At 50.4% G+C, this 70,491-nt stretch overlaps 3 protein-coding genes across 5 annotated transcripts in view; 1 reads left to right on the top strand and 2 right to left on the bottom strand.

Moving 5' to 3' along the window:
- Window positions 1-16,412: 16,412 nt before the first annotated feature.
- On the top strand, window positions 16,413-30,903 carry RTN4RL2 (reticulon 4 receptor like 2; the record flags this gene model as incomplete). The annotated part of the gene is made up of 3 exons (XM_080928031.1): window positions 16,413-16,510; window positions 22,124-22,605; window positions 30,154-30,903. The coding sequence occupies exons 1-3, from the start codon at window positions 16,480-16,482 to the stop codon at window positions 30,901-30,903; spliced, it is 1,263 nt and encodes a 420-aa protein (XP_080784157.1). The 5' UTR covers window positions 16,413-16,479.
- Window positions 30,904-39,125: 8,222 nt separating this feature from the next.
- Window positions 39,126-62,323, bottom strand: SLC43A1 (solute carrier family 43 member 1). 3 transcript variants are annotated; one of them, XM_080927046.1, is made up of 15 exons: window positions 61,851-62,323; window positions 60,525-60,691; window positions 52,431-52,608; window positions 52,278-52,333; window positions 52,075-52,151; window positions 49,474-49,566; window positions 47,421-47,554; window positions 46,205-46,383; window positions 45,069-45,215; window positions 44,932-44,967; window positions 44,646-44,772; window positions 42,561-42,702; window positions 42,242-42,315; window positions 40,772-40,895; window positions 39,126-39,773 (listed from the first exon to the last, which is right to left on the bottom strand). In XM_080927046.1, the coding sequence occupies exons 1-15, from the start codon at window positions 61,964-61,966 to the stop codon at window positions 39,627-39,629; spliced, it is 1,797 nt and encodes a 598-aa protein (XP_080783172.1). In that variant the 5' UTR covers window positions 61,967-62,323; the 3' UTR covers window positions 39,126-39,626. The 3 variants fall into 3 exon arrangements, with proteins under 3 accessions (XP_080783172.1, XP_080783171.1, XP_080783173.1); XM_080927045.1 differs by having other exon boundaries at window positions 44,646-44,799; window positions 61,851-62,320; XM_080927047.1 differs by lacking the exon at window positions 61,851-62,323 and adding an exon at window positions 61,041-61,129 and having other exon boundaries at window positions 44,646-44,799.
- Window positions 62,324-69,873: 7,550 nt separating this feature from the next.
- Window positions 69,874-70,491, bottom strand: part of TIMM10 (translocase of inner mitochondrial membrane 10) — a 2,958-nt gene continuing 2,340 nt past the window's right edge. Inside the window, exon 3 of the mRNA XM_080927238.1 lies at window positions 69,874-70,294. Within this exon, the coding sequence (XP_080783364.1) occupies window positions 70,093-70,294 (202 nt within the window). The 3' untranslated portion in view covers window positions 69,874-70,092. The remainder of the gene's footprint in view (window positions 70,295-70,491) is intronic.

Below are 70,491 nucleotides of genomic sequence, written 5' to 3'. Positions count from 1 at the left end.
CCTGGCCCTTTGGCCAAGTAATTCCACTTAAAACTCACCTGAAAGAAATGAGTGTGTGTGTGTGTGTGTCCACACATGAGAGCAGAAGGGTGAGGCCCAGGCCTGTAGTCCACCAATAAGAATGTAGGTAAGAAAACTGTCTTTATTCACACAATGGATATGACTCCACAAATAGGAAGCCCTTCGGAAGTTCAAGGTCATCCTTGGCTACATAATGCATAGGAGACCAGTCTGAGATACAGACTCTGAAGAAAGATAAGGGGGAGGGGAGAGAGGGAGCAAGAAGAGAGACAATGTTTGTACCATTCCATTTGTTCAAAGGTCAAGATAGGCAAAGCTAATGGAGAGGGACAGCGGGACCATTAGTTACCCCTGAGGGGAAGGTGGGTCTGTCGTTAATCAGAAAGCCTTCTGTAATTGTTTACTTTCTCACCGACGTAGCTATAAATACCTGACAGAAATAACTCGGGGAAACAGCAATTTATTTTGGCTCACAGTTCAAGAATACCATCCTCCATCCTGGTGGCCAGAGCTTACACGGTGGCTTTTCCCTTGGGTTTTGGAGGAACCAGGAGCAGAATAGACCAGAACCAGGCTTCGGTTACAACTTCAAAGATCCAACTCCGTTCGTTTTCGGTTTCCTCCAGCCAGCCAGAACTGGCCATTGCAGCTTCTACAGCCACCTCCCAAGACACCCTGACAGCTGGTGAGTACCAGCCCTTGAGCTGCAGGTAACATACCTACTGTTTTATTTAACACCATGACCAAAGCACCTTGGTGAGGAAAGGGTTATCTGCTTGCACTTCCATTGTTCATTGAAGGAAGTCAGGATCTCAAACAGGGCAGGATCCTGGAGGCAGGAGCTGATGGAGAAGCCATGGAAAGTTGCTGCTTACTAGCTTGCTCCTCATGTTTTGCTCAATCTGTTTTCTTAAAGAACCCAAAACCACCAACACAGGGATGGCACCACCACCTCCCATAGCTAATTAAGAAAATGCCCCCAAATCTTGCCCACAGGCTAATCTTATAGAGGCATTTTTCTCAGCTGAGGCTCCTTCCTCACTGATGATGTTAGAAACCAAACCAGAACACCTGCACATGTGTAAAAGTTAAACGGTTTGTGAATAAGAAAATCGTTGCAGCCATAGTCCACGTATCTCTCCTGCAGTCTCTCCTTCATGAAATGGTTTGTCCAAGGATGTCCTGATAGATATTCTTTTCTAGGATAACCCAGGAAGTTCATCTACAGTCTTGTAGGAATCCTGTTTATGTCCAAGGCATTTTATCAGACTGCGTCTTAGTGTTTAGTACTCTGAACTGTATACATGACCTAGGAGCTGAAGAGATGGTTCAGCTGTTCTCGCAGAGGACCTGAGTTCAGAACCCTCTGCCCCTCCACTCACTCTCACACACCCACACACATAATCAAAAAAGAAAACATTCTCAGTTTTTGAGATTTATCTTTATTTTATGTATATGGGTGTCTTTCCAGTCTCTCTCTCTCTCTCTCTCTCTCTCTCTCTCTCTCTCTCTGTGTGTGTGTGTGTGTGTGTGTGTGTGTGTGTGTTTAGATATGTGCCACAATGATGTATACATAAAAGTCAGAGGCCTGGTGGCTAGGGCTCTCACCAGCTGAGCCATCTCTCCAACCTGCTACTCACCTTCTTTTGAGAGCGTGTCTCTCCAATTAGGCCAGACTGACTGCTCAGTTAATTCCAGGGATCCACTGTCTCCACTTCCCCTCTGCTGGGATTACAAACACAAACCACCATGCCTAGCTTTCTCTGCTTCGCTTTCTTTTTCTTCTTTCTCCCTCTCTTTTTCTCTCATGCGGTCTCTGGGTATGGATCTTGGGTCCTTGTGCTTCCAAGGACATCACTTGACCAACGAATCCCTTGAAGACAAAATTCTTGTACAAGCAAGCTACTCATCACATAGAACTTCGTCAAGCAAGATGTTCCTTCTGAGTAACGCATAGGACGTATTAATCTCTGAAACAGCTTTGGGTTATAACATGCCAAGCAGATTAATGGCTTCCTGCTCTTGTGGACCATCCCCCTGGGAGCTGCCAGGAACTGAAGCTTCTTTGTTCTCCCCACACCTTCCCCCACCCCTCAGCCCCCCTCTCCTGCTACAGAAGACTGAACTCAGCTGGTACCCAGAACCACTGCTCTGTCTCAGTGGCTGGAGAGTCTCCCTCTGTAGGAAGGAGGTTCTCTAGAAAGACCTCACAATGATCAGGCAAGACCTGGGCTCAGATGGCCCAGTGTTTCAAAATATGTAACCTTCCTTCCTGTTGGGATTCTGTAAACCCCACCCCTCAATTACCTGGCAGTAGCCAGGTATGCTCCGCCCCCAGAGACCTGACACTATAAAAGGGGTTGCTTGTCCCCCTCCTCTCTCTCTTGCCTCTTGGCCTCTCTTGCCTCTCTAGGCCTCTTGGCCTCTTGCAGCCCTGCTCTCCCACCCCCACCCCTCCTCCTCCCCTTCCCTTCCCCTCTCTCCCTCCATGTGCTCATGGCCGGCCTCTACTCCTCTCTCTCTCTCTCTCTCTCTCTCTCTCTCTCTCTCTCTCACACACACACACACACACACACTCACTCTCTCTCTCTCTCTCTCCCCCCCCCATACGTCTACTACCCTCTTAACTCTCCCATGACCTGAATAAACACTATTCTATACTATACCGATGTGTGGCTGCTCCCTCAGGGGAAAGGGATTCCCAACATGGGCCCCCCAGAGGCATCTCCCTTGCCCCCAGGCCTCGCCGCACCTCCATGGGCCATATGCCCCCCACTCTCTTCATCCTTCCCCTAATACTTCCTTCCTTCCTTCTTTCCTTTCCTTTTTTGGTCTCCTATAGGTCAGTCTGAACTCACTGTGTGGCTGAGGCTGACCTTAACTCGATCCTCCTTTCTTTGCTACCTAACTGTTGGGCTTGCTGACATCTGAGGATTGAACCTAGGACTTCTGTGTATGCTAGATAAAAACACCGCCAACTGAGCCACATCCCCAGACCCACTTCCATTCTTTTGTCAGTGTAAATGGTGACAGTAGGGCAGCTAATTGGTTAAAAGTGCATGCTCTGCAGGCCTGGTGGCCTGAGTGATCTCTGTAACACACGCACGTGCACGTGCTCACACACAGTAATGCTAAATATTTTTTATAAGTTTCATTACATGTATTTGTGTGTGTGTGCATGTGTGTGTGTGTTGTATTTAAGAAGAAACACAATCATAAATGTTTCTGTGCAAGGTCAAGGTCACTCTCTTCCTTGCTCTATCTCTCGCTGAGCCTCAGTCTCTACTCTTCAGAGCTGCTATGGCTGTTCCCTCTCTGGAAGGTGGTTCTCTGTCTCTCTGTCTTTCTGTCTCTATCCCCTCCCTTCTTCCCTCCCTCCCCTCTCGAATTTACAAATCTCTGCAATTTGCAAAGCAAAGCTTGTCCATATTCCCACTTGTCTGAAGAACTGATGCGGAGTCTGCCCTGGCCTGGCTTTCAGCTGAGCCTTGAAGTGCTCCCTGCATGTGCAGACACTTCCCTGGGACTCGAGAAACATCATTTGCCCACAGCTGAAAGGTATTCACCCCAGAAGAAGTGATGTTTAAGAGGTACCTATGATTAGTTACATGATAAGGAGACTCAGGGCAGGGTCAAAGTCTGCTGCTTACACTCCATGGTCCAGTCAAGCCAGTTAAGGCCCAGTATGCTAAATCTCACTGGGCTCACAGTGACACCTAGCAGCAACCTCTCATCTCCCAAAGACAGACAGCAGCTCAATCAGAGGACCTGTTCTGAGGAAGAAGGCTTCCTGTAGACTCCACCCTGTTCACTGGGCTTCCTCCTGCTTGGACAGCCAGAGCTCCTCACGATGTGGCTTATGCAGGCCTGATTTCTCATCCTCTAACTTTAGAACCTGGCCTTACTCTAATGTCTTCCCTTCCCACATGGGGTCAGGCTTTAAGAGGAAAAGGATCTTGAACCAAAGCTAGAAGTTTAGATGAAGCTGACTACCAACAAAGAAGTCCAAAGAAAAGGAGTCTACGAGAATGTGGACAAATAGTTCCAAGATGGCTGTCACACTGACCCACACAGAGTAGCAGGCATTCTCATGACCCCTAGTAGTTCACCAGAGGCCTTCCTGAGCTTTAGCTATCTATCTTTGTTTGGAGTGGCCTGATTCCTCAATCCTCTCTTTATGTCACATTCCTGCAAACAAACCTGGTAAGGGCAGGGTCTGTTAATCATTTGCTAAAAGGACTGTTGAATGATCGATATATGCCAAGGACCTCTTCAAATGCTGTAGGTTCAATGGCAGCACCAGACAGGCACAGTGCGGCACACTTTTAATTCCAGCACTTGGCGGACTGAGGCACACAGATTTATGTGAGTGCAAGACCAGCCAGATTCCTTTAAAGACCCTATCTTTTTATTTTTCCTTCTTTTTAAAAATTATTTGGATATTTTCTTGAAGCAGCATTTTTCTGTATAATAGCCCTGGCTGTCCTGGAACTTTCTCTGTAAACCAGGCTGACCTTGAACTCAGAGTTAGGCCTACCTCTGCTTCATGAGCACTGGAACTAAAAGCATGTGCCACCACCACCCAGCTATTAAAAGATTATATTTTAAAGCCCCAAATTCCTGTTTATATTTAATTATAATAAGCCATATAATAAATGATAAACCTAAATAATAAATAACTTAAAAAGCATATCAGGAGGTTAGGGGTGTCGTGTAGTTATTTTTTTATCACTGTGACAAAGCCCCTGACAGAAGCAACTTAAGGAAGGATTTATATTCAGGTCTCAAAAGAAAGAAACAAAGAAAGAAAATAATTAAACAAGTCAATATTTTAAATGTATAAATACTGTTTCTCTTTGTTTCATATCCAAGCAAGATGCTGGGACCTAACATAGGGGAGTGGGGTAAACATTGTATCTGACCTTCATCTTCACACAAACTCTTCTCCCTCTCCACTGTAGCAGCGGTGTCCTTTGTGGTTCAATCCCATTGGAAAGGTGGTCTTGATGAATCCAACACAATCATGCTAATAACATAGTCCTTTCCAAGAAACAGTTTCAAAAGCCCCAACAAAAGCAATCGCCCTATCCATTTTCCAATGGCCAGCTCTGATGGGTTTTGATTCAAGTTATCCCAGACAGAAGGGGGAGATGCCTTCATTCTATGGCTGGGTCATGTTATGTTTGGAATATTAAATGTCCTCTAGGATCATGTGTTAAAGGGCTGATGTGCAGCTGGTGGTGCTGTTTTTCTAAGCGGATAAAAACTTTAAGAGGTGGGACTGTACCAGAGGAAGGAAGTCCCAGGAAGTCCTTGGGAGCCACATCTTGCCCATTCCTATCTGTTTCTTTTCAGCTCCCTGGCTATTTCAAGATGAACACCTCTGCTCTACCATACTCTATCAAATGCTCTCTCCTACCAAGACCCTGAAAACAGAAGAGCTAGCCATTGGACTGTAACATCTGGAAAACATAAGCCAAAATAAACTCGTCCTCATTTGTTTTCTCTGGTATTTTTGTCATGGTTACAAAAAGCCTGAAAAACTCAAGTCACTTGTCAATGTGAAAGTAAGTAATGTAGTCCTGGCTGTCCTAAAAGTCAACTTCTAATCAAGACAGAACCAGCCTGGTTTAGGATGGAGCTACACTTTAGACAGAGCCTGCATCTTGACAGTATCGTTAAGCCATAGAACTGACCGGTGCTCGTGTATCTGCCTCTGGAACCATAGCCGGCTTATCAAGAAAGGAAAAGAGCACGGCAGAGATGACTCTAGGTCCTAACGTGCTACAGAAGTGTTGTTTAGGTCCCAACACCCCAACAGTTCACATGTACTAAGGCCCCCTGTGGTTTGGAAAGTCCCCATTCTTACGTGGATGACTCAAGCAAGAATTTCTTCTGTTTTTAATTTTAAATGTTAAATTATTAAAGAGATAATGCATGCACCAGAGCCTTTTTCTTTTAAGTGCAGAAGGTTATACAGTAAAACATAAGTCAGGGCAGGGGTCATAGCTTGGGGATAGAACACACATGGACGATATTTGTGAGGCCCTAGGTTTGGTCTCCCACATCCCTCAGAGAGGGGGGAGGGAGGGAGGGAGGGAGGGAGGGAGAGAGGGAGAGAGAAAAACTAAGCTATTAGGACAAAATCGAGAGCATCCAATGTCGGTGCAAGCTGATGTTGAAGGATTAGATTCTCCATGATTAGTGTTGCCCATATCATATCCCCAAACCCACGCAATGAGAGATTCCAAGAGTCAGTTGTACAAACCTAGTGTGAGGACCAGTCCCTGCCCTCTGGGCCCAACCTTCCAGCCCAATTAATAATGCTGGTCATCTTTTGTTACTGTTTCCTCAAAGACTTTCAGAGACAGTCTCTGCATATAATGATACAATGTGTGCATAAATTGGTATGCATACTGTTAAATTGTCATTTCTTCTTTTCTTTTTTTTTAAGATTTATTTGTTTATTTAATATATGTGAGTACACTGTAGCTATCTTCAGACACACCAGAACAGGGCATCAGATCCCATTACAGATGGTTGTGAGCCACCATGTGGTTGCTGGGATTTGAACTCAGGACCTCTGGAAGAGCAGTCAGTGCTCTAACCACTGAGCAATCTCTCCAGTCCCGTTTCTTATTTTCTTAACAGTATCTTTAACTTTTTATTAGTGTGTCTGTGTCTCTGTGTGTCAGTACACATGGGGAATACCTTTGCACATGTGTGTGTATATATACAGAGGCCAGAGGACATTAGATGTTGTTTCTCAGAAAGTATCCACCTTGTTTTTTGATACAAAGTCTCCCATCGGCCCAGAGCTCACCAAGTAGGCTAGGCTGGCCTGCCAGAGAATTCCGGATATCCACCCAGCTCTGAGATCACAACTGTTACCACCCTGCTAGCCTTTTCTCTGTTTTCTGGGGTTGAAACTCAGGTCTTTGTGCTCACAGAGCAGGCACTTTACCAACTCAGCCATCTCTCTAACACTTAACTTGATTTTAAAAAAAATGTTTTTAATTGTGTGTGTGCACATGCATGAACACACACACACACACACACACACTCAAAAACCTTGTGGAAGTTAGAAGAGGACGTTGGACCCCCTGGGATTGGAGTTGTATGCAGTTGCAGGCCACCCAGTGTGGGTGGAGACTGAAGATCAATTCCCTGGAAGAACAACACACTTTGTAAACCGGTGAGCCTATTCTCCAGCCACAAATTATTATATTCAATTCTGCTCCATAAAAGAACATATAGACCCTCATTCCTCTTTTTATTGTATTAAATTCAGTGACAGTTTTGAACTACGTATATATAGAACTATGTATATATAGAGTAGACTTTGAGTCCCTAATGGTGGTGATACTGGGTTCTTTAATAAGCAACTACAAACAAGGCTGCATTGCTCTTAGCCTACAGATTTCCACTTGCACACTTCAAGAATGATTTCAGGATCACTTTCTAAAATGTGAATTTCTAGATCAAAGAGTATGTGCATCTTAAAGTTAATAGCCACTTATCAAACTGACCTTCAAAGCAGCCATACCAATTAACACCCACACCCATGATAGATGCGTGAGCCTCTTTTCTCCACATTCGGGGAGGCAAGCAGCTCACAGGTCAACTTTTAAGGGCACACAGAAAGGAGCTGCAGGCCCGTTAGATGATCCTTATCATGAGTAAGACTCAAGTGCAGAGGAGTGGGCTGAAGGCTCATGGGAACCAAGTCTCACCAGACTTGAATCTTGGCGTTTTGTTTTTTGTTTTGTTATGTTTGTTTGGTTTGTTTTCAAGCTTCCCTGGAATGCACTGTGCGGTCAAGGAGACCCTTGAGCTTCTGTTCCTTTTGCTTCTACCTCTCCAGTCTGGGGTCACTGGCAAGGGCCAAATGCCTGGGTTTGAATTCCAAATCCTTAACTCATGGTGGACCTCATATTCCTAAGGTGTAAAGCATAAATCTCTTTAAAACCATGTCTGAGCTGGTTCATGTCTTTAATCTCAGCTCTGGGAAGGCAAAAGTAGACGGATCTGTGAATTAATGGCCAGCCTGGTCTACAGAGCTAGTTCCAGGACAGCCAAGGGTACACTAAGAAACTCTCTCTTAAAAAACAAACAAACAAAAATGTATCTGGTCATTATAAAAAGCCAGCAGACAAAAGCTGCACTAAGTCCTGGGTAGGGCAGGACATCAGGCACGTGTCGGAAGCCATGTGTCCTCTATGAATGACTTTGATCTAGATTTGACCCAGGCAAGGCCTGGATAAGTGTTGTCCCTCAGGTGAGGGTGCGGTTCTGAACACATCTTGTGAGGGAGGTCAGGAAAGCTGAGGCTGAGGAGAAAACAGGGGCTGGTTCAGGCCCCAGAAGTGGAAGAGAGAAGGGAGTGTAGAAGACATGATGCTGGAATGAGAGACTGAGACTCGCTGTGTGGCAAAGTCAGATTCTTCCCAGAAGATGCACAAGATTATAGATTCTCAAACACTGTAAATGTTGACATTCTACTGAAGAGTCAAAACTACAACCAACCCACTTAAGAAATGATTCCAGGGTCCCTCAAAGAAAACCAGGTGGGGTTGGAGAGAATCAGGTGGAGGGGTTGGAGAGAACCAGGTGGAGGGGTTGGAGAGAACCAGGTGGAGGGGTTGGAGAGAACCAGGTGGAGGGGTTGGAGAGAACCAGGTGGAGGGGTTGGAGAGAACCAGGTGGAGGGGTTGGAGAGAACCAGGTGGAGGGGTTGGAGAGAATCAGGTGGAGGGGTTGGAGAGAACCAGGTGGAGGGGTTGGAGAGAACCAGGTGGAGGGGTTGGAGAGAACCAGGTGGAGGGGTTGGAGAGAATCAGGTGGAGGGGTTGGAGGGAACCAGGTGGAGGGGTTGGAAAGAACCAGGTGGAGGGGTTGGAGAGATGGCTCAGCCCCCTCACTGCTCTCTCAAAGGAGCCAAGTTCGGTTCCCAGGACCCACATCAGGCAGCTCAGTACTGCCCACAACTCCAGTTCCTGAGTATCTGAGGGTGTCATAGATAACGCCCTTTTCTGACTCCTGTGGGCACCCACACATCTGTGCTCAGACACACATGCAGGCAGACACACACATATAAATAACTTTTTAAGATGAAGAGTAATGAGGAAGATGCCAAACATTGATCTGTGGCTTCTACGTGCATGTCCCAACACATGAACATGTACACATATATCACACTCAACAAAAATAAATATGTAGACAGGTAGATAGATAGATACATAGATATATAAATATGTAGGTAGATATACAGAAAGGTAAATAGATACATAGATGTGTAGACAAATACATAGATACATAGATACAGACAGACAATGGCAAGGCTAGAAAGGTGGTAGTTAAGAGCATGTGTTGCACTTTCAGAGGACCCACCCACATGGCCACTCACAGCCATCTATAACTTCAGTTCCAAGTTATCTAACACCCAGGCTCAAAGGCAAAACACTCATAAACATAAAATAACAATAAATAAATAAGCAAGTAAGTGAATAATGAATAGTTTTATAAATAAAATGCTGATAGGAGAATTCAAATGTTTTGAAAATGATTTGATTGAAACTTTAAAACTAAGTGATTCACGTTACACGCTATGTGAACCACAGCTGTCCTCAAAATCATGGTGTCAACACATTAGTGGCTGGAGTTCTGCAAACAGCAATATCCATGCCGATTTTAGAATTCAGTGAGTTCTGTGAAGCAAACAGACTAGACGTAGAGCCCCCACTCTTTGGCCGTACGAGTGGTCTAGCCACACCACAACAGATTCCTAATATGAACTGGGAGTGATACTTTTGTCTCGGGATGCCTACAAGGATGATGTCACAGCACAAGGCACTCACTTCTTGGAGTGTATGACGTTCCCAGTAAGTGTGACAATTGTAATTACGATGAGCGTAAGCTGACGAGTTTTATTTTATTGACCATATAAGATTTTGTTGTTATAGAACCTAGTCCATTATGGAAATAAGTTTCAGCATTATTAACAAAGAAGACCGTTAAGCGAAAAAGAAAAAATCACCCATCACTCTCCCAAGCACCGCCAATTTCCGTTTTTGCACATTCTCCTCTTGACTTTGGACACGAGTACTTATTTTGCATGCCTGCAATCAGTATTCATGCAAATTTTGTGTCCTGCCCTTTATCAACAAATGCGCTATAAACAGTTTCCATGTTTCTGCATATCCTTGATTATTATCCTTTGCGGCTACATAGTCTTGCCTTGACTAGAGCAGCCATGGTTTTCTTAACCTTCTCACTGCTGAGAAATGAAAAAGGGATCCCAGTGGCGTGCCTGGGGGCTTTTTTCACCTACTGAATTATGTTCTTTAGACCAATTCCCAGAAGCAGGATTAGTGGGTCGAAAGATAACATTGCTCCTCAAGGCTCCTGCTGCACATTTCCCTGGGTTGTTCTGCAGACTTGCACACTGCTTCCAAAGCCTCGCCAGCAGATTTTATCCAGCCTTGCCAGAGCAGGATGATGATGTCTGTTAAAGTCTGCTAATTTAATCAGTCTGAAATGCTACCCTGATTCCGCTTTCATTTCCATCTCTTTGATCACAAACAGTTTGAACTATTTTCCAAGTATCTGTTTGCTCTCTTCCTATCCAAATGGGTGAAGCAGCCCGCCACATCCCTCACCTCTTTGTCTATTGAAGTCTTTCGATTCATGCGCTAGACTCTGAGTGAGTGCCTCACAAAAGAATGCTTTGCTAACCAGATTTAGCCATTGAGGCTTTTGAGCAGAATGATGTGTGAGCAAGACAACACCTTAGGAAGAGTAATTCTCAAACTGATTGAGGAAAATGAACAGAGGCAGAGACGTCTGTCAGCAGAATATTGTAATGGGGTCTGGACGGGGCAGTGACTGCAGACCCCAGTCAGTATGTGTCTTACGTCCCTCCTTCTAAGGCTTGCGGCTCTTCTCTTCACCCCTATCCTACGATATCCCCTCTCCCATGAACTTGCCCTCCCTTGAAAACCTAGTGGAACCCAGGGGGGAATGAATCATTCTGCTCTATTTGCTTACTACATAGCTAAAGAAAGTCTGTCCCAAAGAGGATCCCAGAGATGCCAAAATGCCTTATGTGATGTCTTCATGGCAGTGGGAAAATGTGTGGTTATAGGAATATGGATGCTGGGCTCATTGGGGTTTGTCTGTTTATTTTATTTATTTATTTTTCTCTAACGCGGTCTCCAGAATAAAAATCTCCAAGGCAACCCATCTAATAAACACCACAATCAGGACTTCTAAGCACACTTTCAATCTCCACCCTCCGACAGACATCAGAATGGCCTGGGACAGAGCAGAAGGCGTGTGTGATGTGGATGTGTCAGGGGCACTAGCAGGGCTTACTTCTGTGCGCATGAACCAAGGAGCGTCAGAGAAAATGTGAACTCTGAACTGGGCAAGTCAACAAGCTCACGGTCTAAGGAGGCAAGAGAGCTTCTTCACCCAAGAAGAAATGCCAGTCAATGCAATGGGACCCAACTTTTAAATTAATACACCTCCGGAAAGCCAGATCTTCACCGAGGCTCAGCACTGCATGGGGCTTCGGAGAGAGAGAGGTTAGCATGTACTGCAGTTGTGCAGTCATGTTCTTATGTTTCTTCTCCCTGAAGTCATGTGACTTCTTGGCATAGCCAGCCCTAAAATGGACAGAGCCAGGGTGCAAGTGCAAATAGAAATACTATTAACATAGGTTGGGAGTTCTCTCCCCACACAGCAAAGCAGGCAAGACTCGCCCCTCAAATTAACCCTTTGCTTCCTGAGCCACGGGCACCATTCCTGCATTCTACAAAGAAACCTGATACTAGGAATCTGGGTTTGAATTAAAAATGGTTGGATTCCACAAGGTTCTATACAGAAATAGACCATGTCTAGTCTCTTCCCAGCTATAGTTTTACCCCTGACAAGAGTCCTCCACGACACGCACATAAGCACCCATATCTGCAGATCTATGGTCCATGAGCGTTCCACAGAACCCTGCATACAAATCCTGATCATCTAATCTACTGAGCCCACACTCCACCCGCCGCACAGAGCCGGGAAGGTGAGAGCAATGTGGACCCTGGCTGACGGACTCCACTTTCAGTAGCTTCCAACGCAGAAGTCCCAGAGAACCCAGAGGGATGCCAGGAAGTCCGGCTCCCAGGAAGTCCGGCTCCCAGGAACTCCAACTCCACAACATCCATATCAACAGGGGGAAAACTGAAGCCCTGAGAGGAGAGGTCATCCCAGGTTACACTTCCAGGCAGGATCCAGGCTGAACTTCCGGTTCAGGTTGGGAATCCTGCCGTCACGATGAGGCAACCTTGGTATGTGCTAAGAAACTGTCGCAATGTCAAGTTCAGCTCCGTGGAGAGGCCATCATGACTAAGGACTAAGGACCTAGCACTACCCCTTGCTCCTGATGAACTTAGGTTCTAACTCTGCTCTTCACCCATGAACTGCAGAATCTAGTCTCTGAGTCACACACTCTGGACACAAGTGATGACATTCTCCAGCATCATTGAGCACAGGGTCAGAGACCCTGTTAGATTTTTCTCATGATTTGTCTCATTTAATCCTCAAACAACTCTATGATCTGGAAACCAAAACTTTTCCTCCCCCACTTTCTACGTGAGAAGCCTGGAGTGGAGGCTGGGAAAGCTCGGCTAACTGGTGAAGGACATGTGTTTTAACTAGTGAGTTGTGGAGAGACGTATGTACTAGACAGAGCCTCCGCGTTTGTGAACAGTCTCAAAATATATTTACTGAGCACTGTTCTGATGCTGAAGGTGCCAAACAGGAGGCGTTTGGGGGCGGGGGCTCTGTCAACTCACGAAATGGGGCCACCGAGAGAGATTAAGGGCCCCAGTGGCACCGTGAACATACTGGTGCTCATGGAGGACATGTCTATGCTGATAGGCTACCTCTTTCTGCGAGTCCTTCTAGAAGCTTGCTCTTCTCCAGACACTGGCCTGCTGGGCGGGGGAGGGGGAGATGGTCTATATTCATCAACCCCTTTCTAGACATCTTTGGCTTCCACTGTGACTGCAGCTCCGTATGTAGCCACAAGAGGGCGGGCCAGCTCTGTGTCCAAGAAGTACCCAGAGCCCGGCCAACTCTCTAGGCAGAGATGGGCCTACATGACCAGGCGGCAGTCCCCCATTACACTAAGCCATCAATCTACTCCTTGGGACCTCCAAACATTTCGCTGGGAAAAAAAAATCCCGGGGTCTGCTTCTAGTGTGTCAGCCCGTATCAGAAAACGATGACCTCGAAACAGCAATGGGGCCAGCTCGCCTTGGGAGCTGGAGGCTTTATGTGCCCTGACATACAGTGCCACATTCTCTACAAACAAACGAGTAAAGGGGGCATACGGAAGAGAGTGAATGGACCGAGTTCTTAGAGAAAGCTGGTGCTCGGATCTAGAGAGAGTTGTCAGAGAGTGGAAGGAGAGGGGACCCAAAATGTAAATATCTGGAGAAACAAGGGGTGGGAATAGCCCACAGGGAAATCCAAATGCACAGTAGGACTCTGGGAAACCGCTACTAGCCACCGGCCCACACACCAGCGAGCGGACCAACAGCCTTGCTCAGCACCTGTTGGACACTGTATGAGAAGCGTTTCCTGCCCTCAGAACACCGGCAGTCTAGAGAGAGTGGTGAGTCCACAGATAACCACGGGAAACCCGAACACCTGTACACGGCGGTGGCTTCGAGAGCGCGTGGCTGTCTAGGGAATCCCAGCCTGGGCCGATGCAGATGCCTGGAGTGAAGGGCCCTCTTCCCCCGGCTCATCCCAGGTTGGGGCTCCCCTCCAAGCTTTGGTTATCTGCCTATGGTGGGGGGCCGATGTCCCCCCACCCCTCTCAGAAGAGCCGGGGCCCAGGGAGTCGATGAAGCACACCTGAGTCAGCTCGCCGCCCACCCGCCCCTCAGCGTCTGTCTCCGCATCTTGTGATATTTCGCTCCCCGGGAGCCAGCCCCATTGCGCTCCGGAGGCAGCTCGGCAAACAAACCCAGCGACAGATTGTGCCGCGGCTCATTCCGGGGAAGGACGCCAAATCCCACCCTGCTACCCCCAACACTCCCTCCCTACCGCCCCCTCCAGCACTAATCTCCCTCCCCTTCGCGCGCTTCGCGCGCGCTCCAGGCGCGGGCACTGCAGAGGGTAGGACCCAGGGAAAAGCAGGGCTCTATTCCGCCTTATAAAACAGAGACAGGAGACCCAAATATACCCCTGTCTGTTTCTATCTGACCTGGAAAAGAGAAAAGCAGGAGAGAAAACGCAGGGGGTGCCAAGCTGCGAGCCCCGGAAGCAACGAAAGATAGAACCAGCAGGGGGCACTCCAGCGTGAGGTGCAAGAGGCTGGGAGCTGCTACCACCACCATCACCACCACCACCCCGCCAAGAAACAAGATGAAAGGGGGGAGGGGTGGAGACTAAAAAGAGGCGAAGAAACACATGCAGACGTGGAGAGGCCAAGAGGCTGATAGACACACACACACACACACTCACACACATATACCATACACACACACACACACACACACACACACACAAAGACAGTCAAGGAAGACAGAAGGCACACTCATCTTTGGGGAGGAAAGGACAGTAAGGGGGAGCGGCTTTATTCTTTAAGAGAATAAAGATGGAGATCATGAAATATGAATAAGAGTTGGGGAGAAAATGAGCGAAATCGAATGAGTACGAGAGAAGAATAACAGATATAAAAGGAGCATGGAGTGAATGGGAAGAATGAGGCTAACATTTATAAGCGCCGACTGTATGCGGTGCACAGCGTTGGACCCAGGCACGGGTCTGAAGAGGAGTCAGGTGTCTGGACTAAGGGTTCCTCCGCGCCACTCGCAGGAGTGGCCACCTAATGCCTCCGCGCTGTCGCCGGCAGGGTCCGACTGCATCCAGATGGCCCTGGCACCCGCCGCCACACGCACCACTGCAGCAGTCCCAACCCCGCCCGCGCCGTTTGGCGACGGTCCCCAAAGCGGCTCCCCCAAGTATCCTTCACACAGTGGTTACCAAAAACCGAGTACTAGAACCTTGGACTGACCAAGACTGGGGCAGAAAGGCGTTGGATCTTTTAAAATAAGGCGCTGAGGTCAGTGATTGGCTGATACCGCCAGGATAGAGGCGTCTGGGGCTCCTTTGGGGCCCCTATCCGCCCCCTGTAAGAGGGTTAGAAGTTTCTGTGAACCAGCAGTCGGCTACCACTTTTGGGTCCTCTCCTGCCCTCTGGCGAGGGATAAGATATCATACCCTTTGGGACATAGCTCGTAAATACACGCACGCGCGAGCGTGCACACACACACACACACACACACACACACACACTCCCCAAGCACGCCCAAACTTACACCCATTTGTAAAAGGTTTGTAAGGTACATACAACACACCCGAACATTTATTCTCTTCGCCTCCCATCCCGAACTCGCGCGCGCAGAACTTCACGCAGCCCTCGTGTTGCCCACCAGCGCAGAAACCAGCGAGCACACACTCGTATCCCCGCCCTGTTCCCGGACAGGAATAAAAGGCCAGCACTCAACCACACCAGCCCAAGCGTCAGCGCGCGCGGGCACGCGCCTATACACTGCTCACACAAACTCCTATACACACTGGTCCTATAACTAAACTATACGAGCCGCCCTGAGAGTCTGGGAACCAGACAACCTGAAATCTTGGAGTCTTTAAGGGACCCAACGATCGCGAAGGACAGGGAGGGAGGAGGGGCGCTGAGTGGGAAACTACTCAAAAACTGCGTATCTTCTGGGAAAGTTGGGAGAAGAAACCCCCACCCTGTACAAATGGGGGAGGGGGACTTAACACTACTGCGTGCGCGCGACACACACACACACACACACACACACACACACACACACCAAGAAGGGATTTCCCTAACGGTATGGCGCCGCGGAGGCTACGGGAACACAGCCTTCCCGGTCTCCCAAGGTTGGGAGAGGGCCCGAGACTGAGTGGGCTAGACGGAGAACTATTCCCGCCTCCTAGTAGCCAGCAAAGGGTTAAACCGGCAGGCCGGGAAGCGAGGGAGGAGCCAGCGAGTGCGGGAATGGGGGGGGGAGCGCTTCTTCGCTGTCCCCACTATCCCTCGGCGAGCAGCCGGGGCGCACGGACCGACCGACTAACCGACTCCCTGCGGGGCCGCGCTGCCTAGGGGGCGCGGACACCCGGTGTCCAGGGTCAACCCAGCCCTTTCCATCCCGTCGTGCCCCGCCCCGTCCCGTCGGGGCCGATGGCTCCTTCAGAGGCACGGAGTCCGGGGGGCGCTGGGTAGAGCTCAGCAGCCCCGCTACGTAGCCCGGAACTCCCCGAGTCCTCAGGGAGCCCCGCGGAGTCCCCGCCGTCTGTCCGGCGGGATAAGGGAGCGAGTGGGAGCGCCCTCCCCCCGCCGCCCCCTCCCCCGATCGTCGAGACAAGATGCTGCCCGGGCTCCGGCGCCTGCTGCAAGGTAGGGACGCGGGCCGGCGGGAAGACACTAGAGAGAGGGGCACGAGGGTGGGGCAGTGAAGGGGGTGGGGTGGGCAGGGAGCAAAAAACCGCTTAGCGCGGGAGCCGCGCCTCCGCCCCCAGAGCTGCCAGCCGCAGGAGGGCACTGGGCTTGGAGCCTGCGGGAATGTGCGGGGAGCTCGTGACCAAGGGGGGACGCGGAGGGCAGACCGAGCTGGCTGGGAGGAGGAGAAAGAGGCTCAGGTTCTGTTGTCCGGGCTCCACCTGCTCCGGGGGACACTGAGGACTCGGGCCGGCTGGGGAAGCGCCGACTCAGCAACTCCTCGTGCCCCGTGTCTCAGCACTTTCCAGTCACCTGGGAAGACAAGCCTTGTGGGTAGGGGGCTGTCTGGGAATGTAGGGGGCAGAGAGCGATTCCCCAGTGGCCCTGCCTAGTCGCACAGATGGAGGGGCTAGAAGGAGGCTAGTTCCGAGCACGGAGTGACAGCCAAGGGTGTGGGCTGGAGACTGGGGGCGGGGAGGGTAGGGGTCGGAGGGAGGAGGGGAGTCAGGATGAGAAAAGTGTCTTGGGAGGTGGGGGTGAGAAAGAGGAGGTGGGGGCGGGAGAAAGGAGGGGTAGGAGGAGGAATAAAGGTTAGACGACCGGAAACGGGGGTCCAGGGGAAGACCAAGGAAGAGGGAGGAGAGGGCGACCAGTTCAGGAGAGAGACGTAGATGGGGATAGAAAACTAGAACGGGCGGGGTGGGGGTGGGGGCGATAACCGGAAGGGTGAGGACTGGGGCTCTGGGAGATTGGAAGGGAAAGGGGATGGGAGGACTAGAAGCCAGCGGAAGCTGGTAAGGGAGGATAGATGTAAGGAGTCAGACACAGGGAAAATGGTTACCAGGGTTGGGGGCCGGGATCCCCATGTGGTAGAGTGATTGAGACGGATTAGTATGTCAACAGTAGCCAGAGAGGGAGACGGAAGAGAAGCGATGGTGCCCAGGGAGTAGACAAAGAGGCTTCTGGTAACCACCTCCACGTGGGAAGCCCTTCATTCTAAAGCGCCTGCCTGGTATATCCCTTCTCTCAGGGAGTAACTGGTGGGCTACTCCAGAGGACCCTGAGCTCGGTGTCTGGGTCAGATATGAGGGAAGGAACGCGAGCACTTTGTGTGTGGGGGGGGGTGGTATCCTCCTTGGGGTGGGTACCTGGGCTGGCTCAGTGCTACCATTTATATCTCTAAGCCCCGACGTCGGATCCTGCCGCCCCACAGTAGCTGCTTATTTTGGGGTGTTACATTCTGGCAGAGTGAGAAGCTGTTTGCAGCAGCTTTAAAGCCTCCAGTCACCTGCATTGGTGCCTCCTCAGGCCCCTGCGTCACTGGCATGCCACCGCCCCCATGCCAGCCCCAAGGCCCCCACCTCCTCACCCTCTGCCCCCTCAGCATCTGCCTGGCGGGGCCTCTGGCTCTTCCCTGAGGCAGCGTTTGAGGTGTGCAGATGGCATTTGTATTTAGGACCCAGTACCTTCTTTCTACAACTAGAGGCCTGTCTACTTTTCCTGGGACATTTCTGCCCTGTTAGGTTGCACCCTGGTTCCTGCCTTGGACCCTGCCCCCAACCCTTCCTCCTCGGGTTTCTTACTCCCAAGGGCCTTTGGTCTAACGGTTGGCACAAGCTGAGAACTTCATATCAGATCCTGGGTACTCCAAGGTCTGGCAGCCCTTGGGCTTTGACCATGATCCCTTGGTGAATGGATCCTTTTGGCTCTGGGTACCTTAGCCTTCCGGGGATCAATAGCCTGTTGTATCCTCTCTCCCCTCCCTCCTGTGGCCAGATCTGGCTATGCCTTTGGTCACTAGTCACCTCTTCTTGACTCTCAATTGTGCTGTGCTCTAGAGGCCAGGAGTGGAAATCTATGAAGAGAACCTATCTCCATCCTTTCACGTCCCCACCCCCACCCCCTGACCCTGACCAGTCAAACAGCTAGCATTGTGACTGTCCCAAGACTGAAACATCTGGGCACAGTACCTATATTCTCCTTACCTCGAGGCCAGCATCTATAGCCAAAGGGTGTGATGGGGGAAGGGGTTCTGAAAGAAAGGTCAGAGTGGGTCCTTGGATCACAGTCCAGTACATGTTCTTCCTGCTCTGGATCACACATTACACTTGGACTTCATAGTGAAGTCCTCCTTCCTAGAAAGGTTGGGCCTTTGTGCTACTGATCTCCCTAGGGGCCTTGGCAGGTTGGGTTCTGTGGATAGAGGGCAGCATGAATGGAGTGCTGGCACGCAGTAGATGTTCCATAGCAGACTGAGTCCTTCTCTGGTCCCACACACCATGCATGTTGGGGGGATTACCTGCTGACTTTAGTGAGGAGATGAACAGAGGGGGAGACTTGCAGAAAAGCCTTCCCTGTGTCTTATTGCAAGAGAGGGAAGAAGCCAAGGGTCCTGAGGAGGACAGAAAAGGGTTCTGCCAATCAGAAGCCCACTAGCCCTCACCGATTTCCTGCCTCACCAAGATGTGTTCGGGATGATGGCTGAGGATCCCCAGTTCACCTCTGACACACTGTGCCTGCCCAGAACCTAGAGTATAGCTGTGGTCCTCAGGGGAGGGCCTGAAGTGGCAGAGGTGTGAGAAACGGGGTGGGGGGGGGGCTTAGGGAGGAGGATGTGGGAGAAGGGGAATAGTGCTAGGGTCTGGAGAGAGGAGGGGGAGGAGCAGATGCTCCCCCTACCTTGCCTCTGCCTGGAGTGCCCACTCTAATCCCGCCTGGGGGCAGAGAAGCCCAGAGCCCCCACCTCCCCCTCCCCGTTGCCTCCAGTGAGAGCCGCAACCTGAATTATGGATGAAGCTCCTTGGGTTACAGCTGCTTTGCACGGCAGCGAGGGCCAGAAATGGCATCAGAGTCACTGTTACGCAGCAGCTGCTGCCGTGGAGCCCCCCCACCAGGGTCCCTCCTCAAAGGGCCAGCGGGGAATGCCACTGAGACCGAGGGAAGTGAATCCCGCTGAGAGAAAGGCGCGGACGGACCAGACAGCAGGAAGGCAGTGAGGGCAAAGAGAAGGGCGCGGGATGAGTGAGGAGCCAAGGGGGGAGTGAGGGGACTTGCCAGCCCCTGACGACCTCGACCTAAGCTTGGGACTTGGGGCCAAGGGTTTGTAGCGCTTCCTGCTTTCTGTCCTCGGACAGCAGTCAGGCAGGCAGCCCGGGAGGCTGGAGGAAGACACTCATAATCCCGGGGGATGGGGAGGTTGACCGCCATGCTGATGAGCTGTGGACTGGGGTGGGAGTAAGGGGTCAGAGAAGGATGTGGCTTCCTGCGGTGTAAAGTCCTCAGTGAGGTGCAGCTCAGAGGGCGACTCAGACAGGAAGAGGAGTGCCCTACTGGACACCAGGCCAGTCTTTTCCTGGCCCTTGTCTTGTTCCACTTTGTATGTAGTGTGTGACCTTGGGTAAGTTGTTTGCCTTCTCTGAAACCCAATGGTCATTCCCATAAGCTTTGACACAGCTCTGAAATTTCCAATTCTAAAACCCAGCCGTCAGTGCCGGGAAAGCCCACCCAAGGTCCCACACTGGACTTCCACACCCCGCTTCTTCCTCGTTAAGACCAAGGGTGAGAGACGTGCTCCTCCACCCCACGTGGCTCTGAAAAACTCAGGAGAGAAGTAATCGTGAACCGCCGCACGGGGGAGGGGTGAGAAGGACCGAGAAACGCGGAGGTGGTGTGAACGAATGGAACAGCCGCGCTGTGTCACTGAATATTACATCACACCCAGCCTACACACGCACGGGGCCCGGCACTCACACACGCAGAGGGCCGCCAGCACATGCTCGCTCACTCAATCACGGGGGGGGGGGGGGCCGGGGGGGGCTTCGACACACACAGTCTCAGAGTTGGGTTAGCCCTGAGAAGTGCCCGGAAGCACAGAACTGGAGAGCAGCCTGCCCAGAGGGACAGAAGACAGTGGAGCTCCCCTTGGAGACACGTGGATGCCTGCCAGGTGCCTTCAGTAGTGAGCACCTATCTTACACTGCCCCCACCCCACCCCCAGATCACAGGCACCCCTTCGTACACACAAACATCTCATAGCACCCGGAGACATCACACTCGAACCTCTGTTTGCAGCCTTAAAGGTCTGGCACTCAAAGTTACTCACCTCTCAGCGACACACACCCTGAGCCATGGAACACCCACCCTGCCAAACCAGGCCTCCCTACCTCTGATTTCTGAGCTCAAAGGAATGGCTTTCTGGCCTCATGGGTGCAGGCTCACCCATCCTCAGAGGAAGCTTCCCAGGAAAATCTCAAAGGCTTTTTGGAAATTCCGGTAGGACTAAGGCCAGGGGCAGTCCAGCTGGAGCCTCTATCTGCAGTATTGAGGGCTCTGCGCCCCTTGGTGGGGCAGAGAAGGACAGGCACCCCGTCTGGACACTGCGATCCTGCTTTCCTGTCTGGATTGTTAGAATAGCCCGAGCACAAACTCCAAAAGTTACTTTGGGGTAACAAAGAACAAGTAAGAAAACTTTTAAAGGGGACTTTGAATGAGTAGACCCTGAGTTGATTTCTGCAGCCGCGCTCTCTAATCACTTCCTAGGTGGAAATGGCTAAGATTCTTCCAAGGCCTGCAGGAGAGGGAGGAGGGTGTGGGTCACCCCGCCACCTACGGGCCTTCTAGCCACAGCGGGTCTCAGTTAGTGTCTAGCTTTCTCATGTGGGCTGGTGTTGCTCCCAGAGGACATTTGGCAATGCCTGGAGACATTTTGATTGTCATAACTGGGGGCAGGGTGCTGCTGGCATCTGGTGGGGAGAAGGCAGTGCTGTCGTATAAACACCCTAAAAGGGCTGTCCCTATCCCAAAGAATCTCCAACCCTGCTTCAGTACTAAGGGAAGGAAACCCTGACCCTAGTCCTAGACTTTTGACCCTAACTCCAAACAAGGTCAAACATGAAACAGTGAAAACAGTCAGGAATAAAGACAAACAACGTTAGACACTTCCCAGGGCTGTCTACAAAGCCCACTAAGTGTTTGGGCGTGCAGGCCTGCCTCTTCCCAGGCAAAGGTCCCCCTTCAAACCTCAGAGGCTTTCTGGGGATCCTGACAGGGAAGGTGTCAAGGTGGTTCCATCTTTACCTGCTCCACTGGGGGTTAGAGGACAAAGGACAGGGGTGGATGAAAGAGGAGGCCTCCCTCTTCCTTACTGTAACATAAGCATCCATCCTCCACAAACTCTAGCTCTCAAAAAGAGGTTTGAAACCTCTGTACATTTCTGTAACCCGCCCCCCACCTTTTGCCCCTGTCTGTCTGTCCTCCTCTGACTTGCCAACCCCCCTTTACGTCTCTCTCTGCGTTGCAGTCTCAGTCCTCAGTCTTGTAGCTGAGTTGGTGGGGTGCCTGCCTCACATGCTCAAGGTTTGGTCTCTAGCGCTGCATAAACTAGGCATGAAGCATACCCCTATAATCTCTGCACTGGGAAAGTAGAGGCAGGGGGACCAGAAGGTCAGGGTCATCCTCGGCTAAATATTAAACTTGAGGGCAACCCGGGCTTCATAAGAGCCTGTCTCATAAGGAACACACACACACACACACACACACACAGCAGTAAGCCTCTCTCTGTTCTCCCCACAGTTCCTGCCTCGGCCTGCCTCCTGCTGACACTCCTGGCCCTCCCTCCGGTGACCCCCAGCTGCCCTATGTTGTGCACCTGCTACTCCTCTCCACCCACCGTGAGCTGCCAGGCCAACAACTTCTCCTCCGTGCCACTGTCCTTGCCACCCAGCACCCAGCGACTCTTCCTGCAGAACAACCTCATCCGCTCGCTGCGGCCAGGCACCTTTGGGCCCAACCTGCTCACCCTGTGGCTCTTCTCCAACAACCTCTCCACCATCTACCCTGGCACCTTCCGCCACCTGCAGGCCCTAGAGGAACTGGACCTCGGTGACAATCGGCACCTGCGCTCCCTGGAGCCTGACACCTTCCAGGGCCTGGAGAGGCTGCAGTCACTACACCTGTACCGCTGCCAGCTCAGCAGCCTGCCTGGTAACATCTTCCGAGGCCTGGTCAGCCTACAGTACCTCTACCTCCAGGAGAACAGCCTGCTCCACCTACAGGTGAGCCAGCTCTCTCTCCTCATCCTCTTCCATCTCGTTCTCTCTGGACCTAAGACCCCTCCTGTCTCCTTCCCTGTCACCTTTCCTGACTCAGCATCTCCCTCCACCTGTCCCTCTGTCTTCTTTCTTGGTGTCCGTCCACCCCCCTTTCCCTGTGTCTCCCTGGCCCCCATTCGCCTCTGCCTGTCTCCTGACTGGCCTCCCCCATATGTCTGTCTCCCTTCTCTGCACCCACTCAGCAGACTCCCCAAAGTCTGCATATCTCTCCTGTCTCCGGGAGCCTCAGCCCAAAGGCCTTTGCATGATCTTTTCCCATCCACCCCCACGTCCACCCACTTGTCACACAAGCTGGACAAAGGGCGGAGTCATGGTTAGGGAGGGGGTTGTCTCATAGAAGTCACACTCTTCCCTGTTCGCACTCTGGAGTAAGAGCACAAGAGGAAACCTCGCCCTTTCTCCATAGTGTCCCTTAAATCCATTGTCTCAGGGGAAACTATAGCTGGGAATGGTGGTGGGGAAAATAACTATTATTTATTGTTATTATTATTGATCTAATTATTATTTATTATTGTTGTGATGCTGGCTGGCTGGCTGGCAGTTAAACCCAGCTCATTTCCCCAGGAAGCAGACACATGTCCTCCTAACAAACACCCAGGAGAACACCTTCCTTAATAGCGGAGGCTTTGGCTAGAAGGGGATACTGCCCTCCTGACCCAGAAGGCCCTGCCTTCTCCCCAACCTGGGCTTGGTCATCAGTGAACCCCTGATGCTCCTCACAACAATAGTAATTTATCAATGTGTCGAGCATCCGTAGTATGCCGAAAAATACAACAGCTTTGGAAACAGTATTCAAATGAAGAATATGCAGGAAAACAAAAACAAAAACAAAAAAAACTGCTTAGTGACTGGAATAGATCATCTCGTTGTTGTTCAATACCAGCAATCAACTTAGCAGGCACATAGTAAGTATACATTGTATTGGGTCCTGGGCAAATCATTTTATACACATCAACACTACCATTTGCAAGCATGTGGCAGGTTTCAAACCTGGGCCTCAGTTTTCTCCTCTGTGAAATGGGAGTAATACGAGCATCAGCCACCCAGGGATTTTGTAAGCACTAAATGCATGAATAATTTGTAGCACACTTAGAATAGTGCTTGGCATATATAAGAGCTATATAAACGCTTGTTAAAATGCCATGTATTTTTTTTAAATGAGCTTTATTTAACATTGGTCTCAGTGATATGCCCCAGCTTGAACTTCATCTTAGAGATCTGGGTCAACTCTAAGGATTATTCTGAGGCCATGGACAGGATCCAAGACACACCTCCTATTTCTCTTCTTCCTGCATTTGCTGGGAACCACAGTTGCAGAGTGCACGCAGCCACGTCATCTCATGCCGACGGGCCTTGGCAGGCAGTGGTTTTTTTCACCAGAGTGCACACTGGGGACCCCATGGATGTGTGGGGCATAAGTCCCGGAAGCCATTGTCCCTGTGACTGGGGCCTTGCTAGGCTCCCCCAGCAAGCTGAGCTTCAAATCGCCTGGCAGCAGGGGAGGTTATGGCTCCAGGAACACAGAATGGAAGGAATGGAAGTGTCCGCAGCTGCACAGCCAGGGGAGGAGGAGCGGGCTCTTCCTGCCTGAGACACCCAGACTTCCCAGGGCTAGTACCCCGAAGTAAAATGAAGTAGGCTAGGAGTTTCTGCCAGTTTGCTCAGGTTTTCTGTGTGTAGCTGGTTGATTGTTTCCTGTTTTTGTTTTAGGGTAAGGTTTTATGAATCCCAGGCTGGCTCTGAACTTACTATATAACTAAAGATGGCATTGAACTTCAACCTCTACTTCCTCCTCCTCTTCCTCTTCCTTTTCCTCCTCTCCTCCTCCTCTTCTTCCTTCCCTTCATTCTTTCTTTCTTTTGGGGGATTTATTTTCATATGTATGGGTACACATGTGCACAGGAGCTGGAGGTACAGATGTCACGTGCTGCAGTATGGGTGCTGGGAATCAAACCAGGGCCCTCTGCAAGAGCAGCCAGTGCTCTGAGCCATCTGTCCGGCCCTGACCTTGAACTTCTTCATCTTCCTGCCTCCAATTCCTGAGTGCAAGAATTACACTTCCGTGCCTACCTGGTTGATACAGTGCCGGGTGGAACCCTGGTCTTTGTGTATACGAGGCAAGCATTCTACCAAGTGAGCCATATCCCCAGCCCTGTGGGTTTGTTTTTAAAAGCACTGTCCAGCCTCTTGCGTGGCTTTGGACACACTATTCTTTCCATCCTCTTGTCGACACCCCTAAGTTGGCACCTTATTGATAGTTATCTATCTAGAAGATCCATCAGTATTAAAATGAAAGGGATTCAACACAGGCTACAACGAGATGAAAGCACCAGGGCTGTCCCAGGCCGAGTGCCCTGCTCTGGCGTGTTGAGGATCAGATGTGTTTGTTGGCTTCAGATTTCGGAAGATCTGTATATACACAATGATGCTCTTGAAGTCAGGACCGAAGTCCAAGCACGTAGCCATCCATGTCTCCTATACGTCTGGCCGCATAGCCTAAAGGAGATTTCATTCAAACTTCATAGTTCAGAACGCAGTTTCCTGGTGGGGAATTCTCCACTAGTGGTGACATGTTATTTTGCTGCTCTGATGGTTTTTGGTTGTTAGGGATATGGAATTTCAGATTTTCTGATACAGGGTGTTTGGCCTTTGCTTTTAATTTTTAAATTGCATTTTTTAAAAATGCTTGTAGGGTGTACGCAGATGCCACGACACACAGGAAGTCAAAGGAAAACTCAGAGGACTTGGTTCTCTTCATGTTCTCTCTTCCTGCCTTCCAACTATTGAACCCAGGTTGCTAAGTTTGGTGGTGGACGATTTTTCTGGCCAACTCGCTGGCCTTGATTCTGTTTTAAGCACTACTCCTAAGATCCTAACCTCTTTATCAATATCTAGAAGGTGCTCATTATTTGGCTTTAGGGAAAGAGCCTTCGCTCTCTAAGCCTCCATCTTTCTTCCTAGTGGGGAGCCATGTAAATGATGCCTCCCACAAAGGCCTGTGAGATGCTAGTAAGTTAAGGTATAGAGCACATAGCTTAGAGTTTAATAAATTACTCTTACCCTCGGGCCACAAGCAGTGCCTGGGGTCAGCTAAGGTCCAAGCCTAATGAATTTCTGGGTAATCACTGGGGTCTCCTGAATTGGGATCCATTTCTCTTTTCTGAACAGTCTTGGCCCAAGCAGCACCAGGTATCATAGGAAGGAAGCCTCTTCACACCCGGTCCTTTGTAGACAAGAAAAGAGACAGCCTCTGTCTGTGAGGTTGCCTGATGGAACTAGGCCAGGAGATGCCACAAGCAGGTGAGAAAACATGCACCTCAGTGAGATCCTCAGGAGCAGGTGTGACCAAGGATGGAGCCCAGCCGGCCCCAGGAGGCTTCTGGAGGAGACCCATGGTTAGGCTGTGGCGTGTGCCGGGGAAATGGTGGAGTTTCTCATGGAATGTCTGCTGAGGGCTAGGCACTGTGCCAGGCCAGTTCATTCACCAGCAGGCTCCTTCACTGAGCACCTACTGCGCGCCAGGCAGGGTGCAGGGTGCCAGGGATCCCAGGGTGAGTGAAAAACAGTATCCCTGCTCTACAGGAACCTATTGGAGGGTGGCCAGATGGTAAAGCTGCCTCTCTCCTTTGGCTACCGTGGTGGCTCACTCTAAGCCCTCTGTAATGTGCTGAAACTGCCTGGTCCCATCTATGTTGCTCCTGGTAGGAGGTGCTATGAGAACCAAAGGAGATGATAACTTGGAAAGAACACAGATCAGGTGGAAGTGAGCAACAGCACTCAATTCTCCAACCTTAGCGGCGCCAAGGTAGGACTAGTCTGTGTCTATTAGGTTCTGCAGCACGGGTGCTGAGCACCCGTCTCTGGAGGATGCCTGTGTGAGATGCTGGGTCTTAGGCAGGTGGCTCCCCTTCTCTGATACCCTCTCTGTTAGCCTCCAAATAGAGATAATCATAGCATCTGCCTCACAGTGTTGATGATTAAGATACTATCAGGATCTGTGCCATACAGGGTTTGGCATTCAACGAGAACTTGGCAAATCACCTGCTGACGCCAATGATTATGACACCGGCCATGGATGGGCAAGCACCGTGAGCGGGGGTGCCTGGTGCAGAGCGCACACACAGAACAGCTTTGCTGAATGAGTGAGATCGACTCCCGGGCTCACTGAGTCAGAATTAGCAAATGCTTAGGGGACCCAGAGGATCAGCCACTCCAAGTCACTTATGGCGCAGATTTAAAAAAACAAAAACAAAACAACAACAACAAAAAAAAACCCACTGAGGCCCAGAGAGGTGCCTGGAGCTGTCCAAGGTCGCACAGCCTGGTGGCTGAGAAGGTCAATGCCAAGGCCAGGTGCTGGAAGGTTGGAGGAAGGCAAGGTTAAGAATAGGACGCTCTCAGGCAAGGTTGGGAAAGTGTCAGGATGCTGCCTTAGATTCCAAATGGATACAGAAAGCTGTGACCAGGCCAGGCAGGAGGCAAGAGAAATGCGGTTTTTGAAATGGAAGAGAATGACTTTAGCAGATGTTCCAAGCCCAGAGGGAGGGGGTGTGCAAGAAGGTGATGGGGGAGGGGTCTGCGAAAGTCAAGAGCTTATTAATGCACAGAGAAAGGTTTTAATGGTGGAGAGAGGAAGGACCGGATTTGAGAGCTTCAGCCAGGAAGTGCTGATGAGATTTGGCTATAACTTGGGTTGGGGGAAGGGAACGGACCCCAAGGGTGAGGCTTGTAGTGAGGAGGAGCAGGACTTTAAACTGAGAAACACGGAGGAGGGGAGGCTGGGAAACATTTGGGTTCTCTGGGGTGACTGAAACCCAAGTCTCTAAAGTCGTGCTCAGCCTGGTGCCGTTCTGTTCCCCACCTCTGGACATACTTCCCTGTGTGTGACTTCCTGTGGCAGACACTCTGTGAAGAGAAATCCCAAGGGAGGGTTAAGCAGAAGGACTCAGAATACCCCCTTTGGGCAGGACAGGAAAGGAGAAACTGGAAGGGCATACCAGTGAGGCTGAGGCTCCTGGGGTGAGCAGGTTGGGGAGGGGTTCTGAACAACCATTCCAGGCGGTGGCATCAGAGGGTGGACAAAACCGTCCTGGTGTCAGAGGTAGCAAGAAGGTTGCAGAGGACTGATCTCAATGTGGCCAAGTTCTTGGCAGACTCAGTTCCTGTAGCAGAGGGAGGAAGGAATATGGGAGGGGGTGTGAGCAGAGGAACACAGGAAGATGGAGGCTGTGGGTCTGAGCTGGGACCTTCGACCAGGTGCCCAGGTAGCATGAGGAAGGGCCCATGTCTCCAGGCACTGGGGGAGGGAGGGAGAACCAGGGTTGGGGAACAGACCCAAGGTGAACTGACTTGAGCAGAGAGGGATGCTCTTGTCCTATTTAACCAGATCTTCTGGCATCTACTGACCACAACCATTTGGGGAGGACCCCAAGGCAGTGGGGTGAGACGAACGGGGTTCTGGCTCTTTTCATCTCTGAAGCAAACAAACCACTTTTAAGGGGTATGTCCTGAGTTCTAGCTCCTAAATCACACTGTACATGGGTCGGGGCCCTGGCAGTAAACCAACGCAGGCTCTTCAATGCAGAGGGGAAAATACTCTACAACTGAACTACAGCTCCACACCAGCTCAGTACCACGAGGTCCCTGGTAAGCTGGTTAAAATAGAGTCCATTCATTCCCCATGGCCATACCTACACCTGTACTTCTGATCTATAATCCCAAGGTTCTCCCAGTACCAAGAAGACTTCTGCACCCACACTGTGAGATGCAGCAATGTGATGCACTGGGGGCTTCGGCTTCTTCCATCCTTTTCTGTGTTTGGGGTGTGGAGCTGACACTGGTCCCTGAGTAACTGCCAGGACTGCTAGTTCCCAGAACGCCACCTCTCTTAGAGGAAAATGGATGGGATGGGATTCTAAAGGAGCCCCTGCTGTCATGACAACCGTGAATTACGGATGGTTGACTATGCCTCTGTTAGCTGCTGTACCCTCAACAGCATCATAACATCTAACCTTCCTCCAGTCTGCTGAATCTTCCCTTCTATACTAAAAGAGCGGGTGTCAGTGGGGCTAAACGACTTGTCCGGAAGCTAGGAATAGGAAGAGCTGGGTCTGTGTTGGTGCTTTTACCTCCTGAGCCTGTGGGCTGCATCTCTGAACCAGAACTCTCTCTGCAGCAACTGTACCCAGCACTCCACCCCATGAACCTTATGTGAATGTTCCTCATTGGTCCCCAAGTTAGAAATACTCATTTCCACTTGACAGAGCAGAAAGCTTAGAGGTAACTTGTCTTGGCCAAATTAACAAACACAGCTAATTCTCACGGTGTCTGCACACGCTAGAACCCAAGCATCTTAATACACGCCGCTCCACTTCGTCACCACATTTTACAGGGGAAGAGTCTGAGGCACAGAAAGACAGATTGACTTCTGCCAGGTATCCCAGTTAGCTCGTGGCAGACCCACAGATCTGACTCTCAGATCTGAGCATGCTCTTTGGGCAACCTCTTCAGCATCTTCTCAGGCTTCCCCCACACCTGCCGGGCAAGCACTGGGGACTGGCATCGGGAAGGGACTGAATTTAAGAATCGGGCAGGTGAGGTGGCATTATACCTGTGCAATGGTTGGTACTGACTGCCATCTTGACAGGCTGTAGATTCACCTAAGAGAGCTAGCAAAATGGCTTGTCAGAAAAGTAGTTATCACCAAGCCTGGTGGCCTGAGTTCTATCCTTGGAAACCTATATGATGAAAGGAAAGGTGCAAGTGCACACACACACACACACACACACACACACACACACACACACACACACACGGTGGGGAGATGCTATGGGGCTGGGATATGTTAAATAAGTAAATTTTAAGATCCTTTGATATAACCGGGTATTATGTTACTGAATGTTAATTCAAACTACTCAAGAGGTTAACAAGTTCAAGATCTACCTAGGCTAAACAGCAAGTTCAAAACCAGCCTTGGGCAATTCTGAGACTCTCTCTCAAAATATGGATGGAAAAAGGAAGCTGGGGCTATAGTTCAGCGGTAGAGCTCTTGCTTGGCATTGTTGTGCTGAGTTCGGTCCCTTGTGTCCCTGGGCAACGTGACCCACTGACCTCAATTGTGTAGCTTTTTCCTTAGGAAATAGATTAGAGGATGCGGGGTTTCAAGTTCAGGACTCAGACTCAGTTGATAAAGGTTCAGTCTAGCATGTTTAAAACCCTGGGTTTGATCCCCAAAACTACGTATAACTGTTTGGTAGCACAAGCCTGAAATCTCAGAGATCAAGAGGTGGAGGCAGGAGATGAGATCCTCTTGGTTCCATAGGTGGGATACAGATGCGTGAGCTCTCTCTCAAAGACAAAAAAAAAAAAAAGCCAGGCCCTTCCCCACGTTTCCACCCTGCTGTTACACCTTCCTTACCCTCCCCCAGGTCCTAGAGTGGAGCCCCTGACCCTGTCTCAGGCCACTGTCTTCTGTTTCCATCCCCCACTCAGGATGACTTGTTCGCGGACCTGGCCAACCTGAGCCACCTCTTCCTCCATGGGAACCGCCTGCGGCTGCTCACGGAGCACGTGTTCCGCGGCTTGGGCAGCCTGGACCGTCTGCTGCTGCACGGGAACCGGCTGCAGGGCGTGCACCGCGCGGCCTTCCACGGCCTCAGCCGCCTTACCATCCTCTACCTGTTCAACAACAGCCTGGCCTCGCTGCCGGGAGAGGCGCTGGCTGACCTGCCGGCGCTCGAGTTCCTGCGGCTCAACGCCAACCCCTGGGCGTGCGACTGCCGCGCTCGACCGCTCTGGGCCTGGTTCCAGCGCGCGCGGGTGTCCAGCTCCGACGTGACCTGCGCCACCCCGCCCGAGCGCCAGGGCCGGGACCTGCGCACGCTGCGCGACACCGATTTCCAAGCGTGCCCGCCTCCCACGCCCACGCGGCCGGGCAGCCGCGCCCGCAGCAACAGCTCTTCCAACCACCTGTACGGCGTGGCCGAGGCGGGCGCTCCCCCCGCAGACCCGTCCACGCTCTACCGAGACCTGCCCGCCGAGGACTCGCGGGGGCGCCAGGGCGGGGACGCGCCCACCGAGGACGACTACTGGGGGGGCTACGGCGGCGAGGACCAGCGGGGCGAGCAGACGTGTCCCGGGGCCGCGTGCCAGGCGCCTGCAGACTCGCGTGGCCCCGCGCTCTCGGCCGGGCTGCGCACCCCTCTGCTCTGCCTCTTGCTCGTGGCGCCCCATCACCTCTGACTGCGGTGCTTGGACGGAAGAGGCCACGGGCCTTCGCCCCGCTCCCCTTCTCTGCCCCACGGAGCTGAGGCTCCATCCACACCCCTTGTTTGCCACACGGCCTGGCACCTCCCCTTGGCCTCCTCGCTCTTTTTCTTCCCCCGACCAGGCTGCCTCATTTGCCTTCTGGGCCGTTGTGACTTATGTATGGCAGCCCGTAAGACCGTGTACAAGGTGGCTCAGCCCCATTCACCCTGATTCTAGACATTAACTCTTCTTCCCCATCCCAAAGCTGGGGCGTGGCACCCCGGGCTACCGTTGCTCCTCTCTCCAGGGCCCCACAGTGGACTCGGAGGGGCTTTTGTCTGCAGAGCACCTTCCACCAGCAGAGCCTTTGAAAGCTCCCTCTGGGAGCCTCCCCTCCTCCCCGGATCAGAGGGATGTCTCCGCAAGGCCCAGGCTGCCCCTGGACCCTGCTTGTCCTGATCCCTTCAGCCTCCTGACACAGGAGGAATACTTTTCTCCTAAGTCTACCCAGGACACTTTTGGGGTTGTCTGGAGAGAGTCTCCTCTCTGCCATGGCCCCTGTGTGGTGAAGATCAAAAGAAGTTGTTTGGGGGAAAATTTATTAAAAAATTCTATTATTTTATCTCCTGTAAGATTTTTTTTTTTTTTTTTTTTTTTTTTTTTTTTTTTGGTCTATTGTTTTTCCTCAAGACCTCAAAGGCAGCGGGGTGGTGGTGGTCCTCATCTTTAGTCTCAGCACTTGGAAGGCAGAGGCATGTAGATCTCTGTGAGTTCGAGACCAGCCTGGTCTACAAAGAGTTCCAGGCCTCCCAAGGCTGTTACAGGCTGTTACCTGTCTCAGAAAAAGAGACCTCAAAGCAGACATGGGACTTAGTCTCGGGGCCCCCCACCAGTATTTCCTCATGCACTGACTACCCTGACCTGGGCCTCAAGGTCATTCTGATACCCCCAAAGCTTCTGTTTCTTGAGTCACGTGGGTGTGAGGAGGTGTGCTGATGGCACCAATTTGCCCAAGAGAAGCAGCAACCACCTACCCTGAAGTATTTGGTGGCTGAGAAACTAGTCTAAGAACCTGGTTAAGGGGGGTCTCGAAGAACGAAATCCAGCCCCCACTTCTCCCTCACAAAACGGTTGTCACTTAGCTATCCAGGGGCACAACCAGCCCAAACATGGCGTTAGGCCTCTCTGGGAAAGGCAGGTCTTCCTCAGGAGAGCACAGTGACACCACAAAGGCCAAACGGGGCAGAACCCAAGACTAGATTTCAGCTTGTGTCTGCCTTCTTTGTTGAGTGGCCCATATGAAGTCTTGAGCATACACAGCTATTCTCAATTCCCCGACAGACATCTGGTCTTTCTCTCTTTGTTCCAATGAGATAGAAGCCGTCATAGGTGGATCAAGCCAAGGAAGCAGTTCTCTGAGCAGATTAGAAGAGGACAAGAGGTTAAGGTAATCAAGGCACAAGGATTTCAAGTTGGGGTGCCTTGCACTGAGGTGTGGCTAGGAAGCTTAGTCTTGAGACCCATCAGAAGTGTTCTAGGACCTGAGAGGTGGGAATGGCGACCTGGTGCTTGAGTTTCAGGACTGAGCTATCACTGGGATCCTATAAGCCGGACCAGTGTCGTACAAAGAAGAGGGGGTACACATAGGAAGGGATGGGTACCCAAAGCCTGCAGCAGATGGACTTCAGATGTGAATGTGGAATAGATGAGAGACTAATGAGAACAGAGGTTAGAACAGGAGAGTGCTGAACTGAGGGGCTTATAAGGGCCCGTGTTAGGCTGGCTTTGAGGAAGCTCATGAGTAGGACTGGAGGAGGAAGGGGTGGAGCCAAGGTTGAGGGGGGAGGGGGGAGATGGGAGCTAGGAAAGGGCTGGGTTGGAGGAGGGGCTTCTGGGCCCGGGCAGGGCAGGGCAGGAAAGGATGCTGGTAAATCAGAGGCAGGCTCTCCAGGTCACAGAATTATCGTTGTGAAATATTCATGGACCTTCGGTCCAGATGCTATTTCAGAACAACGAGAGCAGGAGGAGTGTGTGAGAGCCTCAGGAAGAAGCCTAGAGCAATCCTGCTCCCCACTGGCCCCCACCTCAGCCACTGCTAGCCCAGACAGACCAAGGGACGCCCATCACGAGCACACCCACACTCTCTAGCACACACACACACACACACACACACACACACACACACAAAATGGAGCTTTTGCGGCAAGTGTAAGCACACCAGTCACCCACATGCCCCACAAACAGGCAGATGCACCTCAGATGTATGGCCGTGTACCCACACCCTCTCAACCGGGACCCCGCCCTCAGCAATCTCACAAGCTCAGATGCCCGGCTTCTCCAGACAATCCAGATTGACAGCTTCAAGCCATATATCCCCAAAATAGAAGAGATAGGCAAGACTATGTATCCCAGCCCCCACCAATGTCCTGATTGGACATTGGAAACCGAGGCCAGAGGGTCCAGAAATGGACTCACCCATGACTCCCCTAACTCCTGAAGGAAACAAAATCCATTCACCTCCCACGTTCTGTGAGTGTGCCCCCATTCAGCATGCTTCTTTTGGCTCCTCCTTTCTCTAATCTCCAGCGTCTACTCCCGTTCCGAGCCCCAGCCTGGCCCCCGTCCATGCCTTCCTAGCCCCTACCACCTCCCCGCTGAAGCTCCTGGTTACCTCATGCTTAGAATAGAAATGAATCGGGAAGTAATCTCTACTCAGTCGTCTGCCCTCCAATCCAGCCTGCCTACAGAAGTGACCAGACTCATCTGGCCACACTGTACACTGCGTCACTCTGGAATTTATCATGGCTCCCCGTGACCTACAGATTCAAGGTAAAGCACCTTATTCCGGCATCAGAGAGGTTTCACTGTCATGAAGCAGCTGCCATTCAAACCTCCGCACCTTGACGGGCAGCCTCTAGCCTTCTTCAATGTTTGTGGCCACCTGGCTTGGTATGCTAGAAACCCAGAAATCTACTTTGAGTGCTCCCTAAAGTTCCTTCATCTCCCCCAAACTGGGAAAGTCCTCCCTGCTCTCCTCGGATCGACAGATTGCAGAGCCCTTCCTCAAAGCCAGGGCTGCCCAGGGCTCTACACTGCTCTTCAAACTAGAGATGAAGTGGCTCAGAGGATAGCTCCCCCTCCTGGCCGTCACGGGAAGCACAGACAGGCTCGTCACCACAAACTGCGGAGTGAGCATGCAGTGTCCCGGGGAGAGGACTAGAAGGACGCCAGATGACAAGCTTCATAAGCCCTTAAGCTTCTCAGGTTCTTACACCCAGACTGGGGTGAGGGTGTTGTCAGCCCGGTTTTCTGAGCAGCTGGCTCCCCCACTTTAGATCACTAATCTGTTAGAGAGCTCTTTTAGAAAACATGAAAACGGGGCTCCTAGGACCCTTTAGAAGGGAGAGTTGGCCAACAACTTCTGAGAGGCCACAAAAGCAGAGCCAGACCAGGTGGCAGGCCCAAGGTCCAGCCGGGGTCAGGTTTCTCTATGAATTTTTAATGCTTCCAGCTAAACCTGTCAGATGTCCTGAAACCTGAGTACCCATCCCTTTCCATCTGTGCCCGATGCCCTTGTCTTTCCACTGGTCCTGGGGAGTGGGCCGGAGAGGGGACTCGGGGATCGCCATGCTTAAAAAAAGTGGTTTGGGGTAGTAGAGGGTTCTCCTACTTCTGAGCTATGTGACCTTGACCAATGACTTCTCCTGATATCCCTTTTTGTTGGTATTGTTGGTTTGGACATCTGGCTTGGGGAATGTCCCCTGATATAACTGAGTTCTAATGGGGAAGCAAGCACCCAGCAGGTCACTGTTTGGAAGCGCCATCTTCCCACAAGCCCTGTCTCTTCTCATCTTGTTTTTTGCTTTTTTGTTTTTTGTTTTTTTTCCACCCCCAGAAGTGGCTTTGCCTCTTTGTTTGAAAGGTGGGACTTGAGCTGCTTTTAGTGTGTCCCCAGTCACCTCCACATAGCCACAGATTTCTCCCAGGAACTACAGATAGAAGAGAGGGGGAGGCTGAGCAAAAAGTAAGTAGTGGAGAGCTTAAAAATGTGGAGAAAAGATGGGGCAAGAGAGGGGGACCTCCCATCTTAGAGAAGAGCCAGGTGAGACTCACCCTTTTATCTCGGATCCCACTCCCCCTTGCCCCCGCCTTTCTTCTCCCTCCTTGCACCTTCTCCACACCAGAGATCATCACACCAGCGGCAGCTACAGTGTGCAGGGGGAGGGGCTGCAGGAAGAAGTGGGTCCCCATTCTTCCAGTGCATTCAGCTTCTGCACTGTCGGGTTCTTGAGCCCCTAGACCGACTGCCCTGAATCAGATGGGGGTGAGGGCTGGGGAGTGGGGATGGCGACATCCAGGAAACTGCATTTTTTCATCCACACACGGAGATCCACACTAAGTGCTCTCAAGACTGAGAATCAGCTTGAGAGTGGGGAAGGGAGGAAAGAGCGGAGCAGACAGAGCAACGCAACACAAACAAAAGTTAGAGCCCCCCCCCCCCAACATACGCACTTGGAGGAAGCTGTGAATGAGGATTCTGTGTAGAAGACCGTGGATACAAATAAAAGATGGAGGATGACGGCTAGAACGTGCTTGCCTGTAATCCTAGGGTGGGTGGGGCAAGAGCATAGCAATGAGTTCGAGGCCAGTCTGAGCTACAAACTGAGGTCCTGTTTAAACAAAAACTCAAAGTGGATACTATGATGAGTAGAAAGAGGAACCCAAGGTATATGGGGTGGGAAGTGCCCAAGATGAGTCTGAGAAGCAGCCAGAAGCGAGACTTTACACATGCAGGTATGGCCACCTGAGACTCTGCATAGCTGGACCCAAGATCCAGCGATGATAATCACAGACAAGCTAGTGAGGAGGACCAGAGAGCAAGCGTCTCATTCCCCCAAGACCAGTGGGAATCACAGGAATCTGTGGGTCTACGTGTGTCTCCGCCTTAACCAGGGCCCTCTGCACCAGCGGGGACTCAGCTTGTCCAGCTTCCTTCTGACCTGTTCTCTCCGGCCTTTCCCAGCCCCCAGTCCCAGCTCATCTGCATAAAGTTCCAATTAACACGTTTCCCCAGAGCTGTTCGCGATCCCTGAACTGGCTCCCAACCCAGAGCGCGCTTCCTGCCGCCCCCTCGTCCCTCGGATCGCAGCCCCATTAACCCCAGAGGCCCATGCGGCTCCCCGGGGCCTCTAGCCAGACCCACCGAAGAAGGCTGCGAGCCCGGGACGCACCCCTGGGCGGTAGACTGCCCAAAGGGCGGGGCAGAGGCCGGGGCTCCTCGGGAAAACGACAGGCGCTTGCCCGCCCCTCTTTCTGGGAAGAGATGAGGAGGGGGACTTCTCCCGGGAGACTCAGGCGTCGAAATTCCTCGTTCCTCATCCTCCGGCCCCCGCACCCCTCCTCCCGGCAAAGCACCCTCTCCCCTCCCCAGCCATCTGTTCCTCTAGGCAGCGCCGCGACAAACACGGCTCTAGCTTGCTTCCGTCCCTACCCAGCCCCCTCCCCAAACTCCCCCATCCCCAGGAATGGAACAATGATGACACCCTTCTCCTAGAAGGTCCACATGTCGACCTTCACCTCTCACTCAGCCCCTGCCTCAGTTGGGCAGGGTAGCTGTGCAAGTCCCCTTCAGAGGGATCCGTGTGAGAGAGAGTGATTCAAAGCTGGGGGATCAGGGAAGACGCAGAAGAGACGTCGAGCAAGCAGAGGTAAAAACCGAGGCATAGGTGCCAGAAGCGTGGATTTGAGCGCAGTGGTCTGGGGTTCCCCTCCTGGCTTGCCACCCCCAACTTGGCTACTTTCAAACACGCAGTGCCGCCTGCTGGGCATACTGAGTACCGAGCGCCCACACACCAGAGCCTGCCTTCATCAGAGAACTGACTGCTGGGATGCCAAACGGGTCGCTTGATGGCTTGAGGTTGGCAAAATTAGAGGCCGAGAGCAGGGAGACCCCAGGAGGGCCTTTGGGAACCAGCCAGCTCATTCTGAGGTGTGTCACACACACACACACACACACACACACACACACACACACACACGCATACAAAAGGCCACACAGAGAGTCTGGAGTCTGCTTAAAGCAACCATCTGCTGCGTGACTTCTCTCCAGACCTCCGTGAAATCTTGTCATTTGACGATGGGCGGGCCATCAGAGCAAACAGGGAGGCACAGCGTATCTGGAATGCTATCTTCCAGCCCCTCGAATCTGGGGTCCTCCATGGGATGGGGCGTGGGGGGCAAGAGGTGGATCCGGACTTTTACTCGGGTCACTCCAAAGTCAAAGATAGTGGTGCTGATCTGTCAACCCCGCAGTTGGGACGCTGAGGCAAGAGGATTGCAAGTTGGAGGCCAGCCCCAGCTACAGTGAGTTCCCCTTTACCCGAGGCTAACACGTGAACCCCTCAAACACACTAACAAGTCACCCAGCCCTGAGTACTCGGATGCCCCTGACTGCCCTTGCCCAAATCCTCTCTGTGTACCACTTGCCTTCGCTTCTGCCTTAACCTCTCTAGTGTTTTCTGAAAGTGACAAAGCAGTACATTACTGTACTGACTGGTTTTGTGTGACCTGGAGTTATCACAGAGAAAGGAGCCTCAGTTGAGGAAATGCCTCCATGAGATTCAGCTGTAAGGCATTTTCTCAACTAGTGATCTAGGGATGAAGGCCCAGCGATTGTGGGTGGAGCCATCCCTGGGCTGGTAGACCTGGGTTCTGTAAGAAAGCAGGCTGAGCAAGCCAGTAAGTGACATCCCTCCATGGCCTCTGCATCAACTCCTGCTTCCTGACCTGCTTGGGTTCCAGTCCTGACTTCCTCAGGTGATGAACAGCATGTGGAAGTGTAATCTGGATAAACCCTTTCCTCCCCAACCTGCTTCTTGGTCATGTTTGTGCAGGAATAGAAACCCTGACTAAGACAATTACTAACCTCTCCAACTACAGCTGGGATGGAACGGCTCACCTATGTGGACAACAGATCCACAGAGGCAACTGTGGCCCTGTCAGTCTGTGACTAACTGCTAAGGCTTTATGTCCCGAGGCACGGACTAGTGGCCTGGGATAAACAAGGCCACATTTTCCTGAGACATCACTCAATACTTAAGATGGTGTTCTCTTTAAATGTAATTTTAAAGCCTCGCTCTAATGTTTAAAGTAAATGTAAAAATAGTATAACACGGCTCAGAATTTGCCTGATGTCTTAAGATAGGAGGCAACCAATAGACATTGCTTTCAGCAGGCCCCAGATATGCCTTGGTGGCAGAAAAGTTTTGAGTCATTCTTTAATGTCTCCTGTTCACCCCACCTCGTGTGTGTGTGTGTGTGTGTGTGTGTGTGAGAGAGAGAGAAAGAGAGAGAGAGAGAGAGAGAGAGAGAGACTCTGAAGCTCAGGCTAGCCTGGAATTTACTGTGTAGTCCAAGCTAGGTTCAAACTCATGGCAAGCTTTCTACTTCAGCCTTCTGAGGGCGTCTCTTGTATGGAGAAAGGGCGCTTCCCCGGTGTACTCTGAAACCCTGGGGAGACAGAAACCACACTTCCTTTAGACACTAGTGGTGTGGTGAATGGGAGTGCCCTCTACAGGCTCATGTATTTGAATTCTTGGTCCCCAGTTGGCAGAACCCTTGGGGAAGGATTAAGAGGCACAGCCTTGTTGCAGGAGGTGAGCCACTGGGCTTCGAGGTTTCAAAATCCCACACCGTTCCTATTAGCTCTCTCTTTTCCCCTTGACTGACGTCTCAAAATGTGAGCTCTCGGCTACTGCTGCCAAGCCCCCTGCCACGGCGGCCATGGACTCCAACCCTCTGAAACTGTAAGTCCCAACAAACTCTTTCTTCTCTAAAGTTGCCTTGGTGATGGTGTCTGCACAACAGGAAAGAAACTAAGGCAGAAAGCAAAGCAGAGCATAGTTGAGAAGACGGCTGGACAATCAGTGGACACACATACACCACATGTTTTGTTTCTCAAGACAGGGTTTCTCCATGTCGCACCGGCTGTCCTGGAACTCACTCTGAATACTGGAGTGTGAGCAGTCGGGTCCTCTGAAAGAGCAACCAGTGCTCTAACCACTGAAACATCGCTCCAGCCCCACAAGCACCCTTCCTCAAGGCCCAGCGGAGTCTGAGTGAGACAGAGGGACAGAGTTCTGGAAAGACAACAACCCACTCCTCCAGTCACAGACACACACCAGCCAGATTTCAGTTCCTTTTTTATTTCCTCTTAGACCTATAAGAAACAGTACCAGGGAGGGAACCTGCCCTCCAGCCCCCACACCCCATCATGGATACAGCCAGCCCCTCAGTCCCTTTCCTGCAAGAAACGATGTCATATGCATAACATGTATGTGTACACACTTGGCATAGCCTGTTCACTGATCCCATGAGTCTTCAGAAGGCAGCTTCACAGAGGCCCCTAGGCCAAGTGTGGAGAAAGGGCAGCCCCACGCTCTGTTTCCAAGAAGATGGCCCAACACCACTGGAGTAGGTACGGTCTTCACTTGATGGACAAATTGTTTGGAGGAGTTTTTTAAGGGCTGTTTTTGGTTTGGGGGTTTTGTTCTGTTTGTTTCCCTTTTTGCAAGTCCCTACAAAAATAGAACTCTTAGTATTTATAAACCCACAGCCCCTGGCTCTGTGCACATGATGCAGGTAGAAAGCCACAGGGCAATCCCTTTGCTTCATCAGGCCTTGACTGCCTGTCCTCCAAGTCTCTTGGCCTCAGGAGTCTATGAAGGCACCATCGAAGTATTGAGCACCTTCTGTGGATCTAGAAAACTGGTGGCATACTCTTTCTGCAGACGAGACCGGTAGTAGTAGAGGTAGGAAGGTAGGAGAAATCCCAGGAGTGAGAGAATCAGGAGGCCCAGGTTTACCTTTATAACATGGAAAGCAAAGCAAAGAGAGCCAAATCGTTACTGACTGAACACATCCTCTTCAGGGACCTGCCTGAGATTCCCAACATAGAGGAGAAGGGAGCCATCTGTATTCCAGGTCCAGGACCAGAAGAAATATGGTCAGACCTGGCAGGTGTGGTGGTGACTGTCCCACCAGCATGTCAGATGGGTCAGCAACCTGGCAAAGGTTCCCGACTTCCGTCTAGGAAATAGCCGGGAGGTCCCACAATGCAACACTCTCATGAGTGGAGAAACTGATGCCCCTGAAGACAGGCTCATGCGAGCAAGTAGGATCCCAATGGCATGGCAAGAAGAGGCTCTTTGTCATGGTCTAGACTATGACAAAGTCTAGGTTAGCCTAGAGCACATAGGACTTACCACACTCAGGACCATCCCCTTCACAAGCTCCTGAGAATCACAACCTACTCCCCAAAATCATATAAACACTGCATGGGAGTAATGGACCACCTGTGACTCCAGCTGCCTGGAAAAAACTACTAGACTTCACACTGCTAAGCTCTGAGTCCAACTGAAAAGCCCCAGGGAATAAGGTGGAGAACAATCAAAGAATGCTCCCAAAGTCAGCTGTGGGCCTACACACACACACACACACACACACACACACACACACACACACACGCACGCACAAAGGAGCACATACACACACACATGCACATACACACAAGCATGGATACAGCGATGAACACTCACCATAGACACACTAAAGTTTAATAAAATACAATACAAGCAGACTGTTGGAACCAGACCAGAAAAGAGACTGATCTGAGACGTGCGGTTTTTAACACTCTGCGAAGGGTTCTGATGAGCAGCCAACCCGACAGACTCAGATTAAGTATCTCCAAGGCTTACCTCCTGGTTGAGATTCAAGGAGTGAGGGGTTCTAGCGTAAGCCAGCCCCACCCCCTTCCCCAGTACCAGGAAGTGTCCCCTGGGCCCCATGTTCAACCGGTTCTCACCCAGAACGGATCTCCATGCAGGGGTCCCACCATGGCCATGAAGAGCGGCTGTTGCAGCAGAGCAAACACGGCACTGATGAGGGACTGAAGACCTGTCAATGTCCCAAAATGATTGGACGAGAACCTATCCAGAACGACATCCAAGAGTCAGAGGCAAGACCCCCCCCCCATGCTCATTACCCATCTCCCTCCCTCCCAGATATCACTGTGTTGGCCAGGAGGATTGTTCCTTGAAGAGTTCAGGCTCTGCATGCAGCCCTTGGTCCCTGCCACGTCAGAGCCTGTGTGGTCACTGTCAAGTAGCTCAGCCTCTCTGTACCCCACTTCCTTCATGAACGGCAGGGAGAGGACAAGCCTCGGTGGGTTACTCGTGTTACTCTTCCCACAAATGTTTGCTGAGCTTCTCTTATGTGCAGACAACGTTCAAAGCGCTTAAGAAAAGCAACAAACCAACAGGTATCATGTAGCTGTGGTCTAAGTAAGATCTTAGCATTTTGATGCTAAGTGGAGAACTGCATGGAGACCAGGGTCTTGCCAATGGAGATAAGGTGGCCAGAGGTGGACATACCAAGAGGGCAGCTAGATAACTAGTAATCTAGCCCATGTTAGAAGGAGAGTAGGCAGGTGGGCATAGTGGTGCACGCCTCTAAGCCTGACACTCGGGAGGCAGAGGCAGGCAGATCTCCGAGTTCAAAGCCAGCCTGGTCTACAGAGCGAATTCCATGGCAGCCAGGACTACACAAAGAAACCCTGTCTCCAAAAGGGGTTGGGGTGAGACACCAGGTTACTAGAGGTGATGCAATGATGTGCACTTGAGATGACGCTAGGTTGGAATGGGCCTTAGGCAGGCAAGGCTGGGAAACAAGATGGCGGGCCATGTGAAAGGTGGAGCCAGAAGGATTACAGATCCGTTGGATATGAGTGCTCAGTGAAAAAGACATCAAAGGTGACCGAAAGGCATAGCTGGGGCAGAGCAGAAGGAGAGAAGCTGCTTTCTGCTGAGGTAGCTGCAAGGAGCATCAGCCAATCATGTACCCTGAGCCTTCCCATGAGAGGACAATGCATGATATAACCCATGCAAGGTACCATCTCAACAGTGCCTTACAGTTGGAAGGGGAAGAGAAGGAACCGAGGCTGTTCACTGGGACACTACAAGGAATCTCTACGAGACAAGCATCGGGAGCAAGCCCACAATCCAGCCCCAGGGCCAGAAAGTTCATCAGAGGAGACTCCATTTTCTTTAGGAAAGACATCATGACTGGCATCTCTGAATAGGGCGTGGACTACCTGTAATCACTGAGCCATGAGATGTGAACAGCAGCTTCCATGCCCACATCCCCTTCTGACAAGTACCAATGGGGAGGCCAGGAGCAATGCCCCTTTAGAGCACTGGGTCCCTTTCAGCTCTGGCTAAGCATCCCTAACTACGCAGGCAAAGCTCCAGAAGGCAATTTGGCCCATGCGACTCACACTGCAGCGTAGAGACCTCCGCAGGCCGAGTGGAAGAAACCACGAACTATGGTGTGCAGGACAAAGGCCACCAACTGAAATCGAGACACACAAAGAAGTGGGTCAGAAAGATCAAGGCAGAAAGAGGGACCCAGGCCTTGCTAGGCCATCTATACAGTTCTACCCAGACGCAACCCTCATCAACATAATCTACTAGGCATGCCTTCTAGAGAACCCAGGAGTCAGACACGGAACAGAGCCATGCTTTTAGAGGTATGCAGGCTCAGGTAGAGCATTCCGAGAGGACGTTCTAGAAACGGAGAGGGAGGACAGTAGGTACCTGCAGGTGTAAGTTCTTGATGAGGCAGGTGACTCCAAAGCCCACAAGCAGAATGTTGGTCAGCGTGAAGGCATTGATGGCATTGGTGAGTTTTTGTATCTTGCGGTAGCGCGGCCTGGTGAACTTGGTGACAGCCCCATCTCTGAAAAGAACAGGCAGTCAGCAGCTGCTGCCTAGAACTCCCTGGTACTAGCCTGGCCCCATGCCCTGCTGGTATGCCTGTGGTTAGGAAAGCAGAGGCAGAAAACCATGTCTCCATCTAAAGAGATGACTTAGTCAGTGAAGCACTTACAAATGTGAAAATATGAGTTTAGCGTGTGTGTGTGTGTGTGTGTGTGTGTGTGTGTAAACACATCATGCTGCACATCTTTAATCCTAGCAATTCAAGGCCAGCTTGGTTCATACAATGAGTGCTAGACTGTATCTAAAAGTATATGTACTTGTAAACTCAGTGTTGGGGAGGGACAGACAGGTGGATCCCTGGATCTCACTGGCCGGCCAGCCTAGCCCCCGTGCTAGAGGTCCGTGTCAATGAGAGAACCTATTTCAGACTGAAAACCACAGACAGTACCTGAGGAACAACAGCCATGATAGTCCTCTGTCCTCTACTCATATGTGTGCATGTCTGTGTGTACATACATACATTCATACTCACCTGCAGAAAAGAAAGCCATTTTTCTATAAGCCTGGCCCCCCTTATCCAACTAGACAAGCACTAACTTGGGTGGGGGTGCTTAAGGTATAAATCTACAGACCTATCCCCAGAATTCAAAATGTCTGGTGGTCCAGGAATCAAATTGGCCCCTGTCCCAAGTGTGTCTCATGCACACGGAAGTCAGAAGATCATAGATGAGAAGGAAGGTGGAGAAGGGGTTCCTCATACCAACTGCCCACCAACCCTGAACAAAAGCAGATGCCAGTCTGGGCACAGTTTGGCATGACTGCCCAGAAATCTCCTCCTTTGGCATAACCAAAAGCTTGGGGGCCAGCCCAGGAAAAAGAGCGTCAGGCTGGGGTGAGCTTAGGCTACCCATCTTCCAGTCAGATGGGCTCTGTAAATGGGCTTTGACCACCAAGAGTAAAAGACTAGGGTCCAGAAGAGAAAAGGAAGCCACCAGATTCATCCTTAGCTAGCTTTTCTCCTAATCACCCTCTCCCACATTCTTAGGACAAATAAATTTACAAAGCGCAAAATGTTAGGATCCCTAAGTTCAATCTAACTTCAGTCCAACTCTGGGCTATCCTCTACTATACCAGGCTCACTCTGTGAGCACAGGCTAGGACAGAAATATAGCAGGTAACCACTAAGACTCTATGACAGGAGACACATCTTCCCTCGCTCCTCTCTCAGAACTTTCTGCTAGGAAGCCATCTGCCATCTCAAAAGTTGTCCTAACACGGGCCATTTGATGCTCAGTCACACTAGCAAACCTGGGAGCAGTTACCCAACCCAGACATCACTCTGGATGGCCCAACCATGCTAGGAAGCTAGAAACCTCAGGTCAGAAACCCCAGCCAAGCTGTTATCAGACTCCTTGCCCTTAGCAGAAGTGTGGAATGGTGAACACTTGTGATTTGGGAACAGAGCAATGCATTCATTCCACAGCAACAGATAGCTAATCAACCAACCACCAACCATCCCCCTTTCCCTGGCCTTTGTTTTCAAATTGTCTCTGTAGCCAAAGTAGGCCTACTACTGCCATGTAGCTCCGGCTGGCCTCAAGCTCACAGCAGCCTCCTACTTCAGTCTCCTGCTTAGGTAACAGTCAAGCTTGGAGTGTATGCTTTTGGACACTAGCTCAGGAGCCCGCTGTGTGCCCTCGGGCTGGTTATTTAATGGTACAGCCCAGCTCTCAGCTTCCTAGTCTGTCAGAGGAGGACCATCATGACTCATCTCGTGGAGATGTCTGTAGGACTCAAAACGGTGTGGACTGCCTGGCGCATACACAACCCTCAACTATAGGTATTTCTTATGCCAAACAGGCCGTGCCTTCTCTAGCCTATGTCCCCGTCTGCAAGACAAGAAACAAGGAAGAAACGGAAAGTGTTGTCTGGGCTCCGGTTAGCACCATCCCGAGGGGTCACCTGGCATCTCCGAGGGCAGCACTCTCGTTCGGGGTGCCCTCTGTTGGGGCGTCCACACAGTCCTTGATGCGCCAGTCCATGATGTAGCCAATGAGGGGGCAGGTGAGAAGACACAGCAGCTGCATGACTCCAAAGATGGAGGAGTAGAACTCGACTGGGCAAGGAGAGGGTGGGGTCAGGACGCCAGCTCCCTCTCACCCAGATCCTCAGAACCCCGGACTATGAGACTGGGTCCCACCCAAGGGATGGGACATGCATGTCAGGGGCTCTGTCTTTATCTCCCTACCTGTCTCTTCCACCTTCTGTCTCTGCTCTTTCGTCTCTGTGGGTAGAGGACAGGCATGGTCAGCGGATACTCAGCTGATGATGCTGTGAGCTGAGGTGCACACACGCCACCCCCTCACCTCCACAGGGCTTCCTTACCGCACTCCTTGCCACCAGTCACAAGGAACTCCAGGATCTTGTTCATGGCGCCCATGTAGAAGATGACCCGAAGCTGGGTCATGCCCATGGTGACAAGGCTCCACAGGAAAATGGGGGAGCAGAGGCTCTTGCGAAAAGGGACAGACTCTGAGGAGACAGTGGGTGGTGGGAGGTCAGCCCGTATGGAACCAGTGTAACTAAGACGCTTCGTCCTCAGAGACAAAAAGCTTCAGGTTTTCTAACAGCCTCAAAGCACACGCTCAAGTGGCCTCCAAATGCCTCTGTGTTCATATATTAGCCATGCTCGTGAAGCCATCGCTATCAAACACACACCTCGCAAGCCTTATTTTCAGCAAGTCAATTTTGCAACAACATTTTATTTTATTTTATTTTTGAGATAGGCTTTCCCACAGTGAGAAAACCGCTGCTCAGACAAATGATTTTCCTGTATGGCAGGGGGACGCAGCTCAGGCTCCTCTCTTAACCATCCTCCTATAAGGATAGGCGTGGGAATAATTACTGTTATGGCTGGGCCCATTCTGCACCACATGAAGAGCTTCCCTCCCTTTGAGTCATGTGGTCTTTGGAACACCCTCCCTGTTGGATGACTGAAGAGATGAGGAAGGCAAGGGTGAGGACCTGTGACAATGTCATTCAGTGGAAAGCAGGACTCAACGGCTCACCTCCTCACTCCAGAGCCCCAGTCTTGTAGCTGAGGCCCAGAGGGAGCGCTAAGGTACCTTTGGAAATGAACTTTAGCTTTGTGCATCTCCTCCTGTGGCCAGCAGGGGGCAGACGTAAGCCAGACACTGGAAGGCCCTGCCTGCAGGCTCCCTGCTTTGGCAGTGCCTGATGCAACAGGCGGGGAGATTGGTTCCAGGTGGATTAGGGGCAGGGAACCAGCTGCCTTGCAGCCCAGGAGATTTGCCCTATGCCGGAAGCTCCTCCTACCCTCAGAGTAGACATATACCCTGAGGATCCAGCAGGCAACACCCCCACGCCGAATCTGAACTTCCCACTGGGCTTTGGTTTCCCCATCCACGAAATCCACAAGAGGGTATTATGAAAACCAAGGAGGGAAGAGATTGCAGCCCCGCACCCCCCCCCCAAGGCTAGAAACCTGACAGGACACTCACTTTCAGGAGTCTTTTCTGAGGTACTAGCGATATCCGGGGATGAAATAAAGGCGTCGGCCCCCTCCTCCAGGCTGGGGGTCTTCTGACTCAGCCGCTGACCCACGATGGTTACGTGGGTGTAGAAGCGGTCACCTGTAATCTTGTGGTCCATGGCTAGTCCGATGAGTTTGATCTTCTTCCTGCCAACAGTCATACCAGAGTGTGTGAGAGTTGGCTGTGCCCAGGGTACTGAGCACCCCTTTATCTGGCCCTGAAAGCTCCCTGTTGCTGCCCCCATCTCTCTTGCTCCGAGCCTTGCTTTCTAATCAAAAGGCAGATGAGAGTTCTTCTCTTGGTCTACTCTCATGGGGGAGGGGACATAACAGCTGCAGACGCTGCCTTCAGCTCGTCCCATCCAAATTTCAACTCACCTCTTCAACGCTAGGACTTTTCTCAAGTCTCCTTGTCATTAACAGAGTTGGCAACAGCATCTACACCACACAGCTGTTTGGCAGTAAGTGCAGCGTGTGGCATACAGTAGTCACTCAATAAATGTGGCATACAGTAGTCACTCAATAAATGTGGCATAGTCACTCAATAAATGTGGCACACAGTAGTCACTCAATAAATGTGGCACACAGTAGTCACTCAATAAATGTGGCATACAGTAGTCACTCAATAAATGTGGCATACAGTAGTCACTCAATAAACGCCGGCTATTTTACTACTACCATACACATGTGCTAGGCTGTACGGCACCACCTCCGGCTGTTGATGAACTGAAAAGGGGCTCGGGAAAGCTGGCAATCGTCATGCCCCTCCCCCCCCCCAAAAAAAAACTATATGCTAAATTTCTTGGCAGCCTCTTGTTTGAGTCCATGTAACATTTACTACTATTTCAGGGGTGGTGGTGGGGGGGTCTCCTACTCTGACCTTCTCTTCCAAAGACAAAGGGATTATTACCATGAGTAATAAAAAGTACATGTTGACCACCTATTGTGTGCTAGCTCAACTAGTTAAAAAAAAAAAAACAAAACACATGCAAACAGGTGGCTCGGGTGCAAAAGCAGAGGTGGGAAATCTGAGGCCATTTGCAAAACTGAATTCCAAATCTGGGTCTAAAGCCAAAGCCGATTCTGTCAATCACATCATCATAGCCCTGGTCTCAACCCTTTACAGCAGGGGTCAGGGGTCGGAGATCCGCTTCACACTCTAGCCTCCTCTCCCAGCCTCTCACGTGTAATCAACTTCCTCCGGGGCAGGAAAGGCTTCTGCAGGCCAGTTGAGAGCACAGTTCAGAAAGATAAGACAGGCCAGGCCAGACCACGTGAACATGATGACGGTGAAGGGGACTCCAGCATCGTAGATCAGCTGTTGGGGAAGGACAGGCTATGGAGAAAGCTACCTTGTCTGGGCCCCCAAAGGCAGAACCCTTGGAGGACTGGAGCCTCCAAGGTCTCTTGCATCCTGCTCTTTATACCAAATTGCAAGGTGGGGAAACCAAAGCCAGAAAATAAGTCAGACCCAAAACGCCTTCCATTCCTTCCTTCACCCAAGTCCCATTAAAGGAATGTGGAGCCATTCTTTAAAATACTGAAGGCAGGGGGCTGGAGAGATGGCTCAGTGGTTAGAGCACTGACTGCTCTTCCAGAGGTCTTGAGTTCAATTCCCAGCAACCACATGGTGGCTCACAACCATCTGTAATGAGATCTGATGCCCTCTTCTGGTGTGTCTGAAGATAGCTACAGTGTACTCATATAAATAAAATTTAATTAGAAAAAAAAAAATTTTAAAGTACTGAAGGTGCCTGCCCCTCCTTCCACAAACCTGGGGACTCTCAACTATACCTTGGAAAGGAACGACAATTTTTGCCCGTAACTCCATTGAATTATTATTCTCTTTCTCACACACACACACACACACACACACACACACACACATATAGATGTCATTTCATATCATATGCACAAAGGAAATTAATGCTCTGAGCTTACCCTCTCTCTGGCTAGCGCATTTCCTCGGGGAGAGGTAAATCCAACCCAAGAAGCCTTATCTCAAGGTTCCTAAGAGCACACCGGTACACACGGGCAGGGAGGTGTAATCTGGCAAGTTTCTAATCCCAGAACAAATAGGATCCGAACTGCCTGGGCTCTTGTGCTGAGACACCAGCACCTCTGATAAGAGAACCGGCTCAATTGCCCTCCCTAACAGCCTCCTGCTGAGAGTTCTGGTCACTGTGTGGGAGAAACCTCCATCTCTCCCTGGAACTTGGGACTTGGGCTCTTTCCTTCTGGTGGCAAGATGGAGCTTCTGTAGACAGCACCCCTTAAGCACATGGGGGTAACATAGAATTCCTCAAACTTAGCACTCCAAACTCCTTTAGAAAAGGTGAGTGAAAATGTCCATGAAAGTAACAAACTGCTCAAGGTCAACTCTGAAGAACAATGGTGTGGTCCAGTGGTAAGAGTGCTTCAGACCACTTGATGAAGGAGCGAGTCCTCCAGCCCACCCGAAGCTTAAAGCTCAGTCCTTGCTCTCCCGGGCCCACCAGGTTGGCCTGACCAAGATCTACTCTGACATAGACTTACTTTGTAACCTAGATTCAGTTACTCAGCCCCTCCAGTAGGGCGATCGATTCAGACAAAATATCCTGACTCAACACCACCACTTATCCTCCCCCATCCAATTCCTGTGGCAACGCAAAAAAAAAAAAAAAAAAAAAAAAAAAGCACAGAGGAGTAGGGAAATGGGTCAGTGGGTAAAGTCTGGATCTCCATCACATTAGCAAAGGTGGGATATGGCCGCACACATCTGCCACCCAGGGTAGGCCGTGGTGTAGACACCAGCAGAACCCAGTGACCATGCTGGCCTGCTGGTCTATCTAAAACTGCAAGCTTCTTGTTCAATGAGAAACTAAGAAAATAAGATGGAGTCTGGTAGGGGTGGTGCACGCCTTTGATCCCAGCACTTGGGAGGCAGAGGCAGGTGGATCTCTATGAGTCTGAGGCCAGCGTCTACGAAGTGAGTTCCAGGACAGCCACAGCTAACCAGAGAAACCTTGTCCCAGAAAACAAAACAAAAACAAAGAAAGAAAAAGAAAGGAGAGAGAGAGCAAGAGACTAAGACCCCACAACGGTTCCCATGGCATAGATGAGTTCGACTGTGATACACGCCCTCGGGAGAGCGCAAGCACACACACACACACACACACACACACACACACACACACACACACACACAGTGGGGAGAAAGGACAACCCAGCCTCCCTGCCCTACGAAAAGTGCCATACCTTGATTCCAGGGAACGTGATAGCAGAAGACGCATAGGAACCGATCATGAGGGCCATGAAAGTGGATCGCAAATTCCCAAACATGTTGGGCAGCTGGGGGAGAGAAGCATCTCCTGTGAGCTGGTGATACGCTGACGTCATCCTGGGCTCCCCTTCCTTAGCACTCTATAAGAAAGCCTGGAGGCATTTCTCAGAGTGAACTCCAGGAATGGCGGCCCAGAAGACCTACAGAGAAGTCCCAAGGTGAAACCCACTGGGGGACTGTTTTCATTCTGACTGCGCTATCACACCTCTACGCACTTGGGTACCTAACAGTGTTCCAGAAATATCCTTAGAGAGGAGTTTTAACTTTGTCTCATCCCAGGGATGCCCAGGTTTTCTGTCCATGGAACCCCTTTAATTTGGTGACACCTCTGGATAATCTGCTGGAGCAGGTGTTAAAGAAACAGTGATCTAGGGACAGGAGAAGACACAGGCTCAATGCCCAGCACACACACAGGTTCTCACAACTCTAGTTCCTGACAGCCTTTCCTGACCTCTGCAGAGCAGCAGGTATTCACACGATACACTGACATACATTGCAGACCAAACATGCATATGTGTAACCTAACATACATATGTGTAACCTAGCATACATATGTGTAACAAAAAACACATTAAAAAAAACACTGATGTAGTCCAACTCAGTTCCAAAATGAGAAAACTAAAGTTCTGAAGAAAAGAAAAACACTCCAATTCACAGCCTTAAAAACTTCCGCCTGGCCCCATCAAGGCTGTGGCTGTGGCTAACCCTATGAAACAAAGGTGACCTTTAATCCTCTCTGCAGCCCACTGGTTCTGCTGAACCAGGATAAACCATGGGAAAGACGGGGAAGGTAAGAATGCAGCTGCAGTGGTTCTAACGTGCAAAGCAAGCCCAGAACGCCAGCCAGTAATGAATTAATTGATCATTTGTTCTGTTCTGAGCCAGGCCCTCAGGGAAAGAGAAGGTAAAGTCCTTCCTTAATCCCACTGTCTTCCAGCGGTAGGAGATACCATAAGATGGAACCCCAGATGCCATACGTAGACTAAAAACTCCACCAGAACAGAGGTTCAGTCAAGAGACCTCAAATAACAATGAGGAGTAAAGCGTTTAAACAGAGAAGGGAGCTGTCTCTGACCACGAGAGAATGCAGTTAGGGAGACCAAACAGGCTCCCATTAGAACAAGGTTTCGCTAGCGACCCCTGTCTGCTATGTACACGTCAAGGACAGCAGGAAAGGATCCCTGTACCTGGAGGGTGGAAGAGGCTCTAAGCCTAGCAGCGCCCGGAGCTAACCATAGGGCGACCCAGGAGGTAGCATATTGGCAGTAGTTAGAGCCTACGGGCGGTCTGCAAGAGCAAAAGGCTCTTGGTTAGGCATGTCAGCAGGGGCGTGGCCAACAAACGGTGGGGCAGGGCGGGGCCGGCGTCAGGCCCCACCATTGGCTGAATATCACCAAGGCGATGTTCCCTGAGGAGCTCAGACTGGTTGGCCCTCCAGTCCCCCTCCAGTCCAACCCAGGGCAGGTCCAGGTCAAGCCTGCTGTTCCAGCACCAGAAGAGATTTAGAGACCTGAGCCAATTCGCACAGCGAGAAGGGGTTGCTGCACAGAGGGGTGGATCAGAAAGGGTCAGCTTCCTTGAAAGTTGTGAAATGTCCCCAGCTGCAGCTAAAGGCAGCTGCTGGGATGAGAAATTCAGCCAAAACACCCAGTTTGGCCGCATTAGAGATAAACAACCAAGAAAAAGAAGAAAAAAAGGCCCAACAGGAGATTTTCTACCTCACCCCCAGCCTGCTAAACTTTTAACCCTTATACCCACAGACATACATAAACGTATACAGTAAAACAAACACACGGAGACGTAATAGGTTGAGCCACATGAACGAGTTAGTTTTGTAGGTCGAACATAGTCAACTATTGGCAAATTCACACAGTACAGCCTCACAGATGCGTTTTCCAATCAAGTCCTTTAACACCCCCCGCCCCCATAATGTGGCAAAGGTCTCCACAGCTCAGCTGCCCCTTGGCCCTCAGGACCACATAACCCAGCTGAGTTCTCTTCTCAGTGTTTATGACTGCTGACATGATTTATTAGTTCGCTTGCTTATTGGGTTTTCTGTTCCACCCCTCCCTAGTCCCCATATGGAAGCTTCTGGAAGGTGAGGACATAGTCCTGTTTGTACTGTAGGCTCAGTGCGGGAACAGAGCTCAACTGACAATACAGGCTCAGTACACACACAAAGTCTCACCCACGCACAGCTCCACGCCTACCACCCTTAACTCCCACCTGCACGGTCTCACACATAAGCACTTGATCTGAGATCATCCTTTCTCTTGATTCTAAAGCTGTATTGATTCATACTGGTGTGCCTGACGTGCTGTTCCCTCGGACGCCAGAAGAGGGCGTTATTTTCTCCGTTGCTTGAGTTATAGGCAGTTGTGAGCTGTAGGCCTTGGGGCCGAGAAACCGACCTGGTCCTCTGGAAGAGTAGCAAATGTTCTGCCCCCTCACTCATTTCTAACCCCACCCACTCCCGGGTGTCTGGATGGCTGCCGGGGCAAATCAGTAATACGCACAGTAAGTGAGGTAAACGTTAGGCAGATGCCAGCAAACCCATTCAAGGACAGTGCCAGGAATATCAACGGAGACAAAACTGGGAAGAGAAAGAAGGGTAGATGAGGGCATTGTGGAGCCGTGGGAGTCCACAGGCAGGAACCGGGGTCAACGTCCGCCTTTATCACACCCATTCTAGAGAGGCACAGGAGGGCAGATGGCTCACCTTCAGTGTCCCGGGAGGCCAAGGCCATGAGAGAGCAGGATGCGGCAAAGCAGGCACTGTAAGGACGCAGAAGAGTGGGACATGATTTTTTAGCCTCCCCTCCTCTGCATCACCTTCCTGGCCCCGCATCTCCACACAACCCAGCCGCCTCACCTGCCCACCAGGCGCAGGGGCCTGGGCCCAAAGCGGTCCATGAGAATCCCCAGAGGCAGAGTGGTAGCGCTCAGCAGGAAGGAGCCAATGGTAAAACCCAGAGTGAGCATCTCTTCTTGCTGGTCACAGCTTATCCACTGATGCTGCTCATCTTGGGTGGTATTGGTTCTGTTATCAGCTAAGGAGGGAAACGGAGGGCTCATAAGTACCAAGTTATGAATCCCTGGAGAGCACCAGTGGGGAACACCCCAAATCAGGACCTGGTTCTTTAATGTGTGCGATAAGAACGCACATAAAAAGTAGAGAAAGCCTTCTCAGTAAACGACATTCTGATACTACCACCTCAAATTATTTAGCATTTAACTATGTTTCAGGCACCGTTCCGCACACACCCTGTAAGTCACAACAAGCCCCCAAGAGTCAACTAATAAAACATTCCATTCCCCACATGAGGACACCAGTGTGCTGCCTTCCAGGGAACTCTGTGCACTGAACCCTGCGATGGTTGCCTCCAAATTGTTTCTGGGTGCCAGGGGAAAGCAGGGCATTACCTGGGAGACAGGCCAAACAGGGTTCTCATTCCCATCACCCACCTGACTAGCTAAGGAGTCTTGACCAGGGAAACTCCCTTCCTTTGTGCCTCAGGCTCCTCTGTTGACAAGGGCAGAGAATGGGCAGACTCACAGTGAAGAGTTCTGCAGAGTTCCCGGCCCAGGGGAAAGGGCTGAGGCACATTCCAGAGCTCTTGAAATAGCTGACAGTGAGGTTGAGCCCAGACTCGCAAGATCGTACCCTAAGACGAGAAGCTCTCCTAACGGGGAGCAAATGGATGCTGATGTAAAGGGTGAGATGAGATGTTTGGAATGACTCGTGTGTGAATTCCCAGCCCTCAAGTGCTGACACGGGACTGCCCTGAGGACAGCCTGGGCGACATAGGAAGTTACAGGTCAACCTGAGCTCTGCAGGAGGCTCTGCCTTGAGAGAAAGAGAAAGAGACAGAGACAGAGAGACAGAGACAGGCAAGAGAATCATTAAAAATATAAAAGTAGTGAGTTCTGTAAAGAAAATGGAAAGTTATGACTGAGCTTCAGACACACCAAGAGGAGCATCAGATCTCATTACAGATGGTTGTGAGCCACCATGTGGTTGCTGGGAGTTGAACTCAGAACCTCTGGAAGAGCAGTTAGTGCTCTTAAGGACTGAGCCATCTCTCCAGCCTGACAGTGTACTCATATTAATACAAAATAAAAAAATCTTGAAAGAAAGAAACAGACAGACAGACAAGTCAGACCAAAGTCCACAAACAAGTGACCACCACTGATTCTCTCCCTGCCCCTGTTGTACTGGACTGGCAGTAACTTGGGTTGAATGTCAATCACTTTAATTAAAAATCCAGACCTCTAGTTCATTGAAAATTTGGGGTCTCAGCTGGGCATGGTGGTGTGCAACCACAGTCATGGCTACTCAGAAGGCTGAGGAAAGAGCCCTTGAACAGGAAAAGTTCTGGGCCAACCAAACTTGAGCAACATAGAAGAGAGAGAAAGAGAGAGGGGAGGGAGGAAAGTCAGGAAGATCTAGCTGTTCCTTCCGAAGGTGACCTCCTCTTTGGCCAGGGCTGTCCTTGAACAGGTTTATGTCTATCTTACATCTCCAGATGCTGGCTATCTTAACCCTGCCCTGCTTGCCTCATTTATTGTCATCTGCCTGCCCTTATATGACACTTGAATTTGCAGCCCCTGAAACAGAGACTGTCTCTGCCCTTCAGTCTTTCATAATCAAATAACCAGCTCCCTCCTAAATAATTCCACTAGCTTGCAGCTAGCACCCACTCTCACTTCATCTTTACAACAACCCTAAAGGGTTAATGCAGCAGTCTTGATTACAGATGATGAGGTTCCCAGAAGCAAGAGCACACTCAGCCTCCCAGCAGCCTACAGCGAGCTCCAATTCAAACTCAGAAGAATCTCCAAAGCCAGCAGAGATTCACCACACCACCCATCCTGGCTGTCCCATAGGCCAGCCTGAAAACTTCCCCAAGTATACTCTGTGCCAGTGAATATGTGTACTCTGGTACAGAATCCAGCCCAGTAGATTGCTGAGGGCCATTCAAGGTCCACTAATACATAAGTTCTTCTGGTTTAAGCAGTCAACTTCTTATGAGTTCAGTATGAGCTAGCTCCGAAAGCCTGATCACTCTGAGTGGCTGGTTAAGACCTGTATCCATGATAGTCACAGCAGAGTACATCTTTGGGACCCAATTGCCCTACTTTCACAGACATATGGGGGGAAAGAAAATATACTCAGGAAGTGGGAATGTACAAGGAAAAACCCCAACCAATGAGCACACGGAGAGACCCAGGGACTAAGACACCAACCAGTGAACACATGGAGAGACCCAGGGACTAAATCACCAACCACTGAGCACACATGGAGAGACCCAGGGCTCCAGGTGCATACGCAGCAGAGGAGGCATTGTCTGGCATCAATGGGAGGAGAGGCCTTTGGTCCAGTGAAGGCATGTTCTCCCAGGGTAGGAGAATGCCAAGGTGCTGAGGTGAAGAGGGTGATTGGGAGAGGGAGCACCTTCATGGGGGTAAGGGGAGGGGGAGGGGAGAGGAGGGTGAGAAGGGATAACATCTGAAATGTGAATACAAAAAATATCCTATGAAAATGAAAAAAAATTAAAACAATATAAAACATTAATAAACTAAAACACTGTATGATCCTAAGAAAAAAAAGAAAAGAAAGAAAGAAAGAAAGAAAGGAAGGAAGAAAGAAGGAAGGAAGGAAGGAAGGAAGGAAAAAGGACTGGAGAGACAGCTCAGTGGTTAAGAGCACTGACTGCTCTTCCAGAGGTCCTAAGTTCAAATCCCAGCAACCACATTGCGACTCACAAGCACCTGTAATGAAATACAATGCCCCTTTTCTGGTGTGTCTGAAGACAGGGAGAGTGTACTTACATAAAACAAACAAATAAATAAATAAAAAAGAATCAAGAAAAAGCAGATGACCGACACCATTCCCAGACCCTGTTTGCTCCTTACTAACTAGCTGACCTTAGGTACATTACAGTTGGCCACACACACTACACGGGCATTGAAAATGGAGTTAGGTAGTATATGAAATGACTTCTGAGGTTTCAGTGACTAGTTATTTGTGCATTAGAAAGATGGGAGTACATGTGAATTTCTTAGGAATGTATATAAATAGATACCTGTGTATGTATAGCATCAAACCCAAGGCTGCATCACACTAAACTTTTCCCTATGGCACTCAGAGATGAAACCCTGGAGATTAGATCATGGTGAAGCTCGCATCGCTAGTCAAACCTTCACTGGGCATGCGGCCATCTAAAAAAATGTAAGTGATGTAAACTATAAGAAGTCCTCAGTCCATGTTTGCTTCCTGCTGGTGACGTGGCCATATCACCAAAACACCTCAGGACGAAGCTCTAGCTGGTAAAGCCTCATCTGTGGCCCAAGGGAAGGTAACGCTGGAGCCAAGTCCTGTGCTCCAAGATAAGTTTAAAGAAAGGCTTAATGTTAAATAGGAAAAAAAGAGTGGTCTCCAAAGAAGGAGACCCTACCCAGCCAATCCTGCGCCTGTGAAGGGAAAAGACCTGAGGGGCTTGACACCTACAAAGCATCAAAGAGTCAAAGTTTATGCAAGTGTAATTCTAGGAGGGCCCAGATTCCAGCCCCACCAGGCAACAGAACTTGGTAGCTCCAGCCTCGTGGTTAAAGAAGGATAATTGTAAAGAGACCTCAGAATCCTCTTCTTCGGTTAAGGAAAGCCACTGAGACCAGATGTGTGGCAAAAGTCTCTCCATGGAGGCCCAGAAGCTGTGAAAGTGAAGCCTTTATTGTACTTGGGTCCCAAGATGTTGGATAAGCCTTGGGATGTCTGCCAAGGAGAGCCACGAACAGACCGTGGAACAAGCCCAAGAGAGAGGGGGGAGAGGGGGTTGCAGTCAACAAAGTTGGAAGGAGTGGGAGATCCGAAGAGCCTTTGATAACTGACATGAAGTAACAAGATTTGGAGTTTTCCCTGCTCCGTTTCTTACTTTGATCTCTATTTCCCCAGTATGTAAGCTTCTTTCCCACTTTTCCCGAATGGTAATGTATATCCTGTGCCACTGTATGTTGGATTATAAGATTTGAATTTTGAAACTATTTTTTAAGTGTTAAGTCTGTTATGGACTACAAGGACTTTTGAAATTGGACTCAATGTATTTTGTGTTAAGTTGTGGCTATAAGCCTATAGGGCCAGGGGATGAAATGTGGTTTGAATGATAATGGTACTTGAATGTTTGACTCCAAGTTGGCAGAACTATTTAGGAAGGATCTGGAGGTGGGTCATTGGGGGCGGGGCTTGGGGTTTCAAAAGCCTGTGGAAGATCCAGTCTATCTCTGCCTTTTACTTGTGGATCAGATGTGAGCTCTCGGCCATTGACATGCTCCCTGTCATAATGGTCACCCACTCTCTTAAAGTATAGGCAAGTCTCCAATTAAATGGCTGCCTTGGTTATGGTGTTTCTTCACACCAAGAGCAGTGTCTAAGACAGCTGGACTGTTCCAGAGCATCCTCAGCAATTAGTGGTTGGGACACCTGGGCTTTGCCCATGAGGCTTAGTAACAAAAGGCTATGGTTACTTTGTGTCCTTACAAAGGAGGACATGGGTGTGGAGCCCACAGCCTCCCACTTGTTAAGGAGACACTGTGAGCCTCAGCTCCCCTTACCAGCTGGGTGACTTGCATCTCCTAGTTTCGGTTTTCTGTCCCCCAAAATGGGGTTATAATAATTCTGACATCACAGATTTACAATGAAATCTAAAGACTTAACAAATCTTAAGTATTTAAAAACTGTTAGCATTCTTTTGTTATTTTGTTAGTGTGTTACAAACTAAAATGGCCCTGATTAAATTTTGAGTAACAGTCCCCATTACTTCTTACCCGGGTGTACAGATACCATGGAGACCCTGAAAACAGAGAGTATGACCAAGGAACCCCTAACCTGTACTAACATCAACCTCAGGAATGAGCTTCACATTCGCTGAATGCTTTAACTGTTTGCTAAACAACACCATCTGAGAACTTGCATTGCTCTGTGACTGAAAAATAACAATTATCCAGACAGAGACCATTAAAGAAAATGACGACCACTCAGAATGCAGAGGACAAGCACCGTGTGTGGTGCCCCAACCGCCACCCCTAAGGCAGAAGGCATAACGAAAGAGCGGACCAAAAGATTGTAAGAGCCAGAGGAAGAAAGAACGAGTTTGCTGTGAGACCTCATCTCCTAGAGACATCAGGGAAACCTCATGATGAATGAGGCACCAGGAAACAGAAAGGGCTGTTTGTGATTGGTGATCATGAGCAAGACAGAACAGAAAACATCATCCCATTCATCAGCCTGCAGGGCTCCTTATACAAGGGGGTGGGGAGAGATGGGTCCTGTCCAAAAGTACACAGTATGCTCTGGGCGAAAGACAAGAGTTCACTTACGTTACCACTAAAACCAGACACAACCACACACCCACTTACAAGTAACTCAGAACAGCAGGTCAGTACCTCATAAGAGAAAGGATCAAAACATAAAAGCCCAAACCACAAAACTAAGAAAACACAGGTGCAATTTTTGCCGCCTTAAATTTAGCCAACAGTTTCTTTAACATGATAATGTAGCAGAATAAAAATAGCAAATATGATTTTATCAACATTAAAAGCAGATACACACAATAAAAAAAGAAAGGAAACTATATAAAGGACTTAGATCTGGTAAAGAAGCCTTACACTCCAGTAGTGAGAAAGACAGACCTAGGCCTATGGCTCAGTGGCAGGCTGTACATTTGCTTAGCAGGGTAAGGCCCAATCTCTAAATAAATAAACAAGCAAATAACACAACTTAAAAGTGGAAGTAGCTGACGAGATGCTGTTCCAGAGAATAGGCCAATAAAAACACATGAAAAAAAAATTCAACCTCAGTAGGCATTAGGGAAATGCAAATTAAAAAGATAAGCAACAACCAATACTGAGGCTGTGGAGAGACTAGAGTCTCCCACGGACTGCTGGTGAGAATTTAAAATGTGGTAGTCATTTTGGAAAACATTAAATTTACTTTTATGACCCAGCAAATCCACTCCAAAATAAATACATAAACATGGGAGTATTATCCCTAATAACCCAGATGCCCATTAACTAATGAAGAAAATGTAGTCAGTCTACATAAGAGAATTACTCTGTTACAAAAAAAAATACAAAAAATAAGGTTTATATGTGGAACAAGGTCAAACCATAAAAAATTACGCTAAGTGAAAGAAATCAGCCACAAAAGACAAAATTCCATTTATAGAAAACTTTCCAAATAGGTATAGCTGGTGTTTGTCACAGCCAGCCTGACAAAAAGCACACACGTGGTGGCCTAGAGAGAGAACAGGGGGGCTGGTACTGCTGAGGGTGGTGTTGCTTTTGAGGATGAAGTATATGCTCTAAAATTTGTGGGGATGGCTGACCATTCCAGAGCCTATTATATTGTATGTTTTAAATGAGGGATTTATACATAACACGGCCCCTACAATTTTGGGGGAGGATGGTAGAAATGTGGCAAATATTGGCTGTCCTGAACAAGGTAAATGAGTTTCCACTGCAGAATTCTTAGTGACACCTTACTACCTCCAGGGGCAGAAGGCGGGAGAAGCCAGTGGATGGGTTATAGCAGACATCAAGGCCTGTAGACAACAAACGGATGGTGCTCTCTAGTCTCCAGAGAAAGCTCAGAGGGATTTGAGTCTCCGATGGGTAGTGGGGATCCACAAGGTCCCACTTGGTCCACTCGAGCGTTCTGGATGTGTGCCTATCACTCCATGTCAGACCCCTTCCTCAAGGAGTGCACCCTGCCTTCCCAGGCCTTTAACCCCACCATCTCCAGTCCCAGCCCTCCGTAACTGGGGCCAGGCATCTGGGCAGGGAGCTATAGTTGGGTGCAACCCACTGCTTCCTTAGAGATAACTTCGGCAAGGGTGGGGCAGCCCCATGGTATAGCTGGTGCTGCAGGTAAGAAAAGATATCAAGACCTCCTCACCCCCGCCCTCAAGGAAATGGCTTCCCACCCTCCCACGCTCACAGGCTAAGCTGTGAGGCAACGGGTTGACCTGAGGAGCCAGAAGAAGCCAGAAGGGCATTTACATGTGTGTGGAGTTGCTGCCATCCAGGAAGGGATCTTTCTACTGTTCCTAGGAAACAGACACTCAGTTTGTAAGGAACTCTCTGGTTAAATGAGATGGAAGCCAGAATTCAAATCCCACTTGTCTTCTTTCCACAACACAGATGTGGGCAAAGAGACGGGAAAGACAGCAAACTGCACACCACACAGCTCCGCCACCCCAGCGCCCTCCTTCCAGAGAAGAAAACTATCCAGCAAGTCCCAGCCACCAGCTGGGGAGCTTCCTCCCCGATGACCGATGCAGACAACCTTTGGCTGCACTTACTGTTCTTAGAGAGTTTAGGATTCACACACTCCAGGTTGGGATCCATTTACAAGACCAAGGTGATTGATGTGGAAAACAGAAACAAACACTCCACAAATATCCATTTAGAGGAAATAAGACTGTTAACTTTGTACAAAAGGGTGATCCGTAGGACTGGGAACTCCAGTGTCCTGAAAAGGCCAAGAGCCCTTCACGTTCATAATCCAGTTTGTGTGGTTCGGCTTGATCTCATTAACAACTCCTTGTATACTGGTAATGTAGCTCAATGCTTGCTAGCACACAAAAAAGAGCTGTCTAACTTGAGACTTCCTTACCCAGGTAGGTGCAGACCAAAGAGTCTCCAGACCACTCTAGACTGATAGTCTCGGGATATGGATGCCTCGTAGGACATCGGCATTCGGTGACCAGTGAACCAGAGAATCCTGACAATGGCACGTGAAGTCTGAAGTGACTAGGAAGTGAGGAGTCCAATTCCTAGCTGCCCAATGTTCCAGTCTCGGGCAGCCCTGCTTTGTCTAACCACCTGTCCTTGTTTTCCAGCTTCCTACCTCCTCCTCCTACGTCCCTAGCAGTCTTTACCTCCCACACCACACGGTTCTCGGATATACCTGGGCACAAGCTGGAATAGAAGCCTTCCTTCTTGAGCATGATGAGCAGGGAGGCCCAGCCCAGGAGCACCGCGGAGAAGAAGAGGTTCTCCACCACAGCGGTGCAAGCCATCCACCAGCGCCTGCGGTACGCCTGCTTCAGCGTGGGGGCCATGGTGGCCGAGATTCTGCAGAGAAACAGAGCGCTCAGGGAAGGGCTTCCTAGCGGCCCTTGGGAAGGGTACTCCATCATGGTGGCTCCCGAGACCCCTGGAGCCAACGAGATGGAGCCTTCATGGAGGCCCCATAGAGCCCCGTAGCCCCGTGCTGTGGAGCTGGCGTGCGCTCTGGCAGTGCCAGGAGCGAACGCGCCACTGGCCTGTAGGGCGCTATCAGAAACCAGAAAGGTCTGGTCTGAGCGAAGCCACTTCCTGGCGCGCTGCCGGGCTTGCCTACCCGGGCCAGGGCGCCCTGATCCCGCTCCTGGAGACAAACCCCCAAGTTCCCAAAGTTTCTCAAAGTCACCAAGGGACCGACCGTGCTCTGTAGCCACCGCTGGCCCACAGCTAGCCCGCCTCTTGGTGCCAGATCGGATTCTCAAAGACGAGCAGGAGGCGGAAAGGGAAGTCTAGGGCTACCTCTAGACCCTCTATTCGAGTTACGCCTTTCATTCTACTCCTCCTTTCAAGAGCCCTGGTCGAAAACCTCCCGTCTGCCACAGCCAGCCGCGCTCGTGTCCCTACTGTATCCTGGGCCAATCCCACGGCTGCCACGTGGAGGGAGACCCTGGGCGGCCCCGTGGCGCCCCCGCGCGCCCCTCACTCCACCGCGCCTGGGAACGCCCCAGCCCCCTCAGTCCCGGGGAGGGGGCTCGGGATCCGACAGGAAGTCCGGTGCCTGAAGACTTTATAAGGACATACTTTATAAGGAGGCGGATGGGGTGGCTGGCGGGCGGGTGTGTTTACCAGAGGGAACGGAGAAACCCGAGCCCGTCAGGGCCGCGGTGGCCACCGCCAGCAAGGGAGGCGATCTGACGTGGGGACCCGGAGCAAGACCCGGGCGAGCTGAAGGAAAAGATCAGGGAAGAGCAAGCTAGAAAGAGAAAGAGACCCTGCCCCCTTCGCTAAGGGGTAGCCCAACCTCTCATTTGTGAAACGGGGCTTTCGAATCAGGGATCCCCGAGGTCCCTTCCCATAGTGACAACCATGGTTCTAAACAGAGTAGAAGAGAAGGGAAGAATGGAGGGGTCAGACAGAGGGAACAAAGTGCCCAGAGGCTCAGGTAACGGACGCTTCTCAGGGACCCGCAAGTGTGGCTGGGTGACTTTGAGCTGCGCTGGCTGCTCACCTGTCCCCGACAAACTTGCCTCCCGCAGCTGTTGACACCCGGAATAACGCAGAGTCTCCGCGGCGCTTCCACGTTCCGGATCTCCGGAGACCCAGGATCCCAATTCCGAATCGCATCCACGCGGGGGTCTTCCCTGCGTGCCAGACCCAGCGGGCCTCGGAGCTTCGGCTCCACAGCCCGCCAGTCTCACCTCGTCTGCGCCCTCGAAAGAAGCGGTGAATCTGGGAACCTTTGGAGCGTCACAGACCAGTGAAGCGGGGAAGCCGGGGCACAGACTACGCGATCTGCCGAGTTGATAGCTGTATTTACAGGCGTTGGGAGCAGCGCCCCAAGGTGGGGGCGGGGGTTCCCGTCCCTTCCCCACCCCTTAGGTCGAGTTTCATGCACACGTGACTCGCCTGTTGGTCCCCAGATACTCTCCCTTCCCAGTCAGCCCGAGAATCCTAAATTTCCACTCTTGACCCCCATCTTCTCTGTTGACCCCCTGAACTAACGTTTGACAGCGTTCTCTGCATCTTTGTTCAAAACAATCCAAGACTTGGCTGGAGTCAGAGTGGGTGCTGGAAAGGCTTGGGTGGGGTCTTGAACTGTGAAGTCGGGAAGGATTGTTTTCAGAGAGCCAGAACTCTTTTGGAGTTTATATGCTCCAATTGAGAGTCTGAAGTTTGAAAGCTACTAGCCTGAATTACTTACCCTGGGCAGCCTAACCTCTCAACGCTCGTTTCCTTCTCTATACATTTGGATTGCAGTAGATTTGCCTGCCTGTCAGAGGAGATGGAATTAAGATGCGGCTGTAATGCTAGGTCCACTTGGTGAGCACAGAATAAACGCTCATCTTTGCAGCTGTCAGTATTTCACAAGACTCAATGGCCAGGTGCTTCCTGTTGCTAAATGATTGATCTTTTGGTAAAAGATCTTTTGGTAAATCATTCATCCCACCTGGCCTCAATTTCCCCATCCGTGCAACGGGGAAGGTATTTGGACAGCGGCACAGACTGAGGAAGTAGTTGTGCTGCAGAGAAACAGGGATATGGGTTCATTGAGTGCATTAAGAGTGAAAAAAAGTGGGCCGAGGTGTGGTGCACACATTTCATCCCCACACTCAGGAAGGAGAGGCAGGCAGACCTCTGGGGAGTTCGAGGCTAGCCTGGTCTCAGGACAGCCGGGATTGTTACACCGAGAAGAGGGGGCAGCAGTAGAGGTAGGGCTGGTAAAATGCTTGCTTAGCATGTCTGAGCCTGAAGGTTTGATCTGAAGCACAGCACAAACCAAGGTTAGTGGCGCTTGTCTACAATCCTAGCACAGGAGAGGCAGAGGCAAGGGAATCAGAAGTTCAAGGTCATGTTCAATCTGCTAGAGGCCAACCTGGGCTACATGAAACCCTGTCTCAAAAAAAAAAAAAAAAAAAAGAGATAGAAAGAAAGAAAGAAAGAAAGAACGGACGAAAGGAAGGAAGGAAGGAAGGAAGGAAGAAAAGAAGAGAAAAAGTGGACAAAACAAGTCAAGAGCGCTGCAGGTATTATTCACAGCGTTCTGAAGGAGCCCCAAACAGTGCAGAGAGTTCCACAAAAGTAGCCAGTAAGGAGGTCCTGAACCCCTGGGCAGCTGAGCTGCCACACCAACAAAGGAACTAACACTGCCAAGTGACTAGGATATGAAGGGTACTTTCCAAAACAAAAGTTATTAAATATGCAGCTCGTCACCGTGTGGTTTCAAACCTCACAAGTTTTCACACAGAGAGTAAACACGGTTTTCAGCTAGACCACAGAGACTGGAGGCAGGCCTGTCTGGCTTATAAATTTTCTGGTGTTTTCATTCCTGTGAGCAGGTGAAAGAACAGCAAAGACTTGGCAGTAGACAGGCACGGGCAGTTCTCTGGTAAAAGCACGTGTCAGCCTTTGATGGTTTTACTTCTTAAAAATGCCTCGCTGGCTGCAGGGTAGGGAGTGTGGCTGAGCAGAAGATCTACTGCCTATGTATGTCTTCCAACCTAGAAAGACACACACACACACACACAAGCATATATATATATATATATATATATATATATATATATATACCCTTAACCTCAGGGTCAAATTCGTTAGCTCAGTACAAGGAGTCCTAAGAGCCTTGCGGCCTCTTGATGACCACACTGAAATACTAATCTATAATCTATGAAAACCTTTCTCGGACATGAACACAGACACTCGAACTGAAGTTTCAGTGCGATTGTGAGTCCCACCCATAAGACTTTCGTGTCCAGGAACTCCTGGGTCTGGAAGGCTTGCTACTCCTCATCCCGTCTCATGTTCCGTCTTCCTCTTAGGGACTCTCTGTGAAGTCAAGAGCCTTTGTTCTGTTCACTTTGCACACTCAGAACACCTAAAAGCAGCGGAGAAGCACATCTGGCCGGTTTCACACCTCCCCAGCTCTGCACCTGCTCTTCCTTCTTGCAGGAGTGTCAGATTCACTTCTTCATTTCCAGTTCACTCATCCTTGCTGAACCGCTGAGCCTCACCTTTGTTTGGAAGCTGCCCACCCATCCCCAAAGACTGTGGGGGTCACTTAGGAAGCGCCCTGCTGATCTGCAATGATGGCTTTCTTTCCTTCTTCCCTCCCCATTCCATGGGCCGTAAGCCTGTTGGGTGCAAAACCAATCACGTTGCGGGTAATTCCTATAGCTGCCGCCTACCACAGACCCACAGACAGTAAACTGCAGCTCAACATTTGTTGGATCAATGGGAAGGGAGCGGCAGGAAATGAAGCTGGGAAGGAAGTCTGGGATGGCTCTGAAATGACCTCCACGAAGCTAAACACTTACGGTAAAAAGAAAACACAAAAACTGAGTTTTTTTCATTTCCATATTTTGGATTTACTTGAAGGGGACAGATATGGTTAATGTTTAGTGAAAAGAGGGTATATTGGGAAGAAAGGCTTAAGGAGATAAGAGGCCTTTATAATAGCGCAGGTTTCGAGGGGTGGAGAAGAGCAGGTATTTCCAGGCCAGGGCTACAAAGCAAAACTAAGACCAGAAAACAGAGGGAGGGGCGGCAGTGGAGCTCAAGCGGCCCGGATTGGGTTCCCATCCACCACATGGTGGATCACGACTTTCTGCCAGTTTCGTGGAACTCAGTGCCCTCTTCCGGCGTCCACAGGCTCTGCATGCATGCGGTACACTTCCTGCCTGCTGGCAGAACGCTCAACACACATAAGATAAAAATTAGTAAATCCTAAAGATTCTATTCCGGGAGAGCACCTGAGGTTTGGAGAGCTGAAGGAAGGCCAGGGTGGGAGGGTACAACTGGAGAGGGTGGGGAGGGGAGTTCTAGTCAGGAGCTCCGGAAATGGTCATGTGTACGTTGATATCTGCAGGCTGTGGCATGGTTGTTGCTGAAAAGCTGCCCTTCCAGGCCTGCTGGACCTTCTGAGGCTGTGAGGGCTGCTCAGCAATATAAAGTGACCGTTCTCTTTCCTCTCTGTCCCCATTGTAACCTGGGTCAACAGCAACTGTACCTTTTCCTCTGGCTTAAGTGACAAAAGTGGAGACCACCCAGATTCTGTTCCCTGCCTTTCTCTTTCCTGGCTTCTGCTGCAACCCTGTAGCTCCTCCCTTCTTTCCATACCTTGGCCTTCCTGAACCCTGCTGCTCACAGAGCTCAGGACAGAGCCTTGTAACCTGGCCTCCCCAACTCCGCCCCACTTGACCATACGTAGAACCAGCATGGTCTACTGGAAACAGTTTTATCTGGCCACTGCCCTTGAAATCTCTTCCATGTCCTTTCATCAGTGGAGTTACTTTCCAGTCTCCATTTGTAAATTCCTTTGTTGTGGTCTAGAGAACATCTGAGTTCTAATGTTCAGTGAGAAACTCAGCAAGGTGTTCCTGTTTCCTCTGATAGACTGTGTTCCTTTCAGCGCGGGTTCGTGGATGTGCCTTCCCCTCACGCCTCCCACTCTCCAAAGCCCCTTGCCTGGTAAATCCTGGTCATCCTTTGAAACTCACTAGATGATCATTTTGGAGAATGGAGCCTTCTCTGAATACCCAGACCACGAGCACAGTTCTTTTCCCAGCCCCACTGCTCTTTGAACATCTTCTGTAACACTTACTGAAAGGTCTCTCTCTGGTTTAGGACTATGGGACAACACTGGAGACAGATTGTCCTTCTGGGTAAGAGACGGACTGGGATAAACATTAACGTCATAGAAAGTGGTGTGTGGGGATTATGACAAGATCACAGACCCCAACACTGTAGACAGACAGAAGAGAAGGAGCCAAGTGAGGGGTCCCTCCTTATAGGTCTCAGAGGAGGAGGGATGTTCCAGGCACATAACCGATGAGTGGCCACAGCATAGGCTTGCCTGACACCGGGGATTGGGAGTGGGAGGTCTTGTTTTAGGAGGAAGGAAGGAATCTTGTTAATGTGTAACTTAGAGGACATAAGGGAAAGGGGAGGAGGGGTGCATTTGCTTATGGTGAATCTATTACCTGGTGGGGATGTGCCACTGGTAGCCTTCTGATACCTTGGGAGTCTAGTAGCCTGGTTCAATCCTTGGAGACAGAGAGATGGTTCTGTGGATAGATGCTTACTGCCAGGTCTGTGTTCAGTCCCTGGAACCCACATAGCAGGTGAAAACTAACACTTGCAAGTTTTTCTGACTTCTGACATATACATATGTACCCACTAAATGTGTGTGTGTGTGTCTAAATTAAGATAGCTGCTATTCTTCTGGAATTCAGGCCCAATGGGAGTCTGCTAGAGGGTAAGATAAGTTTTGAGCAGGGCAGGCTTTGCCATCTCCGTTACAACAGCTGTAGAAAGCAGCCAGTATATGTGGGTTAGTCAGCTCCTAGCCCAAAGCCAGCATTTTTCACAACTATAAAACCACCAACTAGCGTTTAGAATCTCATTCCACTGTCCTATGACCTAAGGATGTTCATAAGACTCCTCTCAGCTCAGCATACAAGAGCTCTCACACAAGTCTGTAGGTGTGCATTGAGAAAACTCTTAGCATTTGTCAGATTTTTAACAGAGTTTGAGAGCGGAAAGAGAATGTGAACCTAGATCCTGAAGGGGCTGTCCACCCTTCAGAAATGCAAGTGTCCTGTTCTGTTTTGCTTATGATGTCAATGACCTAGAATGTTACCCAGCACATTCTAGCATAGGTGTGAAGTGAACAGCAGTGTCAGACAACTGCTTCAGGTACAGACAGCATGTGCACCAGCTGTGGCTGAGCTACCCCAAAACATTGCTCTATCTCAGCTTCTCTGGGATAGGAAATAAGGTGTGACTCAGCTGGGTCCTGGCCTTCAATGTCTCTCACAGGCTTGCAAAGTGTGGCTCGGGGAAAGCTAAGCAGCGGAAGGATCTGCTTCCAAGCTCGCACCCATGATGGGACGTTTACCATGTGAGTGTCACTTACCACAGGGAGCTGGCGTCATCAGAGCTGGCAAGGAAGGGAAGAGTGTGCAGCCTTTCATAGTTGTATCCTATCACCTTAGCTATGACGGTTTTATCAGAAGTATCTTTGTCAAGTGCACGTTGTGCCCACGGAAGAGCATAAATACTGGGCAGTACCCCAGAAACCTCAGAAGCTGCCTGCCACAGCCTACACTAACGGCACTGGGTCAGGCCAGTGAGGGGAAGCAGAAACTGGTGGTGGGTGATTTGATGAACCCTCCCCATCTTCTGACAGGCTGTTACCAACCTGCAGTGCAGGCTCACACATCTTCTAACTTCTCAAACGTAGCCAACGCCCGGGTTTTGTGAGATGCTTCCTGGTTTTAAAACCGAGACAATCAAGCAAAAGAAGGTCTGGGTTTTGACTCCCTTCCAGGGACACAAATGACCTAATCCTGTCTTTTTCTCAGACCTTCTGCATAGTTCTACCATCTCTCCCACCCTCCACCTCATCCTGGTGGTTTACTGGCAGGGAGACCCTTGCCAGCTCCTTCAGTACACAGCCCACAGAAAGCTGTGAACAGGCAAAGTCACTGCAACATAATTTCCTTAGGGAATTCCCCTTAAGCCAAAGAGCAGCAGCTAAAGCAGCCTTGCGTCTGGAACTCAGGATTATAGCTCTGCCTAGGACAAGTGTCTAACTCTTGAAAGCCTTAGTCTCTCCGTCCATAAACTGCAACAGTTGTACCTACCTCAGAGTTGTCCCAACATTGAACAAAACAATAATACTTGGCCCTCAGCAGAGGTTAGCTACAGCATCTCCGAATGTGAGCCAGCCTTTAGGTCATCAGCCCTTTCTCTCCTCACTGTCTGTACCATGTCCCTCCTTGGTCCGTTATGTACTGTCACCTAGCACAGTCTATCTGGCTGAGAGAGCAAGCCTTTGAAAAGCAGGCCTGTCCCTGCCACCGAAAGGTTTAAATCCTTTAACAGCCTGCTGACGGCCTTAGCAGGAGGAACTCCAAATGGCTTAACACAGCCCACTCCCTCGGCTGATCTGGAGCTGAGCATGCCCAGGCTTCTGGGCTCATTGCTCAGCTTTTCTCTTCACACTTGGTGCTGCAGTCACACCGCAGCTGTTTCCCGACCCTCCGCACTTCCCTGCCGCGGCAAAGCCTTTCTAAGAGCTTTTCCGGAGTTGGAACCTCTCCTCCCTGTGTCCACCAGGCCTGGTTTGTTCCAGCCGTGCACTATCAAGAGAATACTGGTGATGTCCCTTTCAAATCTGAAAGCAGATAGTTTCTTTTCCTCACAGTGGCTCTTCCTAGCAAAGAGCTGCGTTGCTGGCAGAAAATAAGCAAATGTAACTATGTGGCGCAGGCTCCGGCAGCTCAGACCTGTGTGCAGACAGCGCCACCTGCTGACCTAAATTTGCATTTCAGCTTTTAGAAAGACTGCCCATCTTGACAGGACAATGCTTTAGCGATTTTACAGAATTCCATCTAGTGTTTCCGATTCCCACCAAACTTAGCAAATTATCGAGTATTTGGTGTATTTCAGGCACCTTTCTTACTACTGAGTTCTTAGTTTTCATAACCACCCAAGGAGGCAGGTGGATCCTACTGTAATTTTAAAATGTAGGGTAACTGAAACAGTTAACTGCCTCTCTCAAGATCAGTTAGAAACCCCAGCCATGATTCAAGCAGGGCATGAACGTGCACTTGTAAACTGAACAAAACCTCTGCCTCCATTGTCCTTTACTCTGTCCCAGACACTTCTCCAGAGAAAGCCTACTCTGAATGTCCACCTCTGCCAGTGGCTTCAGTGTTAACAAAGTGCCTTCTAGAATAACCCACACATTCTGATGGCAGTAGGGCTTGGCCTTCCCACTGCTATCCTGTGTGACCTGTAAGCAGCCACTCTCTGAACCTGTTTCCTAATTAGACCTTTAGTCTCGGTGGGTGGACTCTCTCATACACGGGGAAGTGAGAGGAAGTCTGAATCAGGTAAACACAGATGGTGGAGTCATCACTCAGGCCCCTGCCTAGCTCGATTTCCAAGATGGTTGACCCACCTCCCATCTTGACAGCATTATAGTCATCTAGATAACACCTAGAGCAAATTCTATCCACTGCCAGGTCCTCTAAATGGCTTCTTTGATTTGTATGACACGGCCTGCTTGCCTCCACTTACTATCAAGCTGTAAGACCCTTAACGCTTCCCATACCCAAGTCACCCACTGTATCAGACACAGAGAACATTCAGGACCACACAGCAAGCACCACTCTTAAGCACGAACCTATCGGCCCCCTACTCTGCCATCTCAAAGCACTGTGTTAAGGCCACACCCACAGGCACAGCATTTAGAGGCTGAAACAGAGAGACTGAGATTGAAGCCAGACTGGGCTGCATAATAAAACCTCACCTCAATATACAAGCAACCTTCTGCACATGGTGGTGCACATCCTAATCCAGCACTCCAGAGGAAGAAACAGACGGATATCTGTGAGTTTGAGGACAGTCTGGTCTACAGTTTTCAGAACAAAACAAGCAAAACAACCCAACCCACAACCAGAAAGACCCACTGCATTATATTCCCTCTACTGTTGGGCATGCTGACTCTTTACTCTCAAAGACACTGCTTTGCACAAGTTTGTTTTAATAAGATATATACATATACACACATACACAGTCACAAACCAGGGTGACAAGTCTCCTTCCTTAGCCAGAAGAGCTCTATCACAGGCAGGGGTCCTGGAGATGCTCAACAGCCTAAGTAGGACAGTTTTCACAGGTGACATCCATTAGGGACACTTAATCAGAAGCAGCAAGGTACACCAACGGTGTGTGCGGCCGGGACCTCACGCAGGTCCCGAGCTCTGCTGCATCCTCTTCATGACCTCTTCGTCCTGCATCGACAACTCTGTCAACTTTTTGCCCATCCTCTCATGGATGTCCAGGTACTTGGATACACATCTGTCCAGACACACAGACTCGCCTTTAGACAGCTCTGCCTCCTTGTAGTGGGGAGGCACACACTTCCGGTGGCAGGCGCTGGTCATTCTGGGATTAGAGAAGAACAAGGCTGTATCAGTAGCTTCCTGTAGCATCCCAGGAACCTTCAACAACTCCAACCCTGACACGCTGATCTCTCCTCATTCCCTCCCTCAAGACAACCGTGGAAACCCCCAGCTTTCACTTCAACCACTTGGGAAGGGTCTTCCAACGGAGAATTTTCTTTGAGTCATTTATAAGACTAG

Source organism: Micromys minutus, assembly GCF_963924665.1.
Source record: "Micromys minutus genome assembly, chromosome: 13".
Classification (NCBI taxonomy): Eukaryota; Metazoa; Chordata; class Mammalia; order Rodentia; family Muridae; genus Micromys; species Micromys minutus.
The sequence above is the reverse complement of the archived record's forward strand: the minus strand, read 5'-3'. Positions and strand labels throughout refer to the sequence as shown.

Excerpts from the sequence above, each read along its gene's own strand:
- SLC43A1 (XM_080927045.1), bottom strand. The coding sequence starts at position 61,966 with ATGCGATTCGGAATTGGGATCCTGGGTCTCCGGAGATCCGGAACGTGG. Across the intron at positions 45,216-46,204 it reads CTCAGAAAAGACTCCTGAAA|AGTCTGTCCCTTTTCGCAAG; the intron begins GTGAGTGTCCTG and ends CTGTCTCCTCAG. Across the intron at positions 39,774-40,771 it reads TGCATGGAGATCCGTTCTGG|GTAAACCTGGGCCTCCTGAT; the intron begins GTGAGAACCGGT and ends CATGTTATAAAG.